The following is a 60,515-nucleotide window of genomic DNA, read 5'->3' on the forward strand; positions in this document are numbered from 1 at the left end:
GAGGCAGTGCTGGGGGCATGGCTGCAGGTGTGATGGGGTGGAGCTGGGTGGGGTGGAGGCGGGGTTGGAGGCAGTGCAGGGGACATGGCTGCAGGTGTGATGGGGTGGAGCTAGATGGGGTGGAGGTGGGGTTGGAGGCAGTGCAGGGAGCATGGCTGTAGGTATAATGGGGTGGAGGTGGGGTTGGAGGCAGTGCTGGGGGCATGGCTGCAGGTGTGATAGGTAGGAGCTGCGGTGTGGTGAAGGTGAGGCTGGAGGCAGAGCTGGGGGTGGGGCTGCAGGTGTGATAGGACCCAGCTGGAACGGGTTGCAGAGTTGGAGGGCAGGACTAAGAGGAAGACTGCCCGGAACTAGCCACTTTCCTACCACCGCAAGTGAAAGTGGAACAGCCTGCAGGGCCTCTGTTTCAATCACCTGAACAAGGCTGTTCACATGTGTCATTTCAGGCCTCCTTAAACCTCTTTTAAAATATCCCTATGGTTCACAACTGAAGTATAGATTATCTCTAATTCAAAATACTAATAATCTCTGGTTCAAGTTTGCTGTCATCATTTTAAAGGAAGCCCTTACCATTCATTCTATTTCTTTAAATCTAAATGGGGACTGTAAAGTTAAAAAAAAAAAATAGAGACTTGTTCCATTTTAAAATCTTTATAATTTCTTTAATTTTTAAGGCCAACAGAGTTTATGTAATCATTTTAATATCTAAAAATACAAAGTGAGCACTAGGAACATCTGGTGGTCTGCTCATTTACTAAGTTTAAATGTAACATTGTAAAACTAGAGTTAAAAATCTGACTCCTAAACAGATGTGACACAATGGGGACTAGAGTGACACTCGCTAGCCAGGACATCCAGAAAACGAGTGGTTGGCAAGGACAGCAAACTGCTAGGGCAAAGCCACAGCAACTGGTGAGCAGGAAAGAAAGGGGCCACAATATCAAAGACTTTGTTTCCTTTACCAGACCTCGTTCACTTCATCTCAGGATAGTTACTGTTGATGCATTTTACTCTCTTTCAACTGAATTACCCTAGAGCAGACATACACATGAAAACTGAGCATTTGAGCATCTCACACACACCACCACCAACTCAACAAGATGGGTTTTTGTGAGACGTGTGAGAATGTCAGAGGAACAGTCTGAGAGATAAGGCTCAAATCCTGTGAGGTCTTGATGAGTATCTAAATGACCTCCTATTTCTCTTCCATGCCTGGGGAGACAGCCCAGACACCCAGCCCACACACCAAGCTGTGATGAGAGGCTGGTTATAGGGATGGGGGGAAAGCCAAAGATAAACCAGAAACTTGTGAGTCAACAGTTTCCACTTCCTCCCGAACTGGACCGGTTACCAGAACTGCCCAAGACAAGTCACCATGAATTTTATCTCCCTGGATTTTCCCTGCCTGGTCTCTAAGCAAGCTGACAAAGGTCAGACAAGCAACGGTGACCAGGCTGACCCCGCACAATACTAGCATTGCTGACGGAGTGTGAAGTTGGGTCTTAGAGACAGCAGCAGTTGGAAGGAATCAGGGTGTGCTTGGCTCGCATTTCAGCCCAGGGCAGGGAGATTCGCCAACGTGCAGCTGATGTTGAGTCTTCCTGAAGGCAGAGTCTCTGTGACCAAGGAGACAGCAAGAGGAGGTGCTAGAACAGAAGCTGGGACCAAAGACACAGGTAGACACCATCTTCCGTTGCCTTTTCTGGAATCAGCAGCATCCCCGAAACCGTGACACGAGAGAGTGGGGGCCTTCTGGACTTCCGGTTCCTGCCCGTCCCTCAGGTCTGAGGCTCTACAATCCCCCACCTCTGTAAAACCACTGCTTTAAAACCACAAGCATCCTCCCCAGCTCTGCAGAGCCCAGTCTTCTTGTTTGTTTAAGTCCCCCAGGTTTAATCGTCAAGGCTTACCAAGAAGTCCCCTCGCCAGTCTTTTAAGATACTGTAACGTGATACTACATATGAATGAAATTGTGTGCAATATGAATGTGTGTGTGTGCATGTGTGCAACAGTGTGTGTGCAACAGACTGAAGATTTGGAGATGTTCACCAATAAGTTATCAGTAATTAAGTGGAATAAAATCTTAGGTGATTTTTTCTACTTCCTTCTTCACACTCTGATACGGTTTTAAGATATTAAAACAGGCATAGATCATTTTGTAATTACCAAAAAATGATATTTTCATTTTGAAAAAAAAGTTCAACTGATATTTTGGAGAAGAAACACAGGCTATATGTAGTAACTATCAGAGACAGATCAACTTTTTAAAAATTGAAGCATTTGAATCCAAACCTAATTTTCTTTCAAGCTGAAACTGCAGAACACACACTCTAAGCCTCCTAGACCCCGATGTCAGCGAATGTCAAAGATACAAATTAACAAATGATGTATAGGACATAGATCAGTTGACCAGTGACAAGGCCATGTATCATTTGGGGTTGAGTGGATCATACTTTGGGAGTTATTTTGCAAAGGAGGGTCACTGGGGGGAAATGCACAGAACACGCTTTCCCGCTCCACTGAGAAGTCAGACGGAAAACACCGGCATCACTTCATTCTCCTCGCAACATCTAAATACGCGTGCTCGATCTCCTGGTCAGCTGGACATGTGTTTGTGAACTCATCTCTGGCATACGCATTGGTCAAGTATCTCCAGATGCCAGTCATTTCAGAGGGAAATTCGAAATCTCTGTATTTCTTGGCCACAATCTGAAAATGAAGAGCACGTGATCAGGAAAGGGGATACCCACTCACGTAAGTGAGGAAATCAGACAGCCCATTGTTTGGAGGCGTGCAGTGGACCCTCCTCCTCCCCTCGTCCTGATGCTTTCCTGGGGTCACTCGGGGTGCCCACTGTGTTATTTTCACTGTGTGGGCGCATCTTGGCTGCAGGAGAGGTTACAAAGGTCCTAGAACCAAACAGTGACTCCGCACAGGCCTGTCCACTCTCCCAGCACAGAGGTCCTTGAGGTCTGTTGGCAGGAACTTGCTCTGGGCTCTGTGGGCTCCTCGCGTTTCCTGGGCTTTGTTTTCACGAGCTCTGCTATTATGTTACTCGGGGAGATATGAACAAAGGCCGATGAGACCTTCGCGACCAGGGGCCCTGTAAAGCGCCCTCTCTTTTTCCTTCTTGCTAAGCCTCACCTCCTGCAACCCCACATTCCCGTGAATGTTAGTCTTGAAGGTTTCCCTCATTCTCCACAAGGAGTATCCTGTGAGTCTGCCCCACAGAGAGGTAGAACAAAGCAGACACCCGTCCTTTCCCTCAAGGGGACACTGCCCGTCAGGAAAGAGCAGTGGAGCGTGACCATCAGGAGAAACACAGGGGTGTGAGATGCTCCCTCTCCAAGGGACCTGGTCACACGTAGGATGCCTAACACTGGGGGCTGCAGCTGTTTCCTGAGGCTGCTGTAACAAAGTGCCACAAACCGGGTGGCTTAGTACAAGAGAAATTTATTCTCTCACAGTTCCAGGGGCTAAAAGTTCAAAGTCAAGGTTTCTTCGGTAGGGCCATGCCCCCCTGAAGCCTCCAGGAAAGGCTCTGCCCCAGGCTTCTCCCCTAGACCCCGGCCGCTTCTTGGTTGTGGGATCGTAACTCCGGTCCTCCCATGGTCTTCTCCCTGCAGGCAGGTCTCTGGAGTCACATATCTCCTTTTAGCAAGGATACCAGTCATTGTGGATTAGGTCCACCCTTCTGCAATATGACTTCATCTTAACTATTACATCTGCAAAGACCTCTTTCCAAATAAGGTCACTGAGGCACAAAGGGTTGGGACCTCAACATATGAATTGGGAGCACAGCCGCCATTCCACCTGTGACAGAGATGAGGGCTCCTCAGGCTAGTCCTGCTTGGTCGTCTCCCATCCCACTGGTTCTCAGGATGTCTCTCTGAAGGGAGCATGGGGCTGACCACAAATTAGAAGGTCTTTGGGACTTATTTCTCAGATTTTGGAGGCCAGCAGCCATGGATACAGTGTGGCAGCAGAGCAGGACCGTGTGATGTTTAGAAAGCCTCCTAAACCATTTAACACCTTTTATGTGAATTCATACTTAGCAATGTCAAGAATCCTGATTTCCTTTTGTTTCCTCGGCCGAGTTATCTTTGTCCACCTTCTTATATTAACATCGCCGAGTAAATTTGTTAGGTGTAGCATGCTTCTTACACGTGGAATCTTATGCTTATATTTTCTGAATATACAATTTGCTTAGTTTTCTGTCTTTTGTGTGTATGTGAGTGCCTGTGTGCATTTCTCTTCCTGGTAATTTGGACATTTTATGGTCTTTTTTTAACTCTTCCAGTGATTTCTTATATAACTTTAAATAACTGGAATCTTACAGTTTTTATTTATTAAATTTAGATGTTATCGATTTATTTCTGAAGATGACAAACAAGGATATTCACGTATTTACACGTCCTTCCACTTTCTCTCCCTCGCTCTGCTTCCAGTGGGAGTGAGGACATTCACATTTACTATATTCACAGTCTGTTCCGTCCCTGTAAACTCCACTATTGTTTGGCCTTTGTTCTAATTTCAGGTCTAAATAGGTTGCTTGGTTAGCATCTGTCCTTTAATATCCCACATTTTCTCTGTAACTTCATTCTGGTTTTGATTATCCTTTTATTACTTCATCATGTAGCAATTTTATTTTTCAAACTAGGAAGCCAGAAGTTTAGGGAAAAGCTGAAAGATTTATTCACTCCCAAAAGAAACCACAGCATAAGATATTTACATAAAAACAATAATTTGCCTGGACATAAATTCTTATAACATACATCCTTTCTCTCTTAATTATCTGTAGTCATTAAATCATCATTTTCTGATTGTTTGATATGGTCATGAAGATATCTGAGGCTCATGTAAAATTCTTTCCTATGTAGGTAGCTTTGCTCTTCATTTTATTATTTTTGTTATTATTACTGTTTTTTGTTGTTACAGTGTTATTAATATCATTGCCTGGACAACCAAAGGGGGTGTTGATCAATCAATCTTGGTGCAATCAACCTGGTGCAATGTCTTCTAAATACACCAGGTTATTTAAACTGAAGGTCCAGGGCATCCTTTCATTCAAAATAATTTTCCCCTGGAGCCTTTGCTGTCTGCAGTATCTTTTTCTCATCTTGCTACTTCCTTCTTTCTTTTTTTTTTGCAGTTTTTGGCCGGGGCTGGGTTTGAACCCGCCACCTCCAGCATATGGGGCTGGCGCCCTACTCCTTGAGCCACAGGTGCCACCCGCTACTTCCTTCTAATACAACTTTTATCTCTGCAATTCTTTTATTTGCCTTTACTTTTGTTTCAAGCTCTGCCAAACTGATTTTCACACCCTTTGGGATACTATATTTTTTGGCATCTTATGTCTTGTCTTTGAGGTTACTCTCAAAAATTTTATATTCTCTTTGAGAAAAGTTTCAGTCTGGAATGTTCTTTAATTTATTGGAGTGATTCTTGATCATACATATTTCTCCTCTGCCTTTTTCCTTTGTTTTTCTTCCTTCTCTTTATCTTCCTCCCTCCCCTTTTGATCCTGATCAAATCTTTTAATACAGAAAATGTATCTATTGCACCTACCATTTGCCTAAAAATAGTGTAGTGGGCAAAGGGATTAAGATAGGGCAGGCAGTCTGGATATGTGCTCTCAGGTACTCCCTGGGGACTCGTCTGAGTTAAGGTTGGGGGTGTGTGTTGGGGCATCCTCCACTCCTGAGGCTCACAGATTAGGCAAAAAGTCACTACGGCTGAAAACAGAACCAGGGCAAGGCATAGTCTCTCTCAACTGGTGGAGGGCTTGTTTCTTCTCTCTGCTCAGCAGCCACAAAGCAAAATGCCACTCCTGTTCCCTCCTGCCACACCACTTTCCCTCCAGATGTCCCGTGGATGAGAGGCTGAGTCACAGCTATAAAGATGGCACCTCTGTGGAGCATTGCCCTCTGCTCTGCCTCCAAGAGATCTCAGTTCAAAAGTGGCCTTTATAGGGATGTTCCTGCTTCTCTCATGGCCCACCACGTGCCCTAACCCTCAAACAAACAAGTTTGAAAAATCTCAACTTTGCTAAAGATACGGAGAAAACTTGCATTGGCTCCACGGCACCTTCACTAGGTGAGGTTTCTCAGCCTTCAGGTTGGTTGGGGGTCTATTATCTCTTTGTAATTTTACAAAAGATGAAACTAATATTTTATTTGTTCACCTTATTTTCCCTGGGTTTCAGGAAAGGGGATAAATTATAAATCATGCAGTCATCTTTTACCATAATTCCCTTAGATTGACTGTCACTTCCTTTCAGAAGTACTCCACCCTGAAGATCATAGCCAGCTGGTACTTTGTGGGCTACAGGGCTTTGAAGATTTTGCTGCTAGGTCTTATACAGGAACCACCGACTGCTACAGCTCACTCTGCAGTTCACCCCTTCTACTGAAATTTACAAGTTACATGTTCAGCCATGGTCACCTTCTGCCTAATCTGGAACCCTCAGAGTGGAGGAAGCCCTAACCCAAACCCCAACCTCAACTCAGATGAGTCCCCAGAGGGTGCCTGAGAGGAAACACCCAAACTGATCTTCCACCTGCCCTATCTCACTGAAATCTACCATAGTCTTTTCTTAGGAACTAAACTAATGGCAATTAGTGCAGCCTGGATAGGCTATTCTGCTCTTCCTCAACTTCCACATGCTTCTGCAAAGTCACCCCATTCACTATGGCAGCAATGACTGAAAGCATTCACCAAAAGGGACTAAATCAAACACAATTATAAGAATGTGCTGCTGGAAAATGGCTTCCAAATTCAGCGTGTTTTCAAGATGCTTTCATTAAATTGTGGCTACCAGGGCACTGGCACGGCTGTTAGAAAGGGATGGGAAGCATCTCGAAGGCTTGCACTTCAAGTTGGCACCCTCAAGCTTGACAAGGACAAGAGAAGAAGGAAGACAAACAGGGAAGAGGGGAAGAACAAGAAAGGCGGGCAGACGAGGGTAAAGGAATGGCCTGGTGTCACCAGTATGGCTGGCGGCCCATAGGAGCATGGGCTCCATAGACCCAGCAAACCTAATGTGTCATTTCTAAATCCCAATTAAATGTGTCATTAGAACAATAGTCAATGGCGTAGATGTCCCTATTTCTCTCTCATCTCCCGTCCCCTTATATCAAGGACCGAACTATGGACCTGCTGGGACTCTAACAATCAAGATGCCCCAAAGCAAGTCATGGGCTCCTTCCTGAGGTATCCTGGACTACTGAAGGCCAAGGACACAGCAATAGTGATAACAACAACTTCTATCAGTGGTAGAGAGGCTGGGAGCACTGCTGAGGAGCTGCAGCCACTGAGAAGACCAAGTGTGGGCCATCTGCCTTGAAACCCCAGCAGTCACCCCAGAAGTTCTGACTTACAAGGTCAAGCAATAGATTGTGCATTACACTTCTACAAAGCTCTCCAAACCATTCTTGTTATATTGGAAAACCACTGCTCTAGAAAGTCTTTAATCCTCATAATATATAATCCATGACTCATATATCATGTTCAACTACCTGGGAAGATGGCACCAAATATAGCAGGGGCCCAGTGGGGAGCTGTCAGCTGCTCCCTGGATGTCGAGGATCAATGGTAAGAGTTGGCAGGACACTCCTGGGTCATCCCCAGAAATGGCCTGGTTGACCCCTACAAATCATGGACAATTGCAGAGCTCCCATTTTCAGCAGTCCCACATTTCATGTGCCACCTATGTGCCCCAAATATTAAATGGCAGCTGTAACCTGGCAATTCCCTCAAGTTATTTCAATGTAACTTTTCTTTAGGCTGTGGGGGGGCTGGCTGAGAAAGAGGCAGAGCATGGGACCATGTTCCCAGGCACTTCTAGAGAATTCTGGAAGCTCATCGCTCAGAGTGTCTGAAACCTGAAGCTTGGCTGCCGAAACAGAAATGAGCTAGCATTTTTAATTCAAGTGTCGGCATTTCAACTGCTTACATGGGGCCCAAACACAAGTCAAACAAAGTAAAACAAAGCCCCATCCATCCGTTCAGTGCATGTGACGGAGAAAAGACAAACCTTAATGATGTGAAGTTTGGGTAAGAGGTTACAGTCAGCCAGCGTGAGCTCATCTCCATCCAGAAACTTCCTTCCAGAAACTGTGATGTCCTCAGTGCTGTAGGCATCTACCTCATCAGGCAGAGGGCTGTTTAGGTAGTCATCCAGCTTCTTCAGAGACCTTAACAGGTTCTTTTCATAAACTAAAATAGAAAGGTAAGAAATTTCTAAGATAGGACTTACAAGCTACTGTCACTTTCCAATAGTCATGAAAAAAGAAGTTGGCCACTGTTCCCTCCTGAGACCTGGCCAGCCAGCAGTGGGTACTGGGAAGGGAGGATGTGGCATCAAAATACCCAAATAAAGGAATTGCTCCTGGCTGGTGGTGGCTCACGCCTGTAAATAAATCCTAACACTCTGGGAGGCCCAGGAGGGAGAATCCCTAATGCTCTGGGAGGCAGTGATAGCTTAGGAGTTTGAGACCAGCCTGAACAAGAGTGAGGCCCATGTCTACTAAAAATAGAAAATATGCCAGGTGTGGTGGCAGGCACCTGTAGTCCCAGCTACTGGAGAGGCTGAGGCAGGAGGATCTCTTAAACCCAGAGTTGAAGGTTGCTGTGAGCTAGGCTGACACCACAGCACTCTAGCCTACAGTGGAGAGGTGAGATTCTGTCTCAAAAAAATAAAGGACTCACTCCTCCCTGGTAAATCATGCTGCTGTCTACACAATATTACTACTTCTAGAACTCATTTGTTTACTCAAAAATATTTATATGGAAAGCCTGTGATGAGACAGGTACTGACAAGGCATCATTTAAAACAACTCCCATGATGCAGCTGGGAACATCTGGTGGTGAATATTTTTCCCTAAAAACATCCCTTTCTGGGTTACCAGTTTCTAGACCAGCAGTCTCCAACCTTTTTTGTCAGGGACAAGTTTCATGGAAGACTTTGTCTAAGGACTGGGGAGGGCAGGGGGCGGTTTCAGGATGATTTCAGCACCTTACATCCACCTCACATCATCAGGCATTAGGTTCTCATAAGAAGCACACAGCCTATATCCCTCCCGCGTGCAGTCCACAGCAGGGTTCACGCTCCTATGAGAATCTAATGTTGCCGCTGATGTGAGAGGCAGTGAGAGGAGCAGTGGGGTGTGGCTGCGAACACAGGCCAAGCCTTCCTCCTCATCTGCCACTCACCTCTTGCTGTGGGGCCCAGTTGCTAACCAGCCACAGACTAGTCCTGGTCCACAGCCCAGGGCTTGGGACCACAGCTCTAGATTAAACCCTCCATCTCCTCAAACCCAGGGGCAGATTCACAGCGGGAGGTGTTTTCTCCTTAGACTTGCATCTCTATCCTCTGTGAAATGAAATAGCAATCAGGAAGACGGCGGTACTCACTCTCATTTGCATCCTTCTTGGTGTTTTTTATAAATGCTGAGAATTTGGCAAATACATCATTTCCTGCTGAGTTAGATTCAGGGTGTTGGGTCCCAAGCTTAGGATACCTTAAAAAGTTCAAAACTGGAGTATCACAGATATGCAATGTTTGAGTTAGGATAACACAGTGGGGGTGGGGGAGGAAACAGCTTTCTCTGGGTGGATAGAAAAATGAAAACGTCTCTCCTTGAATGTTTTCCTAATCTTTTATGTCCTGAGGATCAGGAAGCAATACAATCTAGAAAAATGGGACTGGACAGAGAGAATTTTATCCTGACAGTGACCCCTCCTGGGACACAGGGCCCCAGTTGGCTTTGTTGATCTCAGTTCCCTCTCCCTTATAAAATGAAAGGAATGGTCTAGAAGAATCCCCCCAGGTCCAGCGCTCTGTGCCACTTCCTCTCAGCAGGCACCCCTCCCCTTGCTGCAGCCATGTCCCCCCACTTCCACAAGCAAACCCTAATTATTGGGCTGCAGGTTGCACAGCACTTAAGTCCAGGCCCCTGAACTCTCATCTGTCTCTGGGTTTTCTGTGGTTCACCACAGGTATGACTAAGGACGTCAGCAGCACCGTGGGCCACAGACAACCAAACACGCAAAGCCAAGAGCTTTAGAATCTGTTGTGGGTGGCAAGTGGCAACCACAGTGCAAACACTGTTTTTATGAGGCCTACCTCGGGGGAGCTAATTTCTCCTCTAAGAACTCCTCGATCTTGTTCACATCCGTCTTGACTTCACCATCAAAAGTCATAAAAGGAGGGTTGGTTCCAGGAGCCAGGTTCTGCAGGTCCGCAGGTTTCCTGGGTGGGGGTGAACAGCAGTGTCTGTGGACAGCTATGAGCATTTGGACTCATGTCCAAGACTTAGCATGGCCCTCCCAGAAAGAGAAACAAGCCTTAGGAATGGCACGGTAGATTGTGGATTGGCAAAATGGAAAGGCATTTGTTAACGAAGCATGGGGTTGCTGATCCTATATGCAGAGGTGAAAAGTTAACTCTCTAGGAATGGCGCTCAGACAGGACTGCAAGGAGGGGGGGTGGCCCTGACCAGCAGCTGGGAGGGCGGGTGCCTTCTGGCACCCCCAACTCCTACCCCCTCCTGACTACAGCCCAGCTGGTCCTGTAACTACTCTGCATGGCCCACACTCCAGCTTCAATTCAGGCTCATCTGCCCTCAGTCAAGGATGGAGAAGTCCAGGTTATCACCACTCGGTGCCAGGGTAGTGTGGGGTGTGTGTGCAAAGAATTAGGTACAGTTATTTCAATAATACAGAAACCTCATCTTACCTTTTCAGGTCCACCGTTGTTACATTAAATATAACACCTTTGAGCCAGAGAATCATAAAGAGACGCTGAGAAAATGGGCAATTTCCGATACTTTCACCATCAGAACCAGCCTACAGGTGGAAAGAGAGATCCTGATGTGAGTTAGTGCCGCCCTTAGAAAAACCAGACACCCCAATACCACAAGAAGCTGTTAAGAAGTGTGGTCACGATACTGTAACTCTCTTTCTGAGGCCATTTTAACTCAGCCTCTGTGCTCAGTAGGAGGTGGTGTTTGGGAGGAGGAAGGACACACACATACACACACACATATGCACACGCACACATGTGCACGCCCAGCCCTGAGTCTTTTCTCTCTTCTGCCCCACTGCCTCACCACTTCCTGCCACCCTGGGCCTCCAAGTAGCAGCGCACTGAGGGGAGAGGCAGCAGGGAGAATTCCCTTTCTTACCAAGGGCAAAAAAGATACACTCTGCCCCTCCCTTTCTCTGGAAAGACAGACCATCAACTGTCCCACCGAGGCCCAGCTCTGCCAGCCGCTCCTGCACTCATCTGCAGATGAGAGGCTTGGAGTACATGAGCTCCAAAATCTCGTGCGTGACTAAATTCTATTTTCCTTCTTCTGCTTCATGGCAGTGGCAGAGATGGGTGGGAATCACTGGCACCTAGAAGGTACATTGTTACACAGTCAGCGTTGAAGTGGAAGGATGTGAAATAGGTCCTTGATCATGCCCCACAGCAGGCCACGTCCACACACCCACCCCCAAACACAGGTGTAGACACCAACTGGACATGTGTCAGGCCCCCGGCAGAGGAGAGAGGCAGATGTTGGGGACGAGGTGGGGAAACTGGTCGGGCTGCCCAATTCCTGACCAGCGGAGTAACAGAAGCAAAGCTAACAATGGACGTTCTGAAACTCCACTTTCTCTTACCAACTTCCCTCACTCCACAAATCTCTGGCAAGGTCACGGTGCTAATAAAACACTGCCAAAAAATGCAAGGAGCTGGCTCAGACATGCCCCCACCACCCCCAACTTCAAGCCTACACTCAGCCAACACTCAGTAGCAAAACATGGGCACATTTAATACATGAAGTCCATTTCTGCCACACACAGTTGCTTTAAAAGTGGAGAGGAAAGCCTGGTAACTACAACCTGAGTAATAACAGAAGGACACAAGGCAGAAAGTGAGCTGCTTCCTTGGAAATCGAAGAAAAGAAAAAGATGGTTCAAGAGAAGTGGAAAATATAAAGAGTGCCCCAGGGGTGAGTCGCTGACTCGGGCGTCCTTATGTGACCTGGAGAGGTTACGAACAACGAACAAATGGATAAAAGACTATTAATGGGTGCTCCTATAAATTAAAAGGACAAAAGATAACTCAATTTTTAAAAGACTTTCTTAGCCTCCTCACCAAAGAGAGACTCTAAGTGGCCAAGAAGCATGTGAAACAATTCTCAATATCACAAGTTGGCAGATAGGTGCAAATTTAAACTACAAGTAGACGCCTTACCAGAATGGCTAACATTCAAAGGTGCAATAATACTTTTTTGTTGTTGTTTGGGATTCATTGAGGGTACAAAGAATTTACACTGATTGCATTTGTAAAATAAAGTCCCTCTTAGACTCGTGTCCTGCCCCCAAAAGGTGTGCCATACACCGTGACCCCCATCCCCTTCCCTGCTCCCCTCTTCCCGCTACCTCATTCCCCATCCCCCCCTCATATTAGGTCATCTACTGCATGAAAATGACATTATTGTCCACTGCTGCCAAGAGTATAAATTGGTACAACTACTTTGGAGAGCCATTTAGCCATTATCTACCAAAGCTAAGCCTAGGACACAGCCATTCCACTCCCCGCAGAAGTGAGTGCTTAGGGACACCAAAAGACACTTAGACAAATATTCCTAGCCTGGTACAATAGCCAGATCCTGGAAACAACCCAGAAGCTGTCAAGAGTAGAATAATATTTCTGTAGTAGTATATTCAAACCATGAGATCTACACCACAAAGCGAAAGAATGAGCTTCATGCAGGCGAAGCAAGGGTGCATCTCACATGTTGGAGAAAAAGGCCAGACTGAAAAGAGCCCTGACTCACAGAGCGGTGCCTGTGGCTCAAAGGAGTAGGGCGCTGGCCCCATATGCCAGAGGTGATGGGTTCAAACCCCGCCCTGGCCAAAAAAATAATAATAATAAATAAAAGAGGCCTAACTCACTTAGTGTCCATGAAGTTCCACCCAGGCAAAGTCCTCTGGGATGATGGAAGTCAGAACAGCAGGTGCCCCTGGAAGATGAGTGTTGTCTGGGAAGGTAGAAGGAGGCCTCTGGGTGGTGGAAATGCTCTATATCCTGATCGGAGGCATAACTACTGGGGCATAGTTAACTGACAACGCCTTAAGTCCTGGGTACTTCACTGAATGTAAGAAAAGAAAGTAAAAATGTTAATTCAAAACAAAAAGCCCAGAGTCAGCTTTAGTGGGCCCTGTGGAGCCCAGGAATCAGAATTTTCAACAAGCTTCCCCCAAGGCGATGCAATGGGACAGGTGGGTGACTCCACTGTGAGAACCGCAGCCTCAGTCCAATCTTGGGCAAGAGGTAAAGCTGGTGCCCTGGCGTTATCATCAGTGCGTATGACAGAACTGCGGGAATCCCAGGGGATGATCCATTCCTAAGAAGAACTTTTTTCCAGCTGATAAACACAGCCCCCTAAGCATGGAGAGAATGGGTGGCCTTAATATACGTAAAGGGACACAACAGACCAGATCACTGAATGCAGAGTCCCCTAAGCTCTGGGCCTGTGCTTCACAGACCCTTCAGCCCCCCCACACACACACCTCACACACACACACACACACACACACTCCCCTCTCGAGCCAGCATTTATTTGCTTCTCTGCCTATTAGAGAGGAGGGTCTGAGAATTCCCCCAGCTGGAGTCTGCGAAGGTGCTGGAAGCCCCAGGGTGGGCAGTTATGACACACACATCTGGGCAGTCCTAATAAGGCCCTACAGATGGGCCCTGACACAGCCCACCTGCGGCCACCACCTATGGCCATTTCGAAGGCCACCCATCTCCTCCTCGCTCCTGTTCTGGAGCACAGGGAGGTGCGGAGCAGAGTTACAGGAAACTCCCAGGGGCTGGCTGCCTGGGAGCCCTCTCAAACCACGCCTTCTTCACTTCTGCAGGTTTGGGCACAGTCAACACCAACCGAGGAGGAGAGGAAAGTTCAGGGACACGAAGCCACACATTTCAGCCAGTCCAGACTTGCTCTGCAGCTTTTAAACCCCTGGCTTGAGTGGGACAACTGTTTCCTTTTTCCTTTCCTCTCTTCTCTCTAAACTTTGGAATGCTGTTATAACTCATTGCAAAGGTGGCAAAATTCCTGCTGAGTTCCATGGGTCCCATCCCAGCACAGGGGATCCTGATCAAGCTGCCCTTGACAAAGACCTCTGCTCCTGGTGGTGCCTGAGTATAAATACATTGCCTTGCTCTGTGTCAAAGTCAAGTTAGTGATCTCCCTTGGGATTGTTCTTCTCGACACTTCCTAAACTCTGGCAACTACTTCTTTAGGAGGACTAAAGCAAGTAGGAGCAATATATAGATATAGATATAGATATAGATATAGATATAGATATATTTTTTTTGAGATAGAGTCTCACTCTGTCACCCTGGGCAAAGTGCCATGGCATCATAGCTCACAGAAACCTCAAACCTTGGGCTCAAGCCATCTTCTTGCCTCAGCCTCCATAGTAACTGGGAGTATAGGTGCCTGCCATAACATCTAGCTAGTTTTTTTGTTTTTCCCTATTTTTGGTAGAGACAGGGTCTCCCTCTGGCTTAGGCTGGTCTTGAACTCCTGAACTCAAGTCATCCACCTGCATCCCAGAGTGCTAGAACTACAGGCATGAGCTATTATGCCCAGCAAGCAATAACCTTTTTAAAAAAAAAAAAACTGCCTTAGTCATCCGACTTGGTAAAAACTTAAATTTCGGAACAGGCTCCTTCTCGGATCTGCAAGGGGGACGGATCTGCAAGGGGGATGAAACATCTGGCCAGAGGATAGGATAGTGTTTGCCCGGCCACATGTGATCTTGAAAGTAAATCATTCCAACCTAGCCCTAGTGAACAGAAGGCTGTGAGGCATTCGAGAAGAATTAGCTAGCTGCCCGGACTGCCAATAAAACAGAATTTACATATCCTGTGTTGCCTCATCTTAAATTGCTCTAGAAAATTTTTTTCTGTCTCTGTCTGTTGTAAATGAGGGGGTTACGGGAACATGGTGGGAGTGACTAGGACGCCTTGCTGCCTAATTTTATTACTTTAATGTGCTCCAGCGCTAGGATGTGCCAGCAAAAATAAAGGCAAAGATACTCCATCTCCACCAGCACATTATTGAGCAATAATGGCAGAGTCCCGCCTGGGTCGTATTCATTAACCAGACGAGATGATGGGATTAATGCAAACGTATTAGGAGAGAATAACTGACACTGTCGCCATCACTGGGAACTCGTATCGGATAATTTTTTTTTCCAGTGTTGGAAATTCTCTCAGGTTAAGTGCACTCTGGTCTAAACTATCTCAGCAGGGTTCTCAGCCTTGCGGGGGGGGGGGGACTTTTGTACATATACATTTCTGCTAAAATCAAAGTGAGCAGTTGGAGAGATCAGTGTCTTTGGTTTCCAGTGAAGACTCGAGTGCTTGGAAAACCAGGAGTGTATATTATGTTTACCTTTCGAGTTCAACTTTTTTGAGGGCCTCTGAAAGTAATCCCCAAAAGAGAGAGGTGGCTCAGCGCCTGCAGCTCAGCCACTAGGGTCCAGCCTCATACACTGGGGCTGACAAACCAGCCTGGGCCTGCCAAACAACAATGACAACTACAACCAAAAAAGTAGCCCAGCATTGTGGTGGGCACCTGTAGTCCCAGCTACTTAGGAGGCTGAGGCAAGAGAATCGCTTAAGCCCAAGAGTTTGAGGTTGCTGTGAGCTGTGATGCCACAACACTCTACTGAGGGTGACATAGTGAAACTGTCTCAAAAAAAAAAAAAAAAGAGAGAGACATGATCTCCCTGACATATTCCAAGAAATTTGATTTGCCATTGGTACCAGCTGTCGCATTTGAAAAGGTCGGGGGACTCTGCTGGGTCCTGGACTTCCCACATGCGGTCTCAAGACCCTGGGTGGCCCAAGTTGTGAGGGTCCAGAGGACCATAGGGACCAGCAGGTCCCCTTCGCTATAGGCCCTCTCTCATCTACTCCTTCTACATTTAATCTCTTCAGAGTTTGTAAAAAATATTTTTTTAATGTCCTGTAAATACTTTTCAGGCGAATGACCTCTCTGACATCTGAGTTATATGTCGGAAGTGCCCCACCCACATCGCGACCTTCCATGAGAATGACTCCCTGTCCACGGCCGCCCTCCAGGGACCAAGTGGACCCTTGGCATCCGGGTGCAGACCTGAGGGGGCGACGACCCCTGAAGACAATCTTAGTGTCACCTCACCCTCTCCTCCCACCAGGGCGGCCACACATCTCCCACCTCCTTGGTAGACAATTCTGTGTGGCCTAAATGGTAAACATATTGTGGGACATTGGCACGTTTTCCTACTTTACCCAAATATAATGAAAAATAATTTAAGGGGTGGAGGGAGGATAAAGAAAGAGACGATAAGTTAGTAATATTGTATAATCATTGCTTTTTTGATAATTGGCTTTGAACCCAGGAGGGAGGATACGCATCCTGTGTGCAGAGAAAGATTCCAGCCCTGGAGGAAAACCGAGAAGACTCAGCCTGTGACGAAGGATTCGGGAGCAAACAGCGAACTTGGCTCCGCTCAGGGACGTAGAAAGCCCGTGAGTAACGATGGGCTGCTCCCCTCCCAGCGCTCCGGGGGGACTTCAGGCTGAATAAAAACAGTAGCTGACCCGGGGAGGCGCCAGTCACAGGCGGTTTCACGTGGGAGGCCCGAGGGTGCGTTCTCCTCTGAGGGGAGCCATGTGGCCAAGAGACCCAGCCAGGGCTCTCCTCTGCTGGCCACTGACCCAACGCCCCACACAGTGTGGCCAGAGTTAAAGCAAGTCAGATGGGAGATGACGCTGCCCCTCAGGGCCCCACCCACAAATTTCCCTGAATCCCTCCCGCCCCGAGTCCTTTGCGGGACACACAGTGGCCTCACACGCTTTGGAAACTGGCAGTCCAACATACGCTTTGTAGCCAAACAGGAAGATCTTGGCCTTCACGCCCAACAGCCAGCCCTGCCCAGGTTCCCTCCAACTTCCCTGGACTCGTCCATAGGCTGGGCTTCCACTCCCTCAGCACACAGAACTGTCCCACACAGCTGACCAGAGACTGACAGAGTAATCACGTGTGCCACGTGTACGCCATGAAGTCTCAACCCAGGAGGACACAAGGAAGAGAAATGTGGAGGGACAGCTGCTCAGCCTCCAGCCTACACCCACCACGGGCCTGCATCAGGCCTGGCACGTGGAGGAGGTCAGGACCGGGACATCACACCACCCTGGGGAGAAGGCCTGGGAAGTGGGGGTCAGTCCCACTGGGTCTTCTATTGCTTTCATGTGGGCTAGCCAGACTCTCTCTGACCCTTGCTCTGGGAGTCAGGGGGTATCTGAGTTCTTGGCCATCAGGGCAGCTCCCCAAGCCATGGCAGTTCCTGGCACTCAGAAAACACAAAACAACTGGGCTGAGTCCAGTTGTTCCCATGTGCCTGGCGCCTGGTCCCCCTCAGAAAGTGCTTGGCAGCTCCTCCCTGCTCATTCCTCTCTGGGCCAACATCCATGAACTTTCTCCCTTTCAGAAGTTCAAAATCCTCGCTGCTAAGACAGCATCCACTGAGAGTCACATCAGAGGGGAGGGACGGGAATGGAAGGGGAAAGAGAAAGTGAGGGGGCGGCAACAGGCCCGAGTCACTGGCCCCAAGTTCTCCCTGGCCACCCTCCATGCCCAGCCTCTGGACCCAGGGTTATGACTTAAATATGTCTGAGAATTCTTGGTTTTTTAATTCTGTAAATAAAAAATTTATAAGACACTCCATTTGCCTGATAAGGTGACATTTCTCACCTCACTGCTTACTAACTGTGTGGGTAATTCATTCATTCTCCCTTAGCCTCAGTTTCTCCCTTTTAAAAAACAGGAATACAGACAGCTACATCGTGCAAGGTTGCCATGTGAGACACTCGAATGTCCTGGGCACCCAATAAAGGTAACTATTACTGTCATTATCATCATCACCATCATCATCATTATGCTTCCACACCTTAGTGCACACCAGAACAGACAATTATAGAATTCAGGGTACTTTTTAACAAGCCTCAATTAGCGTGATTTTCATGCCAAACTGTATAGTCCTTAAAGAACCACCGATTTTTTTCTGTCTCTTAAAAACTATCATATCCCATATCCACCCCACGTAAATATTAAGAACTGACATCCCTTTCTTAATTGCAAAACAAACAACTCCCAACTTAATTGCAAAACAAGCCAGAAGGCACAAAGTCAGGACCCTGGCCTGGCGTTCATGACTGGGAGCTCCACAGGCTCTAGCAAAGGATCCAGAGAAGAGAGAACACCTTGACCCATGGCAGGGCTGACACGCCAAGGGAACCTCTTCCTTTTTAAGAATTGACACCAAAGTCCCCTCTGCTTGTAAAAGTTAAAAGGCTGATCCCTTTTCTGACTTTTGGAGTTGGTACTAAGAAAACCAGAGCAGTGGCAAGTTGGCCTCTGTCCAACCCTCCCCTTGGAGAGAGTGAATTCCCTGAATGGGGTGGGGAAGGCAACCACGCCCCCATCAGGACCATGAAGGTCAGGGAGTTTGCAGATGCACTTAAAGGGTTACTGTGACAAAACAGTAGAAACAAACTAGCCCCCTCACCCCCCTCACCGCCCCCCTGCCCCTCCCCCCCGTGTAGAATGAAAATTAAAGAGAAAGTCCTCCAAATACCAGCCATTTCTAAAGCAATCTTTAAGAACGGATAATAGCTATTATAACTTTCACTACTACCTACTCTGCTTTCAAGTATAGTTGTAAATAATTCATGAACTTTTAATTCTTTAAAAATCATGCAAGGCATGTCCTATTAGTCTTCTCGTTTAACAGAGGAGGAAACTGAGGTTCAGAGAACCTAAGTAACCTGCCTAAAGGCACAGAGGATAAGACAAGATACATAGCACGCACTCTCTCCCTCGGTTTCTCTGTCTTTCTCCAACTGGATCCCATCAGTGGTCCCAGCTTCTTTTCAGGGGCTAAAGGTGGAAACCAGACTGCTCCCTACCCTGGACCAGAACACCAATCTCTCACCCAGCACAGCATTTCAGCCACTAGGTCAGAGCCTCACACCCAGATTCCTGTAGCAGACTTCTGGAGGTCTCTCTCTCTCTCACCTGGAATTTCTAGCTTCTCTGATCTTTCCTGTATCTGGGACAAGGTTAGCTGTGATAAGATGCCACTGTCATTAGGTCATCCTGCTGGAATGTTGTTCAAGTGCAAACTGGAATCCCATTGTTCCCAGGCAGCACAGCCTGGGCAAGTCCCTAACCTTCTGATATTTCTCTTTCCTCGTGTACAATGCAAAGTGGGAAGTGCTGACCCTTCGGTGCTGGGCGAGCCTTAGATGAAACGTTACACGTAAAGCACACGGAACGGGGCCTGGCACTTAGGGAGACCAATAATCTGCTCCCCTTCTCTCCCTCCTCCCTTCCTGTCTTCCCTCCTCCTCTCTTCCTTCCCCTGTCCTCTCCTCCCTTCCTTTCCCACGTTCCAGGATCTGCCAGGCAAGCCTCTCACTCCCATGCTGCCCTTCTCTCAGGCCAGCAGCTGTGTCCTTAATGTCCCCTGCCACCTTTCTCTGTCACCTCCTGTCTGCCCAGGTAGGTTCTTCCACCTCCTTGACCCTGTCTAGGGCTCTCTGGTCAGCATTTTCTTTTCCCTTTCCCGAATTTACACTATCATCAGCTCTGCCTAGGTTAGCACCCAACTGGCACTAATTGTTTCCTGTCAATGACATTCCTTCAGGGCAGAACATGTCAGGGCTCAGGCCTCTGCTCAGTACTGGGACAAATGACCACTCTCCTCCCAAGTTCTACGAAATTCCTCATCACATGAGGTCCCTTAAAGGCAGCAAAGCCACACCTCCCTAAGGACATGGGCAGGCCCAGCAGTTCTCTCAGCCTTAACTCTCCTCAACCGTCTCCCCAGCCTGAAGTCAGTGGCTCCTTTCCCCACCACCCCCCAAAATGACAGTCATTATGTGACCAATGCATCCTGATCTGCCCAGGACTCTTCTGATTTTAAAACCAAAAATCCACTGTCCTCCCCTTAGTCCTGTGCAAGTTGGAACTGTTGGTCACCCTATTGTCTGCCCAGAAAACGAGCCTTATTTTGAGAGGGGGGAAAGGCCGTCACTGACATCCTCACAATCTACCCAGAACCAGCTCTGTCCTTCCTGAGCATCGGCACAGATGAAACTGTCAGATTGGATAGCTGATACCTTGAAGGCCGAGGAGGTGAGTCCCAAGATAAGGAAATATCAGCTCCCAGGAAGGGAAAACAATAAACAGGGGCTGAAGTCTGTCAGGGTGGGGGAAAGACGTGTGGACTCATGGCAAGGCCTGCAATCCCCCAAGTCTGTGCAGACCCAGCTAATTCAGGCACAGTCTTGCCCCTTGGCCGTCAGGCCACCTTTGGAGTGTCTGATGCTCAACCCAAGATGCAGATAAATCAGGTGTGCAGTTCAAGCCCTACCCCCAAACTGCCCCTCTGGTATGACGGACACCCCAGGCCAAAGGGCACCACCCAAATGCACCAGACGCCAGGACCTTCTCATTTCCACATCCCTCAATCATTCTCAACAAAGGCCGTAATTTCACTTTGATCCTCCATACTTCTTGGATTAAAGACAAAAGCAAGAAACTCTGTCCAAGCCCTGCAGAGAAACCCTGGGAGTCTCTCTGAGCTGCCAGGCCAAGTGGGTCCCTTGAACCAGAAATTCGGGGAATTGGGGGATCAAAAGCTCAGTATCAATTCACACATGGCACTTTGAAATTTAGCTCCCAACTCACATCCCCCGCAAAAGATACATAATTAGATGCACCTTCTCAAAATAATATAACCAAGGCCTTCAGATCAGATTCCAGTTCTTTTATAAATGAGATTATGAACAAAATGGGTACGTTGTGAAATAATAATGGTAATGATGGCAACTAACACTCGTACAGCACTTGCTGTGTAGAGCACACTATTCTAAGCACAATTTAATCTTTTGTTTTGGTTTTATTTTTATTAGGTCATAACTGTATATATTGATGCATTTATGGGGTTCAGTGTACTGATTGGATATACAATGTGAAATGATTACATTGAACTAAGTAATACCTCCATCACACTTAATAGTTTTGAAATGTACCACTGTATCATGCACATTAGGTGAGGTCCCCCCAGATGTCCTCCCTCCTCTCCCCTCCCCTGCCCTCTCTCTCCTCTTCCCTTCTACTTTCTGGACTATAGCAGAGCTAGGCACTACTACTATCTCCATTTGAGAACACTGAGACACAGAGAGGCAGAGAAATTTGCCCAACATCACACAGCAGGATTTGAGCTAGGCAGTCAGCTAGAATCCACCTTCTTGGCCCTACCAGCTCCAGCTCCAGCAGGGTCCTTCCTCAGAGTTAGCCCATTCTTCTGCATGTTTGTCCGCCCCCCCCCCCACCGCCTCTGTCCATAAGGGTTGGGGTGGGGCTTGCAGGAATCATAACAATAAGAAAGTACATAGCAGAGAAGGTGAAATGCACAAAGGAGGAGCAGTGGTTGAGACAGAAGATGGAGCTGGGTTAAGCCTATGAAAAATGCACACCTGTTTGCTGGGGGCAAGGAGATGTTTGACAGCCCAGGTGGACAACTTTGGTGGCCAGGTGGGTCAGTGGTGGGGGTCTCCATAGTCATGTATACATATTCCGTTCCCCCTCTAGGAAACTTTTGCTAGGACTCAAGATGACAATGAGCTTGATGTTGCATCATCCCCCAGCCCCTTTGGGGTTTGAGTAGTCCTTCTGCCTGATTGGCAGCAGATCCCACTCCCACCCAGGCCTCGGCTGACCAGGCCGGGCTGGCATCTGCCTGCAGACACTGGGGAGCCAGGCATACAGGTGGCCAGTTCCACCTCTTCTTCCAACAGTACAGGAAGGGCCAAGGGTCTCCTTGGAAAATCCTATTGAATCTGCCCTACTCCAGGTCATCACAGCCTCATGTAGTAGGTTTCATGTCATTTGGCCAAAGGAGTTTGGGTCTGGAACTTTCTAAAGGCAGGTAGGACAAATGCTTGCCATGGCCATGAGCAAATTTCCCTAAAAGCACCCAGAGCAGGGAGCACCAAATGCTGGATAGGCCCACCTCCTGCTGTAGAAAAGGGACTCTCAGCCTCACTCTTCTCATTTCAGAGTCAGAGGAGGCATCTGCTAGGCTTAGTAAGGTGACTGCCGAAGCAGCCAGGACAATAACCACCAAGTGACTTGCCGATAAATCTACCCTGGACCACCACTCTCTGGCCGTGGCCAGGGGTAATGAGGACAGAATGTGAGAGCACAAGCTCTAAGTCTACTTACTGTTGCAGTGGGCAGAATAAGGGCTCCTCATAGATGTTCACCTTCTGATTTGCGGCACCTACAAATGCATTACCTTACATACTAAAATGAACTGTGCAAATGATGTCTAGGTTATGGATTTTGAGATGGAAATCTTATCATGCATTATCAGGTGAACCCAATCTCATGCCTTGAGTCCTTAAAAGTGAGAACCTATCCCAGCTATGTTCAGGGAAAATCAGACTAGAGGATAAGGGTCAGAAAGATGAAATATTGCTGGATTGAAGAAGGGCCATGAGCCAAGGAATGCAGGCGGCCCCCACACGCTAAATAGGCCAGGAAGTGGGTCCTCCCCAAGAGCCTCTGGAAAGAAGCACAGCCCTGCTGGTGCTTTCATTTCAGCCCAGTGAGACCCATGTCAAGGTTCTGACCAGTAGAACTAGAAGATAATAAATGTGTTTTATTAATAAAGCTGTTTTATGTCACCAATTATGCAACAAATTGTTACAGCAGCAACAGAAAACTAATGAAGCTGGATTTCCATAGGGGAATCCTAGACTTTCCCCTAAGACAGCTCCTCAGGCCAACTACTAACCAGTCCTGCAGAGGGACAAAGCCTGAAGCAGGAGATACCTGGCCTATCTCTAGAAACTTCCTTCACAGAGCCAGTCCCTGGATCAAACCCACTAACTAACAACTAGGACCACACCTCCTCCCTGTGGACCGCTGGCCTATTACACAATAACTGTGTTGGCCTGAGCTGTGGGAACCCTGCTCGTTCCTCCTCGGCACCTTTGGAGCCACGGCCTCTAGCAGACAAGCCCTAAATGGAGCTTCCTGGTTGGATCCACATGACTATTTCCCCCCTATTTTTTTAACTTGGCAATATTGACTTGAAGGTCTGGCCAAAATCTTGAGGGGTCCACCTGTGACATTTTGCTCTTTTTACTTTAATTAAATCATAACTGTATACATTTATGGGGTACAGTGTGCTGATCTGATACACAATGTGGAATGCGTGCATCAAACTGATTAACATAACCATCACCTCACTCAATTATTTGGTGGTCAGACATTTATACTCTACTCTTAATAGATTTGAAATATACCATTGCATTATGCACAATAGGTGAGGTCCCACCAAATACCCCCCCCCCCTCCATTTTGCTCTTTTTAGTTTCTTACTGTGGTTTTTAGAACCTTCCCTCAAATTTCAAGCCTTGGAAGCAACTTCAAGAGGCCACGCGTGCCCCCTAGTGGTTATAAGATGACTTTCATGCAGATCACTTGGGCTTTTACCATGTCCACCCCAATTAGGTTTGGGTGGAAAATGCTACAAGTTAGCTTTTTAAGCCCCTGTAAGGGACTATGCCATCCAGATTTCCCTGGGACTCAGGAATGTCCTGATACATATAACAGGATTTTCAATTTTAGAAGCAAGTCCTGGAAAAATCAGAATGAGTCGGCCTCATCAACCGTGGTGGCCCTCCTAAACGCTATGGAAAAAGCAATGAAGAGGGCAACGTCCTCTCTACGCACAGCACACTCCCAGAACCCAACAACCAGGGCCTCAACCGTGTGCTCGAAACAAGGCATCTTGATTTGAGGCCAGCACCTGGATTGTGCATATTTTGCTTATATTAGGAAAATAACAATTTGAGATTTGTAAATTATTTCTCCACTGGGTGGGGATGGAAAGGAAGCACAGGGGTGGAATAGGGTCACCCAAACCCTGGGCAAAGAAGACCTTATAAGGAAATTTTAATCCTCGCTATAAGTATTCACATTCATCTTTCTCAATCAGAATTCCCTCGTTTTGCAGAGTTCTTTAGAAACAGGTAGCTCCCTGGGGTGGGGTGGGGTAGGTACCTACTTTCTCTTTATTTTTCTTGTAATTCTGACAAATTTTAAGACAGCCAAAGGTCTGGAGCTACTGATTAACAAGGGGTGAAGCCCCATGCCTCAGGCACACTCAGGTTAGGTTTCGTGACCAATATATAAAAGTTCTCTGCAATGGGGAGCTGGGAATTGGATACCACTTTTTGTTTACACTGACACTAGCCAACAAACAGAAATACCTTCAGAATTCTTACAGGAATTATTATAAAATAGGGTTTAGGGCCAAGGCAGATTTTAGAATGCTTCCTTTTAATAATAAAAGATGGCAGAAATCAGAGGCTTTTAGTTAACTTTGCCAGTAGAAGACAGGTGATCAACTATGTGGTATATTTGCAAGACCAAGAAGAATCTAACTGCCTAAAACTGCCCCCACCAGCCTTCCACAAAAGCCTAACTATTGAAGAATTATCCACAAAAAAAGCCACAGTTTCTCTTAGGTAAGAAGCCACCAGCTCCAGTGACCCCTACCCTCCCCACAAGTTGACACTACCTGCTCATTTCCTCACACACAAAATGACAATGTCCATTTTTATGGCTTTTCTGTGCCTTCCTATAGGTGACACCTTCCCACAAGTGTCTGAAGAAGTTACAAAGCTCGCTGAACACCCTTGTCCCCGCTTAATCAATTTCATTTTGTAAAGATACACTTGTCAGATCTCTTTCCAAAAGGTTTGAGGCAGTTTTGAGAAGCTGTATTAATTCCTGTAGCTAGGAAGGATATCCCAGAGCTAAAATTAAATCACCTAGAATGCTGAAAAGTAGCAACCAGGGACAGTTAGGAAGATCTAGATGGCTAAATTGAAATTCTTGAGAGATCTCATGGATGGCATGTTTCACTGGAGACTTTTGCTTCATTTTAATGGGCAAATAGAACAAAAGCCACCTGTAGCTGGTTAGGGCATCAGTTTCTCCTGCAGTTGTCTTGCTTAATGGGATAACCGCAACAGAACAGCAAACAAATGAACAGTTCTCGGCACCAACAAAATTGCTTGTAAAGGAGAGACACAATTGCATAACACGCTATGAGACCACATGCCAGGTCAGAGGTATAGCAGGATTTTATTTAAATGCACATTTAGTAAACTTCCCCCTCTATCTTTATATTTAAGAAACCTGTGCCTTGTCCACCTGCTAATTTTCTCTAGCACTCCCTTTCCTCTTTGCCATGGAGATTTAAAGGTGAGTCTGCATTACTAACCAAAGCCTTGGGTTTCACAAGCTTCAGACATAAACCAGCCTGATATTTTGCATTTGTGAAAGGAGATGAAAGAATCTGTGAGGAGTGCATAAAATCGTATTATGTGTAAAATCAGAAAAGCTGGCTTGAGGCTTCAAAAGTAGGAAAATCACGGTCAGAATCCCAAAGAAAAGGTGCAGATTTTAGGAAAATAACAAAATTTTATGTATTATAACTATGTTCCGAGGGCCAACTTTAACAATTAGATTTCACTTTTGCATCTCCTTGTAATCTCTGAATTCTTGCAAGTCTGAGGATTCTTAGATCATGGAAAATCAATTTGCTAAACTTGAAAGTGCTTTCTCGATGAGCAAAGACATGTAATACCACCCTATAGATGGCAGCAATTTAAAGGGACCACTTTTAGGATACTTCAAACTAGTTACAGAACTATCCAGAAGCTTTGCCTCCCCCCATTTCGCACTGTCAATACCTAAAACTATATTCCATGGCCTGGCTTGACCCATGCAAAGGGAAGGCCTACGGCACAGGGCCAAAGAGGATCAGCCACTCTCCACACAAGGAGAAACCCCACACTAGCTAACACCCTGGCTTTATTATAAGGAAGTCTTTTCTGGGCCACATGCTTTTTTTGGCAAATACATAACTCCCTCCCCACCCTGACCCCTGGGAAAAGAAAAGGAAGGGACTTACACTGTTTCAGGATTCCCTAACCCCAACCTAGCTGAGATCAGCCTCGTGTAACTAGTTGTCCAAACAAGTCAAGGAGCAAAACATTCCAAACTTCCTATTTTCAAAGGGGGCAGTTATGTTCCATAATCAGGAAACCAGCGTCCCTAACTTGCTGCAAATCCTACAGGGGATCCAGCAATCAGTGTCAGGGCAATGAGCTACTTCATCAGCCACATGTAGACAGACACATCAGCCACACACAAGCAGAGGCTGGGATCGTCCACGCATGTCCATCCATTATCCTAAATATAATCTAGGCAAGTCCTGTGATTGAGGAATTGCCATATTTCAGTTTTGTGTTAAGGGGAAAAGCAAAGTAAAGTATATAAACTGAAAATTCAAAGGAGAGGCAACAAAACATTACTTTCTATGTAGAATAGTTCACAAATATTTTACCTTAGGGTAATAAATTAGAAAAAGACATGCACTCTCTACTTTAAGAAGAAAACGAGAAGTGGTGATAACCTGTCTGTGATTTGGGGTGACACCACTGGCCTGCAGAGGCTGACCCTGAACAACAATAACAACAACAACAACAAATAGCTAAATGTTGTGACAGGCACCTGTAGTCCCAGCTATTTGGGAGGCTGAGATAAGAATTGCTTAAGCCCAAGAGTTTGAGGATGCCATGAGCTGACGCCTTAGCACTCTGCCCAGGGCAGAGTCTAGGGTAGAGTGGCCAGCTGGAGTCCAGGCATTGTGATGCCACCACCCCCCATGCTTTGTTGTCCCTCCCCTCACCCTCTAAGGAGCTCTGCCCTTTGAGAATACACCAGGGTCTGGAAGCTCTAAACCAGCTCTTATGATCCATCCGTAGGAAGGAGACTCAGAAAACAACGGAGCAATCTTTTCCAAGAATAGAAAAGTGGAAACTTCTTTCACCTCAAGACTGAAAAGCTAGAATTAGGATGACTCATAAAAGGAAAGAAAAGAATCTGTTGGTTAGTGTGATATGGAGGAAAGAGTGTAATTTCATGCCATGTTGAGGTGACTCAAAATGATAAAGCCTTCAAGGAAATCACAGAGCCAACCAGGACATGGAGTTGTCTGAAGGCTTTTGCCAAACCTAAAAAAGTGACATCAGAAGTAAAATCACCAAAAAGAAAAAAAAGAAGTAAAATCACCAGTAGCTGCAGTCCCCAGAGAAGCCCCCAGATGGCCCCGTTGCCCAGCGCCACCTGGAATGTTCACACTGAGCTGGGAGGTTCAGTGCCCCAGAGGGCTGCCAGGAAACACGGAGGACGTCAAGATCAGCCCAGCCCCGGTGGTTCTCAGAAATAAGACCTTCGAATCACTTCACAGAGACACTCGTTAGGGGACTTTCCATATAAGAAAATGGACTAGAAATAAGCGTTAGCAGTAAATGATAATAAAGATAATACTCACACTGGATGGTGTGGTGCTCTGAAACACGGGACCCTGGAAGCCATCTCTGGTTTGATTTTTACCTACTTAATTTTTCACCAAAATCCCTTCTAACACCACTTAATCTGGGCTTCTCAGGGGCATGACAGGTTGACAACCTCTTCCTGACAGAGGGTCTCACCCTGACCCCTGGAGGTGTGAGAAACCAAAGGGAGCCCAGAGCCCAGAAGTGCACACCCTTCTCTCCCTCCGCTCCACTCTCCCTGCTCTGGGAACTGCAGCCCGTGTGGAAGGAACAAGGGGATGGAGGCTGCAGAGGTGTGTGCACATAGCCTCCTCCTTAGGCAAGGACAGAGGAGCCCTGTGCCCTCCCTCTGAGCCACAACAGAGCCTGGCCTACCCCCTCCCACCCCACACTGAAGGTGACCTTATAAAAATGCCTGATCTATTCAGAAGAATGGCCCTATTGGAACAGAAGCAAATGACTTCTTTTCCTGGCTCTGTGAGAATTCTCATTCACTTTTCCTTGAAATAGAAGCATCCACACAGATAAGAGAATAAGAGAGTTCAGGGGATTTAGAGGGCAGGGGCAAGGCTTGCTGGGTGTTGGGTACTTCTGACTCCACAGTGGGCCACATGCCTGAACCTGTCCAGACCAACCTTGGGCATCCTCTAAACTGGTCACCATCTGGTTCCCTGGACCCTGTTTCTGCCCAAACATGCATTTAACTGCAGGGTGCTGGCTGCAGAGACTGTCCAATAAACCCCAGGAGAAGACAGAGCTACAGTGGGAGCAGTGTTACACCACCTTGTCTGTGAGTGCGTTCAATAAAGGAAAGTTCAAACTGAAGAAAACAGGCCCACCAGTAAGAATAGCACAAAACATCAGATGCCCCAAACTAAAGAACACAAAACCTGATTCTGAAACATAAAGTTGTGTAAAAATAATGAAAGATTTTCTTCCATAGACTTTGGAAAGCTTCACACTCACTGAATCAACAGATGAAGACGTGAGTCAGCAGCTGGTCCACGATCCCCCAAACACGTGCCGTCGGCCTCCTGTACACTGTGGACAGTGTCTGGGATGTGGCAACATGGCTTCAAGGTCGAGGGCACTGTGATAATGGGGCAAGGAGTGGGCCGCCCAGGCCACTGTCAGCTTTTGTGGTTTCCCCCGCTTTGCTCCACTCCTGCCCTGGCTCTGGGCACCTGCTGAGTAGAGAAGATTCCACAATCCCAACTACCCCAAGACTGTTGGGGAAATACACACCCATAAGCTCATTTCACAAATTGTTCTTTGTAAATACGCTGAATAACTTCAGGGGATTTTTAACTGTTTCCATTTTTATTCAGATGCCACTGGTGCAGTCAACAAGAATTTAATAAATAATGCTCAACAAACCTTGAAAAGCTAATTCACCAAATTCACCAGAATAAGGTATGCCATAGGCTTACAGTCCTGAAAATCTGGACTGCCTGTAAAAAAAAAAATAATAAAAAGTCTGGTACTAAAATATCACCCACTGATCCCTCTGAGGGAGAGGAATTCTTTCTAAGTGGCCCACATTCCCAGGAAAGATGATCTGTTAGTTAGGTTTGTGTACTGCCTGATTTCCCATGGAAATAACAATAAACAGAGGTTTATTTTCTTTGCCAAGGGCCATAGAAATTAGAACTTTTATAGAAATTTCCAATCAGCCATAACGCTGGGGGAGGAATGTCCTATGGGACATAAAGTGTCCTAAAGGACATACATACAGACAGAGCTATGTGACATAAAACCAACAGAAACACGGCAGAGAGCCCCAGTCCATGCCAAGCTCCCAGCTGACTGCACAATTTCTATAAGGGGCAAGGATGCCTTCCCAGGGTTCATGGAGTACAGGAAGGCTTCTTCCTCAGATGAGAGTTTGACATTTAACCATCAGAATTCAGTACCCCTGCTGGCACTCTGCAGTTCCTCCTGGTGAGTCTCTGTGAGAGCTGGTGGAAGATCAGTCTCATTGCATCCCAGTCCTGAGCCTGTCACCAAGTCCTCAGCCGTGTCCCTGCACCCTCTGCCCAAGCTTTTCTGGGCTCAGCGTCACCTTCTCTCTTCTCTCTCCAGTTTGGGCCAGCAAACTCACAATCCTCTCTGGTCTTCCCTCCCTTCTCTGGGTTAGGTGTAGGATAGAGCTATCTAGGGTGGGTGGGACCATAGAGAAGGGACCATTGAGCTGGCAGGGCACTTAGGATGTCTGTGCAGACCATCTGTAAGCATCTCATCTCTTAGCTTTGCTGCAGGGCAAGGGCAAGACTAGCTGGATGGAAAGCACCCAGCTGGTTCCTCATACTCTGTTCCTTGTCTTCCCTCACCTGCCCTCCAGTGGGGTAACAAAATACCCAGTGAGGACAGCAATGACCAACAGTGCCTGGTGGCAGAGATAAGGCTCCCTGTGGAATACAGTCACACCACTGGAGGGGTCCTCTCTGCCACAGCAGGCAGGGACCGCTGTGCTCCCCCTTTCGTGTCTTTGTTGGAACCCTTCGTTGTTATTATGCTAGTTTTTCCCATAACACCAATACTATGTCCCACACTTCTTGTAAGTCTATAAAGGAAAAATGTACCATAGGTGCAGAAAGACCTACTTGAGAAAAGAAAAATTAATTGTTCCTTAAATACATAAAAGTCCGCACAGCCAACACCTTCTAGATGGACTTTGTTTGCACACCCACGCGATGCTTTAGTTTAGGGCAGTGATTTTCAAACAGTGTAGCACAAAAATTTTTAAAGATCATTAACTGATTTTCAAAACACAGTATCTTTTCTCTTTTACACTTTTTTATTTTGATTGACATAATTTAAGTGAACTGAGGAAGTTTAACTATAGGTTCAAGTGTGTCATGAGATAAAAAAGATTGAATATCACTGGCTCGGGTGGTCTACCCCCCTCAGAGTGGACATTCCCCCTCCCGAGTCCTCATCGTCAAATGTCTTCTCAGAGCCTCACTCCAGGCCAGAAAGGGGGTCAGGCTCCACCTGGACACACGTGTCTTGCCCTTCCCATCTTTCAAACTTAGAAATAATTTCATCCATCATTACATTTAAACCCTAAGAAATATACTTTAGATCTTAAAACATTTAAATATAGATCTAAACCTTTTGAAAAATCTGCTAATCCTAAACTTACCCAACGATGTATAGTATTTATTCTTTTCAACTGTTGTAACAATTAATTTATTATTTGATGGATTAAGTGGTTGGGTCCCCTTGACCCACACTGCTTAATTACTGATCCACATTACTCTTAGCTTTCAATTCTAGCAAAAAGCTTTAGTTATGCTGGTGTACATTGTCCCAGCAGGTGGAATCAAGTCAGAAGAGGTCCAGGAACAAACAAAATGACACTTGCCATTTATTCTCATACATGAATTATGCTTTAAAAACTCCAGGACTATTTTTAATCCTTATTTAATAATATGGCCTGATACCAACTGAAGCATTTACATGGAGATGAAAAGCTTATTTCCTGGTAAAATTCTCACGAGGAATTATTACAACAAAGGAACATCTTGTTCTAGAAAGCCTGCTTAATAATGCAGCCTGCTTTTATATACCCTGGTGGTTTACATTCTTGAATGACAGAATATTCTAATCCCTATGGTGACTCAAGAAGGAAAATGTGCAGGTCCCCAGTTGAAGAACTGGCTCCAGAGCGCCCCCTTCCTTTCCTCTGGACTCACCTCTTGGAACTGCTTTCAACCACTCCAGGGCACCCATCTTGCCGCCTCTTTTCATTCACCCAGATTTCACCAGCTTAGGGGAGATATAAGCCACAACATGTCCCAATCCCCAACCGCTACATATTATGTTATGTTGCCCAAATTTGTCAGCCTGCAGGATCTATTTTATTATATTGCATGATGTCTGTGAGTCAGGAATTTGAGCAAGTTTTGCCTGGGTGACGCTTCTGTTCCCACCCAGTGACATTCAGCTGGTAGACGGGCTACTCTGAGAGATCTGGGGCAGCTTCATGCACATGTGATGTCTTGCAGAGACGGCTGGAAGACGGGCTCAGTTAGGGTTGTCCAGTGGAGCCCATCCTGCAAGGATGACCCAGGATGGCCAGTGAACAAGTCAGAAGCTGCTCAGGCTTTTACGATAAAAATCACCCAGCATCAGTCCCACTATATTCTACTGGTTACCGAATTGTCCGGGAGGTCAGGCTACATTCAGACTGAGCAGCGTGAGACCCCACTTCTCAACAGGAATGTCAATAAATTGGCAGCCATGTAATTCTTTAATCCCTCACACTATATAACTCCAAGGTGTGCTGAAATGTTCAAATCCTTTATTAATACGACTAATACTTTACTAACTTGAACCGGTTTAAGAAAACTTTAGTAGTGTCTAAAAACAAAGGAGTTTTCTTTTTCATATTCAGCAATGGGCAGAGCTCCACGCCTGCAGCAAACCTCAGTCTCTAGCCAGGGCACAGCCGTCTCACTTAACTGCTGCTACTTATGATTCAAAGGATCATAATGCATTAGTTCAAATGGCAGCTAACCAGAAAAGGTCTCCTGCATATGGGATGCGTTGATGCCTCTGAGTTTTCTTAAGCATTGAATTCTCTATTTGGAAAGTGAAATGATACAAAGAAGCCATTGAGAACAACCCAGACCGTCCTCCAGTCTGACCGTCTATGGGAGCAGAGTCGAAGGCATCCAACCTGGACTTAAAACAAAGGAAACGAAGCTGAGGGAGAGATTAAGTCTTTCCAGTTGCTTTGAACTCAAATCCAAGGCCCTGACACCAAAGGTACCAACCAAACAAGCGTAAACTTTGTTTCCATTTGAGGAGGAAGGGTGGCCCTAGATCTCCAGACCAATAGCACCTTTATTCTGTGCAGCCCGCAAAGCACGTGACAGCTGTGATGTGTGCAGCTTCATGGACACGCCTCCGGACACCTCTGTGTGCCCCTCCCAGGGAAGAGAACAGTGACCTCCCTACGCTCATCTTTCCAGCTCTGCACCCTCCTGGGGCTAGCAGAGTGCTGGGGCGCTGCTAGGATGCCTGGGAGCATAATGAGGCTCTTCCCACTGGGTCTGCAGCATTATGGGTCCCCCAAAAGGTGAGGAGAACACAGGCACAGAGAGCCCCGGGCAGAATGAGTCCAGGTTTCTTCACCCTTGGCAGCTGGCCACCCTCTCCAGTAAAAAGTCCTCTTGGCTGGAAGGCACAATCCAGCAGGTTAATGAAAGAGGCCCAGACTGGCCTGTCTCTCTGGGACACCTCAAACTCGCACCCTCAGAAAGAAAAACAGCTCCCTGAGCCTGGCAACTACTTAACTAGCACTGTGCTCTTCTCCTGTGTAAAAATAAATGCTGCTTCCTACAGATGACGGAGAAGCAGCTGCAGAAACTGTGTGTGGAGTGGCCGGGCACAGGCCCTCCTTGCCTGTGCACTGTGACGACTCTCATGCATCTTCCTCCCTCAATCTGGTCTTCAACTTTACATCTTACTACCATCTCCTGCCGTAGAAACAGAAGGGGGAGAGCAGTTTTCACATGCTGCATACTCTAACAGTTGTTCAGCTACTGTGCTCAGATAAAGCCAGTGTCTGTAAACACAAGCAGCCCCAGGAGACATCACTGGATTATGTGAAAAGGAGTTAGGAGATGTAAACTGCATTCTACAAAATACATAATTAAACCCTGACCACCCTGATCTTCCCACCTGAGAGGCAGCCGTTTGTACCCGGCTGTCCATCATGTTCCCATCCACTGTGCACATGAGTGGCTAAATCTATTCATTGTCCAAATAGAGGGGGATTCAGCAGACAGCTGGCCTCACAGTCAGGAGCTGGAGTCTGTGGGTGGCTGCCCGCCCCACCCATCAGCATGAGCGTCCCACTGGTTCTACGGACTCTCTGTGGTTCTCCTCCTCACACTGCATGATCACTGTTCCTTTCTAGACCACTCTGTAGGCTAAGGGTTCCAGAAAAGGAAGGGCTGTATTTGTCCTAATCACTGTGAGGCCCTCAGCCCCAAGCATCATGTCTGATACTTGGCAAGTAATCAATAAATATTGGTGGCCGGGCACGGTGGCTCACGCCTGTACTCCTAGCACTCTGGGAGGCCAAGGCAGGTGGATTGCTAGCGCTCAGGAGTTTGAAACCAGCCTGAGCAACAGTGAGACCCCATCTCTAAAAATAGCCGGGCATTGTGGTGGGCACCTGTAGTCCCATCTACTCAGGAGGCTGAGGCAAGAGAATCACTTGACCCCAAGAGTTTGAGGTCACTGTGAGCTATGACGCCATGGCATTCTACCCAGGGCACAGAGTGAGATTGTCTCAGAAAAATACAAAATAAAATAAATAAATAGACATTTGTTTCAAATATACACTCGACCCAAAACAGCACTTGGTAGTTTGGAAGACTAAGAAGCAGCTTTTTCTTCTCCCCACATCAACGCACTCAACTGTCATGTGAACGACCCAGCACAGAAGGGAGGAGAATTAGAGAGTTGGGGGTGGAGTCCATAAACCTAATACAAATCTGGACTTGGAGAATGTTTTTCAATCCAGTGATTTCTTACATGCACATATAAGATTAGACTTAACCCTTGCAGGCTGAATTAGTACAGTAGAATTTCTATAGTTGACACCTCCCTACATCAACCACCTCCTTAAGTTGACCTAATTTTCATAGACCAGACACACACCACATGTACGTTATCAGTACAGTAGGCCTAGTTCCTTACGTTGGCCAGTTTGTTACAGTCCCTTGGGTGGTCAACTTACAGAGAATCTACAGTCTGTATTTTTAAATAGAGAAAACCCTTCAAAAGCTTCCAAATTATTTTTCCAAACAATTTTTTGATATATGAGTATTTCAGTTCTGATTCATTAAACACAAGCTATGGGTATTATCCTCTATAATTCACTGGCTCTCTATAAACAGGATTTGTCACCATTTTCTGTGAATTTTCATCAAGTCTATCAACACACAGGAACATCTGGCTACATGACACAACTTTGGAGACAATATTTTCATATCACTGCACTGCAGGTAATATTTTCATAGTGGTTTTGATTTAGGGGAATCTAACTCATTTGAGTAGATGGCATACCAAGATCGAAGTCATACATCTTACATTTTCGGAGAGGTAATGTGCGCATAAAGAGATCCTGTTATCTGTACCGTTTAAACTTTGAACAGGAATTCTTACCATGTAACATGGAGTTTAATTCTGAAAGGGCTTCCTTGATACCTGGCTACTTAAAGATAAAGGGAGAAGGGCAAGGCTGGAAACACCTGATCCTTCAAGATGTAAGAACTTATAGGATATAAATAAACAGCATTTAAAGATTCCAGTAAATGAAGTTAGAGGATTCTAAGTATGTCTTTACAGCCCATACTTTGTTTTCCCACACATTAATTACAAGAAATTACAAAGACTAACAGGATGAAGTGCTCCGATGCAAATAGTCAACACATTCCTATAAAAACATACACAACATGTAAGAGAAAGGTCTGTTTTTAAATATAAAAATCTACTGTACATATCAACAGAGCCTGTATTTTTCAATAGAGAACACCCTTCAAAAGCTTCCAAATTACTATTGGAAAAGCCAAATTACTGTTTGAAAAATGCAAAGAACATAAACAGTCAACTCACAGAAAAACATATACCAATAATTTTTAAATATACACAAGCTATATCCAACCTCACACATAATAAAAGAATGCAAATTAAATGACAATGGACATCGTTTCACCTCCCAGATTCAGAAAGTCTGATAATACCTGAGTGAAGAAGTTTGGGGAAATAAGCCTGGTACTGATACAGCACAGAGCATCTCTGAGCACCACCTCTTTGAAAATTGGTGACAGTTATCAAAATCTAGAATACGCACATCTTTCCCCTAGCAATGTCAATTCTAAGAATTTAGCTCCCAAATTATTATGTGGGTCATTACAAAAGTCCTGAGATACACACAAAAAAAGGAAGGTAAAATCCGTGGGGTAGAAACAAATGAAGCCCTCCCAGCAACACTGATAAGCCGAGCGAGTTGAAACTTAAACAACTGAATCAGAAAGGACGCTGTTGACCATGTTTCTTGGAAGGGAAATAATGGCCCATAACACAGTCTGTCTCAAAACTTTCATAGTGACCTGTATGATATATCTGTGCAGGGATATTCACTACACTATTATTTAACACATCAAAAAGAAAAAGCTATTTAAACATCTGTTCATGGGGGACTGATGATAGAGTACACTCATCTCTATAATACTACGAAATGTTTAACAAGAATGTGAGAGAGCTATAGGCAATCATAGAAAATGCTTTCTAAGATACACTGTTAAAGGAAGAAAGCAGGGCATAAACCAGTATATTTAGAATGTGCTATTTGTTGCAGGAGGGGAAAAGGATAGGTGTGGTGTTTTTAAAATAGGTCCACAAATTCCTTAATTTTCCATTTAAATGCTGGAGCCTAACTGCAATCTCCCTGGGGGATGGGCTGAATGATTCATTTCTAATGAGTAAAATAAGGCAGAAGTGACAGCGTGTAACTTCTGAGACTGAGTCAGAAGAGTAATGATGGGTTCTTCCTTGGTGTCTCTCGGATCCTTGTGCTGGGAAAAGCTAGATGCCATGTTGTAAGGACACTAAAGAACCCTCCTGGGACTCCCAAGTGATGAGGAATTGAACCTCCAGCCAAAAGACTTATAAACCTTGGAAGTGGAGCCTCCAGCCCCCATCACTCCTTCAGATGAGACCACAGTCCTAGGCACCATCTTCACTGCAAGCTCATAAGCAAGAACTTCCCAACTAAGCAGCTCACAAATTCTCGACCCAGAGAAACTATGAATAATAAATAATTGTTTTAAGTTTCTAGGTTTGGGGACAGTTTGTTACACAGCAATAGATAACTAATCAGTGAAGACACATGTTTGAATATACACAGAATCTCTCTAGAAAGATACTTGGGGGTTGTCTAGAAAAGAGAGAAAAATTGGGAGGCTGGGCCTCATGGCAGAAAAAGATGTATTTTCATTATATTATATCATTTTATGTTTATATATTTTTATTACTCTAATTTATTATCTTTTAAAAAAAAACAGTAAGTACATTTTATAAAATCCCATGGGCTACATAAATGCATTATACTAAACTGTGCATAAAAATATTTCATATTTTATATTTTGACTTTATATACATCAAGATTATGGATTTCACAAGCAACAAACAATTTCTAAAAAACAGTTTCTAACTATATATAAGATGCTTAGTGTCTTCAACATTTCTTACTCTCTGTGATAGAACCTGCTAGTTCATTACTCCACAGCCATTCTCCCTTCTTCTTTCAAAATACAACTTCAATTTTCTATGAATGGTAACATATTTATCCCCAGGTGATGAATCTACAGAGGTCCACACTAGGACTCAGCAAACTTCTTCTCATTGCAACTATTCAACTCTGCCATTGTAGAGCGAGAGCAATCATGGATAATATGTAAAGGAATAAATACACTTGGTTCCAAAACACTTTTGTTCATAGGCATGAAAATTTGCATTTCATAGATTTTTCATGTGGCACGAAATAGTCTTTTTTGACATTTTTCAATCATGTGAAAATATAAAAGTCATTTTTCAGGTTGTAGGTATACAAAAACATTTTCTTGGACGTGTAAAATGTCTGGAGATGGGTGGGGGACCCAGAACCCAGTGCTAACCAACCAAACATAATAGAAAAGTCTGCTGCAAGAGTTCTGGAGAGGACTTCTGCTCCCTGATGAAAAAGAAATGGGGATAAGAAGAAAGCCCTGGCCCTTCCCCACCTTCCTGCTTGAGACATTGCTGGGAAGGATTTGGTGTTTGTGGCTAAGGCATCCTTCTTTTAATGACAAAGGGAAACAGAACAGGAAGATCTGATAGGGTCTCTACCCTTGATGACGTGGGTAAGTAGCTGCATCCACTTATCTCTGAACATCTTACTGTATCAGAAAAATAAATTTCTACTTAAAGCCACCTATTACTGGATAACCTACTGGTTGCAGCTGCACACACTCCTAATGACATTCTCCCCAATATTAAATACCATAGTGTAGCACCAGCTAGGGCAAAGGTATTATTTATAGCAAGCCCTTGAAATAGAGCTGCACATTCCCAATTATTAGCCCAATTTGACTGCTAAATTTTGAAAGCTTAGCAGAGCTGACACCCACTCATGCAAGAGCAGGGGAAAAAATATGATAAATCGTCTTATATTCAAGACTGAGGAAGCTTTATAGCAACATTAAGTAAAATAGATTTTGTACCTAAGCACCAACACCTCCAAATTAAAATGCTGCTTTAAGAATGAGGAAATGTTACTAAGCTCCATGTAAGCATTTCACATTGTATATTGAAGCAGTACCCTGAACTCCAGAAATGCATCAACGTACAAAGCTATGATTTAATAAAAAAAATTTTAAAAAAAGATAAACTTTATAATCCAAAATAAAAAGAGAGAGAGAATGAGAAAATGGGGCTCTCAATGCAAGCATGGACTCCAGTCGAAAATGTACTTGGATACTGTCTCCCCACAGGAAGGAGAATGGGCTACCAAAAAGCATGGGGGGGTCTTCCAGAAGCTGTCTACATCATGCAGAGAATATCTCACCCAGCCCTGCCAAGATACAGGGCCCAGTTTATGAACTGATATGCAAGCAGAAAAAAGCAAGAAACTTAGTGCTGAGAAAGGAATATCCATCTCCCCAACACTTAAAAAACCTCATCTTTGTTGAATGTGATAGGAGAACAGAGAACGATAAAAGACAGACTATTTTACAAAAGCTTGAAGAATTTGTACCAGGGGTTATCCGAGGGTCCCACTCTCTGCAGACCAGAAAGGAAAATGGTTGTGTCTCCACAAATGCAATTAAATCAATAACCAGTGGTGTGTCTGCAGATGCACCTGCTGCTTCCTCATCCACCATCCCCCTTCCCTTCATACTGGCAAGAACTGGGCATCTACTATGTAACAAACACCATGGAAAGGGCTCAGAGAGCAATGGTGTGCCACGCTGCAGTGCAGTGCAGGCTCCCTGCTCACAGACTATACTACAGACTCATGGGGTCTTACACTGCTCATGTCTGTCTTCTGTGCTGGATGGTAGACTCAGGGAGGGCAAGGACCTTGTCACTCCTGCCTACCATGTGTCATCAGACTGTCCCGTGGCATCCAAAACACAGGAGGTCATAAACCCATATGAGCTGAATTAGCAGGTTAACCTTACAGCACAAGGACACATTTGAACCCAAAGTGCAGATCAGAGCTTTGGCTTTTACAGGGTCCTTCAATTCTAGGTTTTACCCAGGTATCTGAAGTTAAAGGATGAATTCACGTGGTTAAGGGCCCCCGTGTGGTATTTCTGAAGGTGTCTTATAGGTCATTAGATGCCCAAAGAGAGAGGTTCTCTGAGTGGGCCCAGTGTCTCCAAGGCTGGCCATGGGAAACCCAGCACATAAAGGATGTGAGGAGAGGGACTCCCGCTGAAGGGGAGACAGCACAATTGCCCCCAGGAAGCACATGGCCCATCAGCCCAAACAGAGATGGCAGCCGTGACGTGTGCCCGTGACAGGAAAGAGCTGCACATTCCAAAGCTCTGTCATCTTATAGCTCTGGGGCTAAGAGGGATTCAGGGAGGAAGGTGGCCCTTTTCCCCTCACAAAGAACGCTAGACTGGACCAGGGCAGTGGGGAACTGGGCTTATATCTAGGTTTTACCTCTCACTAACCTAGTCATCTTGAGCCAATCAGCCTCCTACCTAGCACCACCACAAAGCGCCAGTTGGGGCTTTTCACAAGCCCACTACAGTGCCTGGCAGTGGGGCAGAGAGGTGCTTACCATGGTATCTCTCTCAGTGCAGTGGGGATGTGGCTGCTCTCATGTGCATGCACACACACGCCTGTCTGTGTGCAAAAGGTTAGCCAAACATCATGATCTCCCTATTTCCACCCCAAGTAACTGTCTACTGGTCTCATGTTTGTAATCTGTAAGGTTTTATAAAACAATCAGAAAATAAATTACAAAAGAAGATTGCTTTAGGGGAGAATTAAAGTCTCAGAAGTGGGCTCGGCACCTGTGGCTCCAGTGGCTAAGGCGCCAGCCACATACACCTAAGGTGGCGGGTTTGAATCCAGCCTGGGCCCGACAAAACAACAATGATGGCTGCAACCAAAAAAAAAAAAAAATAGCCGGGGCGTTGTGGCAGGCACCTGTGGTTCCAGCTACATGGGAGGCTGAGGCAAGAGACTCGCTTGAGCCCAGGAGTTGGAGGTTGCTGTGAGCTGTGATGCCATGGCACTCTACCCAGGGGGATAGCTTGAGGCTCTGTCTCAAAAAAAAAAGTCTCAGAAGTGCATCTTCGCCCACTTCCGCTTCCCTTCAGAACACATGGCACACACACAGCTATGAAAACAATGTCTCCTTTCTGCTCCCCAGAGACCAAACCACACAGAACAGGTCTCAACACGCTTTCTCCCTGGACACATGCACACAGAGCCTACTGGCCTACTGGGGTCACTCAGCTGCTGGTGCTGGCAAGTTCCTGCCCCACCATGTGGCTAAGGATGCTTGGGAGCCTTTTTTTTTTCCTCTTGGCATTTCTGAGTGATGACACTTATTCAAAGGCCATATTCTTCTTGAGTTTTACTTTACTCCCTCAGATCTCAGTCTGACCTCCTTAGAGAACCCGATTGCCATTGCAAATACATGTCTTTGAGCGCAGCAGTAACTGCACGTTAAAGGTTAAATATATGGTACTCTACACACTGCGTAAGAAATTCTTGTCCAGAATTATTTGGAGGTTACATTGAGGATTTTTTTAAGTCATGTAAAATTTCCCAGGAAATCCATATCTCAGACCGTCCCACTGAAGGACCCTGATTCCAACTCCACACGCTGGATTAGAGAAACCAAAACTCTGAAAAAGACAAACTTTCCACCACTACTGAACACCTTACTTTATCCTTTGTTGTGAATATTTTCTTTTTTGGTATTATACTGTTACCCTTTGTTGTCATAAATAAAGAAAAGAATCATTCATGCAAAATATATCTCAGGGTTACCCTATAATTGATGACAAATAATTGATATTTCTTTGAGAAAATGAAACTAAAAATTAGCACGATCAGCAATAATTTACCACCAAATAATTCAAGGAGGTCTTGCTTGGCCTGTTCTGTATCCCCTGGGCTCTTTTACAAGAATTCATCCCTGCACACTTATAAAATAAAACAAAATGACCAAATAATAACATGACACATCTCATAAAAATGGAGACTATCAGGCAGCTAAAATTAGAAGCACATTTGAGGCAATTATTATGTTACTAGTAGTAAATTAAAACATTCTGGTATATTTGTAACAATATACTTTTTTTTTTTGAGACAGAGCTTCAAGCTGTAGCCCTGGGTAGAGTGCCATGGCATCACAGCTCACAGCAACCTCCAACTCCTGGGTTCAAGCAAGTCTCCTGCCTCAGCCTCCCAAGTAGCTGGGACCATAGGCACCCGTCACAACACCCAGCTATTTTTTGGTTGCAGCCGTCATTGTTGTTTGGTGGGCCCGGGTTGGATTCGAACCCGCCAACACAGGTGTACGTGGCTGGCACCTTAGCCACTTAAGCCACAGGCACCGAGCCTAATATACTTTTTAAAAATAGGAAGAATTGTAAAAGTTAAAAGTTCACCAATAGAATATGGGCTAATTAATTTTAAAGTGTGTTTGGTAGGCTCTTCTATGAAGACTGGAGGAATCTTTGGAAGAATATTGCAAGACTCTCCTTATAAAACAGCTCTGGGAAGTCTTCATCCCAAGTATGCCATAGAAAACCCACTGTGAGCACCTACTTGGGCACGCCCACAAAACTCACATCAGATGTCCACTTGGAAAAGCAAACAGAGCCCAAAGGAGGAACCTAGAAAAGGCTAAATCTGGCTAAGAAATTCTATTCTGAATTAACTTAAAGATTTAAAATCAACTATTACAAACTTGGAAAATGATTCTAAAGGTCTTTTACTTGTTTTCTGCTTTGAAGTGTTTCTTGTTCTGTTTTGTTTTTAAAGAGAATGTTGGGTAGGGATAAGAAGAAACTGAGACGCCGCCGTATCAATGCTCTGAGGAAATTCTTAAGTGACCCTCAAATTGAACCAATCTCACTGTTTGGAGATTTGTTTTTTTCCTTAAAGGCGGAAAAACAGGCCACAATTAAGCACCAGGTCAATCACAGTCAAACATCACGGGGAGGCCACCTGCAGCATGGCCCATGCCTCTGCCCACACTAACCACTTCTGAGCAGTGTTTGAGAAAACAAGCTGGTTTTATTTTTCATAACATTCTTACCTGCAGAGAATGGAGGTAATTAGGTACCTAGAGGGATCCCCCCCCAAAAAAAAACCCCAAATGAATAAATAATAGCAGAATGGAAGGCGGAAGGGACTTTTACTACAATGAAAGTTTATGGGAGCAAAGCAGACAGAAGGAACCACGGCAAGTCTGATTTATGCTACGCTTATTTCAAGCCAGGCACTTTTCAGAGTGTTTTAAGTAATCTAACTCTTGCATCCCCACAATAACCCAAAGAGGTAGGTACTATTACCTTCCTCATTTTATCAATGCATCAACAAAACAAAGAAAGGCTAAGTCACTTGCCCAGGGTCACACAGCCAGAAATTAGCAGAGCCAGGATGTGATCTCAGACCCACTGGTTCTAACGTTTGATCACTGCATTCTTCCAGCTCTTGTGGGCAGCCAGCCACCCACTCAGACCTTCATCACATTCAGCACCTGTGCTCTGTGCCAAGCGACAAAACACCAGAGGGCAGTGTCTCAGTGGGGAGACAGGGAGAGGGCAGAAACGCCATCGAGGCAGAGGGTGCAGCAGGACACACAGCATTTCAAGGCTGGAAAGAATGTGCTCACTCATGGCAGGTAAGTAGTTTAACGCAGCTGACGCAGCAGCTCTATGGGTGACAAAGGGTCACCCAGAGATGCCCAAAGAAGGCCAGAGACAGAGGAGGCAGAAATAACTTCTGGAAGGGCCTCCTGGCCTGGCTAGGAATGTGGATTTACCTGAAATTTTGCAATAAACTGAAGAATTTTACACTAAGAAACAAAATGATCAGATCCTTTCCTCAGTTCACTGGCTATTACACTGGCTAAATGGGAGCGGGCCGAGAATGGACGCACGGAGGCTACTTATGAGCTCTCACTGTGCATCATGTGTAACAAGAGGCCATTTGCTGAAATCACGTAGCCAGGTGACCAGAAAGACAGGGAATTTCTTACAAGGTGATAGAGAGGAACAGATTTGGGGACACATAGCAGAGATGCTCCACCTGTATCCCTGGGGGGGAGGGAGGGTGCCTGGAGGTTATGTCCCAGGGTCTTAAAAAATGCTAGGAACACCGCCTTCTCACTGGAGGAGAAATGCATGCCCACTTTCCCTGAGTCCCACCCTGCCCAAACAATTCTTAAAACTCTGCTGTTAATCTCTTTGGGAGCATTTCCTTTTACTTATTAGAATTTGGTTACATTTCAGCCAGAGAGGTTTGGGCGGTAAATGGCTCCTATGAGCCTGTAAGTATTTCTGAGGGATTATGACTCAATGTGTAATACACATTCCTGACCTTATTACATCTCTAGCCTTCCTGGGTCTGGCCAAAGGTCTCCCACAAGTTCTTTTTCTTTTTTTAAACAAAGATCCTGGTGTGAACTGCTGCTGGACTTTGTACCTGTATTTTTGATGCTTTATAAAAAATTTCTGTTTCAATTCAAAATTCCTCAGTTGTGTCTCTACAGATTCCTGCACAGAATCCTCACTCTCTTCCCATTTGAAGTGAGGTTAAAAATAGGACACATGGGCAGATGCTGTTCAAGTGACCAGCATCCTATATTCTTCCCAAACAAATACTAAAATGTTCAATAAATTTTATGTCAAAAAGATTCCACTTTCCTCCCAAACACACCATATTGATTCTATCAAAATGAAATGTTCTTCTGGAGGTCAAAACCATTGGCCAGCGCTGGGTCTCTGAGATTCCAGTCTGGAAGGTATTTCCCCTGTCGGACCTACCAGTTTGCATTTTCAAGTAGTAAAGCTTCCTTTTGCAGAAAATAGGACTGCAGTTTTTCTTCCACAGTGAAAGCACATGTGGTGGAAATAAGATGGAGTCAGTCAGGCCAGGGCTGACTGGCCTGGACACTGGCTGACCTTGTCCTTTTAGGTCCTACTTCACTTTCACCTCCTGTCTCCCATCCTAGTGTTCTGTAAATTTAGCTCCCACCCTGAAGATGCCTACCTTGAGTAGTTTAGGAGGATTGATTTAGGAAATTAACTTTTTAATTGAAAATGTCATAATAGTTGACTGAGTTATGCTGATTATTATTTAAAATAAGAGTTAATGTGGTCTTTGCCTTGAACGTTTATCGATAAACTGTGGTTTTGGAACTAAAAAGAACTGTCTTGGAGAGGCTGCTTTCACTGTTCTCCAGAATCGCTGACCTTCCGACAAAGTTTGACGGACCTGCAAACTATCCGGGTCTCTGCATAGTGGCTGACAGTGACCGGCGCCAGACCCTCTTGTCCTGTAACAACTGGACACCCCACCCCTACCCCACTCCGGCTTTTTGGTTAATTCTTTAATAATCTCTAAGACAGGAGGGCCTGGGGCGGCGCCTGGGGCCCAAAGGAGTAAGGCGCCGGCCCCATATCCCCGGGGTGGCGGGTACAAACCCGGCCACGGCCAAAAACTGCAAAAAAAAAAAAGACTTGTAGGGCCAGTTAGGATTTTCAGGACAAAGGACAGTGGGATGCTGGACCCACGTCCTCACTCCCCACCAAGACCTCTTTGATTCCAAACTCTCAAGTCTTCCCCTCAAATGCTCTTGAAACTCCTCGCGAAATCTCTACAGTCCTGCCTCCCTCCCCGCGACGGCTTACCTGGTGACAATTAGTGCGCCCTCTCTACGTGTCCCTCTCAGACCTAAGACCAAGATCAAAACTGGGACGTCCTGAGAGTCAGGGAAGCGAGATTTACCTTGACAAAGAGGGTGATGTCGTGCTCCTGCCCCGGGGTCCCCTCCTCGGACTCCTCTCCATCCTCCCGTCCGCCGTTGACTCGCGCAGACTCTTCGCCTCCCTCCCGGCTGCGCTCCTCAGCCAGGTGGTTGCTGAGCTCGGCCTGCGGCTCCGCCGCCGTCTCTCCCTCGGGGCTGCCGTGCGGAGCCTTCCCCTCACCCGCGGCTGCGGCTTCCTCGCTCAGCCCCTCCGGGCTCCGCTCTCGCCTCTCTTCTTGGTTCTCCGTCTCCTCCCGAGGCCCATCCCCGTCCCGGCCCTCGCCAGCTTCTGCTCTCGAGTCCCCAGAGACCGCTTCTTCACACCCCTCTGTCCCCGAGAGCCCAACTTCCTCGGCCGCTGTACCCACCGCAAGCTCCCCGGGGCTGGGACCCGCTCTCTCCGAGGCTGCGGTCTCGATCGCCTCGGCCTGGGGCGGGGGGCTGAGGTCCCCTCCGTGCTGGGGCTCACCCCCGACGTGGGGCTCCCCTGCCATCGGTCCCCCGGCGTCCATGCTGTCCCCCGACGGCCCAGGCGCGCTGCCTTCCCGCGCCTCTTGCCTGCACTCCGTCTCCTCCTGCGCCCTGGGGACCTCAGGGTCCCGAGGCACCCCCTGAGATGCCCCCGGGGGCTCGCCCTGCGCACAACACCCGACACTGGCCTCCTCCACCTGCTCAGCGCTGCTAGCCTGCTCTCCGCCCTGCGGGACCTCGGCTCCCTCCAGGGCTCCCATCCCGGCCTCCGCCTCGCCCTGAGCTCCCCCAGCGCCCTGCGCCTCGGCCTCGAAGCCACTGCCCGCCCCAGGCGCCAGCTCCCTGCCGTCCCCTTCCTCCTTCGCCGCAGCCGCCGCAGCTGCGCCCGCCCCCTCGCTCGCCTCCGGCCGCTGCACTTCTGCGCCTGCGGCCCCGGGCTCGCCAGGTGTCTCGGCCTGAAGCGTTGGGCCCTCGGGCGGCCCCTGGGCACCCGGGGCACCACCCTCCTGCTCCGCGGTCTCGGCCATAGTCACAGCGGGCTGTCCTTGACCCGAAGTTCTCCCTTGACGCTGCTGAGGAGGCCGGTGGCGCTGGGCGAGGAGCTCGGTGCCGGTGGCTGCTGAGACCCCTCAGAGAAGACGCCAGCCCGGGCTCCAGAGGCGAAGGTTTAGCAGCGGTAAAGTCTCTAGGCTCTTTCTCCACCGCTCCAGCCTCTCCCCGACTGCGCGTCTGCTTCCTACCCGGACCTCGGCGCGGGCCGTGGAGCTGGTGTGCGGCGGGAGACGCCGGCTTTGCCCTGCACGCTTTGAAGTGCTTGGCCGCGGTCCCCTGTGCTGGGGCTGACCAGAAGTCCTTGGAGCCAACTCCATCCCCTCTGAGATCTGGGCGGGGTTTCTTTTCCTCTCCTCCCCCAACTTTGGCCTGGGAGCCTGGCCAATGACAGCCCTTCTTGGGGCCCCTGTGGATTTTAATGAAATGATCCCGGTTCTATGGCGGCTTGGCTGTCTTCAAGTTCCAGTCATTTAAATCAGTCCCCAAACACACTCAGACATTCACAGTCCCCACCTTACTCCAGGAACGAGCGTTCAGCCACGCCGGTACCCAACTGAAGGTGCCCACCTCGTGCCCGGTGTCTGAGCGCAAAGGTGCACAGGATGCAGTCGTGGGAGAAGCAGAGGAGGAGCCCTGGCTGCGTCCCAATTTCTGTAGTGTCCCCGAATACAGAAACACAAGGAGCCAGTTGAGTCCCTCTGACCCGAGAAGTGCGCTGCGCTGGGAGAGGGCATATCCCTCAGCTGTGTCTCTGGCCCCCAAGAACCTGAACCTGTGTGTCTTGTGGTTTCTCCGAGATTTCTAAACCCACGGCTAGTGCTTCAGCTCGACGTTAAGGGCTCAGGGAGCTGGAGGTGGGGAGAAGGAAACCCAAGATGCCAAAGAGGGAGGCACTGAATTCCAGACCCCTTCTCCTTAGATAAGGAAGTTAGTGGTAGAAATTATGTAGTAAGCTTACGGGAGCCAGGCTAGGTCTTGTGGGTCACAGTAAGGAACGGGCTTACCAAAGATGGCACTGTCTGTAAATGTGGTGAAACTGGGATCCCAGCTCAAGACTGACTTGACTTGTCAGGCTCTGAACGGTTTTACTACTTGCCTGAGACACGTTCGCCCTCAGACCCACAGAGCCTTGTTTTCATTACAAGAGCTGAGAGTGTTTTTAATGTGGCTTGGGGTCACACCTTTAGCTATCACCAGGATGTCATCGTCTGTAAATAATTCTCATTGCCCATCACTGATGGATGACAGGACAGGCGCCCAGGGGCACCCAGCTTCTCACCACCTTTCTCCAAGTTCATGTCCTATCTGGAAAGAACAGGTCAAAAGCTTCACCACCACAAAGTGACATCTACTCAAAGCATGGCACCCGCACAAGTGAGCTACAGATGAGCATGTTGGACACACACCCCACTCTGCAGAAGCTCCAGCCACCTAGCAAAGCAATCTTGCTTCATTCACCAAGGCAAGAAAGCAGCCATCACTCTAATCTCATGAAGAAAGGTGAAGCCTGCATATTCAGCACCACACAGCAAGCACAGCACGTGTTTACAATATCTTATGCAAGCCCTGTGAGGTCAGGTGTGTTTCAGAAAACAGAATTCTTAGAAAGATGATTGAACGTTTCTACTATATATTACGTGACACAACAGACCGCCTGTGATCAAACACATTAGCAGTATTTCTGCAGGGACACAGACAGCAGCAGGTTGGTGAGATAAAAATCATTCATAGTTTTGGGAATTCCCAGTTTAGGTTTACCACCAAATGAATGCAGGTCAGTCTGGTTTTGCTTCCATAAAAAGCTTGCTACAGTTGGAGCTTTTTAGAATTTCAGAATGAACATAAAACATGGAGACCAACAAAGCATTGAAGGGCTCTAGGTTTAACTGCCGGTGAGCTTGGGAAAATGTGAGCTTAGTTATACATTTAACTTTCGCCTTAAAAACAAACCAGCTGTCTCTAGTTCCAGCTGTCTCTGCTATTACAAAGAATGAAATTAAAGGCACATACTTACATGCAGAACATTGCAAAAGCTTTAAGTCAAGCAAATTTGATAGAAATGTCCTGGTCATAGGAGGGCTAGATTTTGGATTGAGCCAAGAGATGATCAATTATGGCTCACACACATGGCACAGTCACAAACAAGGCTGTTGACTGGTTGACCCTTGGCCCTGCATATTGTCTTTGTAGAAAAACAATACTAGTAAAGTTTACTCTGTCCTGGCAACTGATCCTGCATGTCACACACGGCTGTTTTATTCGATGGGCTTCAGATGTATTATTCTATAGGGCTTAGATTCACTCACTCATGTTGACATTAGTTCTCAAAACAACATCATCTGTCCTTAGAATATACAATCTTTCTCATTTAAATGCTAGTCTTAATAGGCACTTTTTAATTTTTCCTGCCACATCATTTTGCATTTCTTTGATTTTCTGTCATTAAGTAATGTTTATTTTTAAATGAATACAGACTCAATTCTGAAAATAAGCATGGAAAATAACAGAAGTGTAACTGTGCCACCCACAATTCAGCATTTTCTTCCTTTTGAGAGAGAAAGAGACAGATTGCTCAAGATACTGGGTATACAGCAATGAACAAAACGGAGAAGGTCCCTCCACAAAGGGGCAGAGCAAGAACAATAAGTAAACAATGAAACCAGAGAACTTTGGATAACATTAAGCTTTATGCAGACGTAGACGCCAGTATGCTGCACACACGCTGAAAACCTTAATTTCTTTCTCCCACATCCCATATCCAAACTTCCAGTAAATCCTATTGTCTCTAGTTTTAAAAAATATATTCACACTCCAAGGTCTTCTCTCTACCCCCTTTGCTGCCATGCTAGTCCAAGCCAACACCTCCTGTCGCCTAGATTTTTGCCACCCCTCCTAATGGTCTCCTGCTTTGCCCATGGCCTTAGACAGTCTGCTCTCCCATAGGCCGCTAATCTCCTTGGAAATCAAGAGTTTGACCATGCCACTTTTATGCTCAAAAACTTTCAAAGTTGTCCTGTCTCACACTAAGAGAAAGTCGGGTCCTTATGTATGAAGTATGAGGTCCTACAAATCAGGCAGCCCCAATCTCTTTCTGGCCTCATTTACTGCTTAACTTCCCTGGCTCCTAACATACTAGCCCTCCTGCTGTCCCCAAGACTCATTCCTCTGCCCAGGATACCCCCTAGATCTTTACCATTCACTCCCTGAGGTCTCTGATTAACCTATTTTCCCTATTTTAAAACAAAACCACTACACCTGGCATCTTTCTCTGCTTTATTTTCCCCATAACAAGTACCTCCTTCTGACATAGAATCTGTTTTGCTTACTTCTAATCTGTCTCCCCAATCCCACCACACTAAGATGCAGGGGTCTCTGAAACAAAGGTTTTAGCTTGTCACTGCCTAGGGCAGAACACACAGTAAAAGCTCAATAAACATTTCCTGAATGAATGAACAAGCACAAGCTTTCATAGACATATGCATCAACTGGAACTAATTTGTAAAAATACTTTTCTCAATCGTTTTTAAATTTGGGGGGACAAGTAATGTCACAAGACATGCTATTCATGGGAATTCCTATCTACTGACTTTGGTGAATGCTTTAGCAAATCCTTTTAATTATTAGCAAGGGCTAAGCCACTTCATGTAAAGGAACACAAAAGGAAATGCCAAATAAATACAGTCGTGAAGGTCACTATGAAGTTACTTAAAGATTGGCAAGTTGTTAACTTGGCCACCAGCACTAGATTAGCTATTTAAATACCACTGAGGGTTAAAGAGAGGTGACAAATTCAGGAATGGATGGCAAGAAACAAAAGTGTCGATAATTAAGTAGCTTTAAATAATTATAGAGTTTTCCAACTATATATCATGAGGAATCATAAAGAAGGGTAGCAGCTTACAAAGAAAACCTGAAGGGCTTATAAGCAATTTAAGAGTTTATTTTTTATGTTGTTTTTCCAGAGTGAATGGATGCCTTTCCATAGAAATATTCTCTTTCTCTAGCAAATATCTGCTACTTTCAGAAGAGCCCTCGGGAGTATAGTGTATCCATGACATTCAGGCCATAGGATATGCTTATGGCGGAACAAAGGTCCTCCTTGTCCCACGTTCTTTTCAAACAGCTGCAGCCTGTAACTACCAGAGGCTCCAAACCCACTTCTAAATCTGCCTGGCTTTGCCCAGTTGCTTGATTAATTATACTTCAGTTAAAAGCAGGTATCACTGCAGAATGAGCCTAAACGAGGTGGTAGGGTTTGCAAAGTCCACTGATCAGTGGATCCTGAAAAAAAATTCTGTATGTAACATCTTGTGAGACATCTTATTGTTCTTGTGAGACAATAAGAACACTGCACGAAACTAACACAAATTACAACTGTGGTGAAATGGGTGGGTTCTTGGGTCAGATTGCCTGATCTAAATCCCTCCCCTATCTTATAGTAACTGTAAGATCTTGATTCAGCTTTTTTACCTGCAACAGTGCAGGTTGTAATAGGACAATTGTATTTAGGGGGCGGGGGAGTTATTGCTATGCTGTATTTTTACACATTTATGGGGTACATATGATATTTTATTACATACATAGAATGTCTAATTATCAAGTCAAAGTATTTAGGGTGTCCATCACCTCAAGTATTTTTAATTTCTATGGTTAGAAACATTTCAAGTCCTCTCTTTTCTAGCTATTCGGAAATACACAATACACTGTTGTTAACTCTAGCCGCCCGTCTCTGCTGTTGAACGTGACATTACTGAACATATTATTCTTTCTGTCTACCTATGTGTACCCATTAACCAACCTGTCCTCATCTCTACTCCCCACCCTTACACACACCCTTTCCAGCCCCTGGTTTTCTACTCTCTACCTCCACGGAATCAGCTTTTTTAGCTCCCATATAGCAGTGGAAACACACGGTATTTGTCATTCTGTGCCCATATTTCACTTACTATATTGGTCTCCAGGTCCATTCAAGTTTCTGTAAACAACATAATTTCCCTTTTTATGACCAAATACCATTCCATGGTGTATACACACCACATTTCCTTTATCTTTTCATCGACTGGTGGACACTTAGGTTGGTTCCATGGCTTTCCTATTGTGAATAGTGCCACAATAAACGTGAGGATGCGGGTATCTTTTTCAAGATACTGATTTCTTTTCCTTCAGAGAAACACCCAGTAGTGAGACTGCCAGATCTTATAGTAGTTCTATTTTTAGCTTTTTGAGAAATCTCCATGCAGTTTTCCACAAGGGCTTACTAGTTTACACTCCCACCAAAGTGTGTAAGAGGACCCTTTTCTCTCCATCAGTCTTGTTTTGTCTTTCTAGTGATAGCCATCTTAACTGGATTAAGATGATTTCTCACTGTGGTTTTGATTTGTGTTTCCCTGATGATTAATGATGTTGAGCATTTCTCTTATACTTGGCCATTTGAATTCTCCTTTTGAGAAATGTCTATTCATGTCTTCTGCCCACTTTTAAATAAAATTATTTGGGGTTTTTGCTGTTTTTTAAGTTCTTTGTATGTTCTAGTCCCTTGTCGAAGGAGTCATTTCCAAATATTTTCTCCTCTTCAACAGGTTGTCTTTTCTCTCTTATGATTGATTCCTTTGCTGTGAGGAAGATTTGTTTAACACTGTCCCATCTGTCTATTTTTCTTTTACTGCCTGTACTTCTGAGATCTTAGCCAGGAAATCTTTGCCTAGACCTATGTCCTGAAGTATTTCTCCTACTGGTGTTATAGTTTTATGTCTTAGGTTTAAGTCTTTACTCCATCTTAAGTTGAGTTTTTTGTATGGTAAGAGATGTGCGTCCTATGTCATTCTTCTGCATATGGTTCCCCAGTTTTCCAATACCATTTATTGAAAAAACTGTCCTTTCCCCCCAACGAATTGATTAGCTATAAATGCAATTTATTTGGGGGCTCTCTATTCTTTTCCCTTGGCCTGTGTATTTGTTTTTGCACCAGTAACAGGTTATTTTAGTTATGATAGCCTTGTATACATGTTGAAGCTAGGTAGTCTCATACCTCTAGTTTTATTATTTTTGCTGAGGATTTTTTTTGGCTATCCAGGCTCTTTTTTGGTTCCATATGAATTTTAGAGTGTTATTTTTCCTATTTCTGTGGAGAACAACATTGGCATTTTGATAGAGATTCCACTGACTCTGCAGATTGCTTTGGGCAGCATGATGATAATTTAAACAATATTAATTATTCCTATCCATGAACATGAGCTACCTTTCAATCTGTTTGTATCCTTTCAATTTCTTTCATCGAATTTTGTAGTTTTCCTTGTAGAGATTTTCACTCCTTGGTTAAATTTATTTCTGGGGTGTTTTTGTTTCTTTGTTTGTAGCTGAGATTGGCTTCTTGATTTCTTTCTCTTTAATCCATCATTTGTCTATAGAAATACTACTGATTTTTGGATGCTGATTTTGCATCCAGCAGCTTTGCTGAATTTGTTTATTAATTCCGAGAGTTTTTTGAGCAGAACAGTGGTTCTCAACCTTCCTAATGCCATGACCCTTTAATACAGTTCCTTATGTTGTGGTAACCCCCAACTGTAAAATTATTTTCATTGCTACTTCATAACTGTAATTTGCTGCTGTTATGAATTGTAATGTAAATATCTGATAAGCAGGATGTATTTTCATTGTTACAAAGGGGTTTCAACCCACAGGTTTCGAACCACTGGAGTAGAGTCTTCATGTTTTCCTAGTATGAGATGACATCACCTACAAAGCAGAATAATTTGAATTTCTCTTTTACAGTTTAGGTGCCTTTTATTTCTTCCTCTTGTCTGATTGCTCTGGCCAAGATTTCCAGCACTATATTGAAAATACATGGCAAAAGTTGGCACCCTTGTTTTTTTCCAGTTCTTAGAAGAAAGGCTTTCGGTTTTTCCCCATTCACTACGATATCAGCTATGGATTTGTCGTATATGGCCTTCATTATACTGAGATACATTCCTTCTATGCCTAGTTTGTTGAGAGTTTTTATTATGAAGGAATGTTGAATTTTTCTGCCTCCATTAAGATGATCATAGGGGGGTTTTTGGTCCATTCTGCTGTTGTGATGTATCAAGTTTATTGATTTCCATATGTTGAACCATCTTTGTTCATATCCCTGAGATAAATCCCACTTGATCAGGGTGACATTACAACTGTATTGCCTTTTAGATAAGATAAAACAAAATCAATAAACCACTAGCTGTACCAACCAAGAAAAAAAGAGAGAAGACTCAAATAAATAAAATCAGAAAAGTTGGATTTGGTTTGCTAGTACATTTCCTCGCTTTTAGATGTTTCTTGTGTCCTAACATTGATGTATATGCATCTGGTATAGCAGTCACTTCTTCTAATTTTTTGAATTTGCTTCCATACTTTTTCCTGAAGGTGTATCTATGGCATGTGTTGGGTGGAGCACCTTGGCTTTGATTCTGTTTACAGGTAGGAGTATAGTCTCTATGATTTCCTTGGCTGTAAACAGTATCAATAGTGTATGTGTGATTTCCTCAGTGGCTTAGGGGACAGTTGCTGGTGGAGGCTGTGAAGAAGTTTCTCTGGGCACCACCTGTCAGGCTGGCTTGTGGGCACCTGGAGACTACAGTTCAAGGCTTTCATTCTCCCATTACCTCCACTTTGACCCCAGGAACAGCAGTAATGCTCTTGCTGGAGATAGACACAATACCAAAATTCAAGACAGAAATTCAATCTTAAACTTTCTACCTTTATCTGTAAATTTTTTCTTTGCATTGTAGTATTTTTCTAAAATTGTCCAATCTCCTATATTTGCTTACTACCTGTTTTAGAAGCATCAGTTTTAATTAACCCTTTTAAACCCTCCCACCCCTCCAGAACCCTGAACTCTGACAATTGGACTGTAATATGCCACTGGGAAGACCTGATGAAACAGATCTGTGGTCATGTATTTGAGAAGTGGCTCTTAGAAGAGGGATGGTTTTGCTCTTGATCGGATATTTGGCAATGTCTGGGCATGTTTTGGGGTTGTAATGATTGCAGGATACTACTGGGGAGCTAACAGATATAGGCAAGGAATGCGGCAAAATTCCAGACAATCCACAGACAGTGCCCCCAACAAAGAATCAACTGGCCAAAAATGCCAATCCTGGAGGAAGTCTAGCCTCTCACCAGCCCTGCAATTACAGGATCTTTCATAGAAAATATCATAATTGACTCTACTAGGAGCTTTGAAGCTATAGATGAAGGGTTATGTTTTGTGGGTAAAAAACCCATCACCCCTTAGGTCACTTCCCAAAGATTGCTTATGAGTCTTAATTAGAAGGTCTTTGAGATGATGGAAAGATTATAAGATTTGCATCTGCAAATCCAGGCTCAATTCCTGATTCTGCTGCTGACTGGCTGTGTTATTTGGGGGCAAGATATTTCTCGGTAATAAACCTGCTGCATTGAAACAGATAACATATGAAAGTGTTTTATAAGCCATACATTTCTGCACAATTTCCAAGTAATATTAATAATTTGTCTACACGTAATGGCTAGTCCTATTGGTTTTCACTGGCCAGATATTGAAATTGACCTCACTCTTCTATAATACAAGAAATTTATCTAAACTAGTAATCCCTGTCATTTGTCAAAAAGCTAGGTTCCATGGCCCTGAACTCCCATTGAAATATAAGAGTTTCAAAACTTCAGTTTTCTAAACTACAATTTCTTACAGGAAACACTTAAAAACAGACAGAAGACACTAAAGGGGAAGCATGGCAGTAGAGCATGTCTTGCTCCAATATATCCAGAAAACATCTCTCAGGTGTCAGGAGCTAGGTAAGCTCTAAGTGGACATGAGAAGCACATAATGACCATTCTGATATTTTCTAATCCTCTTACTATTCTACCTGTGACTACATGAGTCCATGAAAAAGTGTGTACTATACCTCAAAATTAAATCATAATCTCTATATGTTATAATCATGAAATTATTATCTAGAAATACCATTTCCATCCTTTCACAGAGTTGAGATGGCATACCCACTCATCCATCAATTATCTATATACCCATCTATTCACCCAACCATCCTTCCATTTATCTATCCATCCATCCACTATTAATCCATTTGTCAATTATTCATTCATCTATCCATCCATCCTCTATTTGTTATCTATTCATCCATCTATTTTCCATCCATCCATTCTTTACCTAGCCATCCATTCATTGTCTATCCATTCATCCATCCACCCCTCTATAAACTTTTTCTGAGGACTTTTCTTGTGTCACACACTCAACTGGAGGAAAAAGAAAATATTTATTTATTCATAACACTTAAAATGAAACAATGTATTCAGCTCATGCTTTTAGTATAGAATATCTTACTAACATTTAGGTTTTTCTTTTTAACTTGCTTGAGTTCAATCCAGATGAATCAGAAAGATGGAGATTGAGAAGGGCAGTATACCAGTAATGAGAGTGTTGGCTTTGTTTGCACATTCCCTTGGAGACACATGTGTTTGATTGTACAAGTTCTGGTGACCTTTCATTTGAGGGGTATCACCTCTTGAATGTGAACTGCGGACCAGATGATCTATGGTTCCTCTATCATTTGAATTCTGTATTCTATGATCTAACATCTCACATATTTGGAAGTCACAAATGAAGTGGAACAAAGCTCAGGAGTAGTAAAAGGTGAGTAAAAATGGTCTCCCAGAGCAAAACCATTTTACTAGAGTTTTGTCTCTTAAAGTTTAAGTATTTTCTTCAAAAATGAACAACTTAGACTCCCATTCAGAGCCTATGGCTTTATTCTACATTCTTTCTAACCGGTTTTATTTCTTAATCCCAAATGCAATAGAAACATAAAAATAGAAGGACTGAAACAATTGTCTTTAGGAAAACAAAATGCTGAAATTAAAAGCAAAAAAAGTGCTTAAAGTCTTAACTTTTACCTATCAATTAGATTTCTTTCCTCATTCCAAATGAAGGAAATAAATCTTCAAACAAGAAAATTACTTATTGATTGAAAGAAAGAGAAAAGGAATAAGGAAGAAAGGAAAGGAGAGAAAAAGAGAAGGAGAGAAAAACAAAAAAGTCTTGTATGCCTATCACATAGTAGATAACAATGAAAAAAGATCTCAAAAGCAGACTGATAGCTATGCATGTTGATATTCAGTTTTATGCCATTATATCAGCATAATATTATGGGGGGGGTGGGCCAAAATGTGAATATTTGAGGTCATCTAACATAGTTTTAAAAAATTATATACCATATATAATGATTTATTATATATTATAATTATCCATCTTACAAATAAAGAATAATAATATCAATTAGAAATATGCGTATCACAGTAATTTCTTCTCTTTATATTTCCGTACTACAGTTTCAATTAATTGTTTTTTGGGGGGGGGCTGGGTTTGAACCCACCACCTCTGGCATATGGGGCCGGTGTCCTACTCCTTTGAGCCACAGGCGCTGCCCTGTTTAGTTATTTTTTGTTACCCCATTGCAGGTGTGGTTGCTGAAAATAAGATCAAAGTTCTTGTTCATTTAAAGTTGGTTTCAGCCAGGTGCTGTGGCTCATGCCTGTAATTCCAGTGCTTTGGGAGGCCAAGGCAGGAGGATCGCTCGAGGCCAAGAATTCAAGACCAGCCTGGCAACATAACAAGACTTCATTGTAGAAAAATAAAAATAAATAAAGTTACTTTCTATAAAAATGGAACAGAAGGATGGGCAATGAATAGATCCAAATGCTGAGAAGGAGTGGGACATGGTGGGTTGTGCTGATCCTCCCAGCGACTTGGAAGGCTGAGGTGGGAGGACCCAAGAGGCCAGGAGTTTGGCCAGACACTGAGGAGAAAGGAAACCAAGTCAGCAGCCACTGGGATTCTTCAAGATCCCCTGTCCCTAGGGGTAGGATTTGAATTATTGCCTGTTACCTGCCAACTGGTATAGTCTGCCAGACGAGCATCTGCCACCCATGTAGCAGGTCCTCAATAAACCTCGATTGCGCTCTCTCAGAGTCCTAAAACTTGAAAGAACCTCGAAGATCGTTCTGTCTGGCTTCCTCTCATAAACTAAATGGTTTGCATTTTACCTCTAATAAAGAGGGTTCTTCATCCACCATATCTTATTTTAAATAACCGAACACTCTTAGCCACCCTGGGAGGTGATCATTGTTCTGGAGTAGAGAAGAGGGATGCCACAGAATGAAGTGACATGGAGTTGAACTGAATTAAATTACAAATGATTTGTGAAGAACTGATTCTTTAATATGACTTTTTCTAAAATGTTTCCTGTGAAGACAATTTCATCTCTTTCAGGGCTTGAATAAAATAATAATCACAATAGTCCCTTCTGGTCATGAAAAAGAACTCTGTAGTCCATTCCCCTATGGATTCCTGTCGGGGAGGCCCCTCCCTCTCTGTGCCAGGACTCTGTCCGACAGACTCACCTCCGCCCCTGCCTGCTGTCCAAACCCTGCTGCTGATTTTGCTCTTTGGAAGAGGCCTTTTCTTTTCTGGTTTATGTATTTCTTCTTGAAAACAGGACCTCTTGGTGGCCGCAGAGTGTGTAGGTCTGCTCTCTAGCTTGTTAACAATCTCCCCAGGGACAGGCACAATAAAGGGTGCTAGTGGCTCTCTCAGACCCTGCACTCACCCTGAAAATAGTGAAAAGATGTTCTGGGCAGATCCCAGTGGCAACGGTGTGCTGGGCAGGGGAATGTGAAAAACACCAAGTGACCTGAGAGCTCCACAGGGCCTGGCACGTGTCAGAAAAGCACAGGATGGGTTTGTTGGAGCCAGGACCAGGGGCATAAAAGCTGCTACTTCTTCCCCTGTAGACCCAGGGGCTGGCTCCCTACCCCCTGAGCCTTGGTCGCCTCCTCCATGGCTTGAGCCTACCAGTGCCGTCCTGCTGGGATACTGTGTCACTGTTCATAAAGTACGGTCTCTCCTTGTCATTCGCAGACTCCCCAATTTGCTAATGCACCAACTTTTTCTGTGCGTGTGTTTATGCACGTATGTATGTGTATATATAGACAGCCCCATTTACATTTGTGGATACTTGTCACCCAGATCTACATGAAAGGTGCTTCGGCAGTCATTCACAGACACGTGCATGTCCAGAGCAGCAAAAACGGGGGTCATCCAGTGACAAGTTCCCTGCTAGGGATGATCAGGCAATGTCTCTCCTTGTTTCATCTCTCATGCTCCTAACAGATGTGCTTTTCCCAGTCCATCAAGTGTCATGTTTGTCACATTTGTTAGTGATTTTTTGTTGTTGTTTAAAGTGGCCCCAACCACAGAGCTGAAGTGCTGTCTGATGTTCTTAAGAACAAGAAGGCTGTGTTGTGGCTTATGGGGAAAACACACCTGTGTGTTGAATTAGCTTCATCCAAGCATGGATTACAGTGTAGTTGACCATGAGTTCAAGGTGATGAATCAATGATATGTATCACATAAAGTGTCTTTAAATAGAACAAAGTTATGTAGTGATCAGTTAAGGAAAATGTGGTGAGCAGAGACTCAAGGGAAACTAACCCTGTTAATTACCCAGGAGCAACGGCTCAGTACTCACTCTCAGCGTTCTTGGTGACTTCAAAGAACGCAACTGTCACAAATAATAAGAATTGGCTGACACAGTAGATGGCCTCTGAATATCACTGCTTACCATTATTACGTGAAAAGACCTCATAGCGTTTCTGTGTCAACAGAAGCAAGTTGGTTTTATGAATTCCATAGAACTGTATTGCCCACACGCCAGCTGAAGAATGAGTTGCATTTATCTTCATCACGCAGTGGTCCAAGTCACCTCCCCACAGCCGGGACCACGGCGATAGCATGTTAACACTTCTCCTTGCTTCCACTCTTGTCTCTGGGATCTGTTCTCAACCCAGCAACTTGAGCCATCCTTTAAAAATGCAAGCTGGGGCTCGGTGCCTGTAGCTCAGCGGCTAGGGTGCCAGCCACATACACCAGAGCTGGTGGGTTCGAATACAGCCCAGCCTGCCAAACAACAATGACAACTACAACAACAAAAATGGTCGGGTGTTGTGGCGGGTGCCTGTAGCCCCAGCTACTTGGGAGGCTGAGGCAAGAGATCTGCTTAAGCTCAAGAGCAGGAGGTTGCTGTGAGCTATGATGTTACGGCAGTCTACCCAGGGTGACAGCTTGAGACTCTGTCTCAAAAATAAATAAATAAATTATTTATTCATTTATTATTATATATATATCAATGCAAGCTGGAGAATGTCACTGCCTTACTCAAACTCCTCCAGTGATGTCACTTTACCCTTAGAACTGAATCAGAACCTCTCCTAGGACGGACACTCTGTGTCACCGGTGTCAGGTGACCAGACACCTCTCTGACCACCTGCCTCTTTGCTCCCCATCCATGCTGCGCTCAGTTGGAACCAGCCTCTGCCTGCACAGAGCTCACATTCTGACTTCACCTGGGTTCTTATTAAAGTCACCTCCTTGTAGCCACCTTCCCTGATGATCCTGAGGGAAGCAACTGCCTTGCTCTCCACCCGCTCACCCTGCTTTCTTGTTCTGTCTCCCCCCAGACAGGAAGCCCCAGGTGGCAGGGAGCCTGGTTCTGTTCACTGCCATCTCTCAGCACCCAGGGTAGTGCCAGCCAGGCAGGAAGCATGATACTCATTTGTTATATGAATGAATGATTCCTTGACAGAGTTGGCTTGACTTTCTATCTAAATTGACTAGATGTTTCAGGATTGTTTGCACAGCCCGTATCTTTCCTTAGGGAGCAAAGGTCCTATTCATTTGTCCAGTCAGCCAGCCACCAAATACGTGCTGACCGGCAAATCGCTGTGCAGTTCATACACAGGTGGAGGAGAACTAGAAACTCAGCTTATAAACTGTTGGAAAAGTCAAGATTTAAATGCAACCACTTTATCTTTCTCCTTAAGGACACATTTACATATCCTCCTCTTAGGGTTCCCCTCACTCCATTTGCCCAAGAACCCTAGGGAGAAACTGCTGTGATTTCCTGCCCACCTCCACCCATTGCTCAAAATCGGGTCTGTCTATGCAGAGAGACCCCATCTCAGTTCCACAGAGCCACAGTGTCTAATCCTTGGAGGACAAGCAACCACAGTCCTTGACTGCAGGTCCCCTCAAAGGTAATTTCCACAGCACAGCTCTCAGGGAGTCCATTTGTGGTATACGCGCCCAGTTCCTTCCTGGGACTCCAGTTGGACCTGAGAGCCTGACATTAGGGCCCAGTCCAGCACCAGCAGGCCACACTGCCTCCCCTGGGTATGTGCTAGCTTTATCTGTAAACTTTGGGACAAAAATACGTCGCTCCTATCCTCACCCAATAACCAGGGCAACCCCATTTTCGTGTTTCTCCCTTACTCTCTCTCTTTCTTTCTTTCTCTCTCTTTCTCTCAGTGAGCCTAGGACAAATGCCCAGTCCTTTCTCTGTGTACTCACAGACCGAAGCTTCTTTCACCAAAGGAAAGAAAGAAATGCATGGTTATCGTCCCCCATAACCATCTTCTGGAAGGCTCTTGACTACCTTTGTGAATGAAAGATGCCTTTCTTAAGAACACCATTTGCTATTTGTCCCTGAATTCCACAGATGACACTCATGACATTTATGAGCATATGGGATGGCACCTTTATACAAAATCTCAAAATAAGCCCAGGGCATACCCGGCTTCCTTTCCTCTCCCTTTTTTCTTTGCACTTGATGCCTGGCTGTCTTTGAGCAACTTTCTTTCTTTCTTTTCTTTCTTTTTTCTTTTTCATTTATAAAAGTCAAGCAAGTAAGAACAGTTTTATTTATTGACTATGTGTTTGTAACATAGGATTTCTTTTACCTTTTTATCATTGGCATCTTTCTTTCTTTCTTTCTTTCTTTTTTTTTTTTTTTTTTTTTT

General features: G+C 45.2%; 1 protein-coding gene across 1 annotated transcript; it reads right to left on the reverse strand.

Annotated features, from left to right (window-relative positions):
- Positions 1-2,547: 2,547 nt before the first annotated feature.
- Positions 2,548-45,610, reverse strand: CLIC6 (chloride intracellular channel 6). The gene is made up of 6 exons (XM_003797095.2): positions 44,594-45,610; positions 10,739-10,848; positions 10,127-10,252; positions 9,415-9,521; positions 8,036-8,217; positions 2,548-2,709 (listed from the first exon to the last, which is right to left on the reverse strand). Exons 1-6 carry the CDS (start codon positions 45,608-45,610, stop codon positions 2,548-2,550), a joined length of 1,704 nt encoding a protein of 567 aa, XP_003797143.1.
- Positions 45,611-60,515: the final 14,905 nt, after the last annotated feature.

This window comes from Otolemur garnettii, unplaced genomic scaffold (genome assembly GCF_000181295.1).
Source record: "Otolemur garnettii isolate 467f Iridium unplaced genomic scaffold, OtoGar3 scaffold00111, whole genome shotgun sequence".
NCBI classification, from domain to species: Eukaryota; Metazoa; Chordata; class Mammalia; order Primates; family Galagidae; genus Otolemur; species Otolemur garnettii.

Excerpts from the sequence above, each read along its gene's own strand:
- CLIC6 (XM_003797095.2), bottom strand. The coding sequence starts at position 45,610 with ATGGCCGAGACCGCGGAGCAGGAGGGTGGTGCCCCGGGTGCCCAGGGG. Across the intron at positions 9,522-10,126 it reads GAGAAATTAGCTCCCCCGAG|GTATCCTAAGCTTGGGACCC; the intron begins GTAGGCCTCATA and ends GAACTTTTTAAG. Across the intron at positions 2,710-8,035 it reads CCAAACTTCACATCATTAAG|ATTGTGGCCAAGAAATACAG; the intron begins GTTTGTCTTTTC and ends CTTCATTTTCAG.